General features: G+C 48.1%; 1 protein-coding gene across 4 annotated transcripts; it reads left to right on the top strand.

Moving 5' to 3' along the window:
• Positions 1-32,335: 32,335 nt before the first annotated feature.
• On the top strand, positions 32,336-54,641 carry MAL (mal, T cell differentiation protein (MAL blood group); the record flags this gene model as incomplete). Of its 4 annotated transcripts, XM_084235764.1 has the most annotated exons (4): positions 32,336-32,428; positions 48,494-48,661; positions 49,772-49,897; positions 54,567-54,641. In XM_084235764.1, 4 exons carry the CDS (start codon positions 32,336-32,338, stop codon positions 54,639-54,641), a joined length of 462 nt encoding a protein of 153 aa, XP_084091890.1. The 4 variants fall into 4 exon arrangements, with proteins under 4 accessions (XP_084091890.1, XP_084091892.1, XP_084091891.1 ...); XM_084235766.1 differs by lacking the exon at positions 48,494-48,661; XM_084235765.1 differs by lacking the exon at positions 49,772-49,897.
• Between the last annotated feature and the right edge of the window lie 15,495 nt (positions 54,642-70,136).

The raw sequence follows: 70,136 nt of genomic DNA, 5'->3' as shown, positions 1-70,136 counted from the left end.
TGGACAAGAGGGGCAGGGGTTGGGGGTGGTGAGAAGGGTGTAGCCCCTTCTCCATAAGTCAGGACTTTCAAGAAACAGCTGCAGGACATCTGAGTCAGGTCTCCAAGACCCAGCACTTTGTCCCTCAGAAAAGACCGCCTATGATGGAAGCAAGTCGGCACCTCTGGGCTCCTGTCTCACCCCATGGGACGTCTCAGGAAGTCAAGAGAGGATCCCAGGGATCATGCTTCCGAGTGCACACATGCCCCTCGTGCTCCCTTGAGTGGAGCAGCTGAGTGGGACCAGCCTCACACAGTGCACTCAAAGAAAAGGCTCAAAGAAAGGGCTGGCATCGTACACACAGAAACCTACAGTCCAGGTGCTTGATTTCAAAGTAAATGTTTTTCAAAAGAAAGCTGTGCTTTCTGGCATTCTCCACCGTGCAGGGGTTCTAGCCCCTGGTCCTTGCATCTGTGCTGGGTCTCCTACCCCAAGCAAGCGGGGTAAAAGTCTCATCACTGCCTGTGCCTGCTGTTGTTTTGAAATGAAATAAATTATTATGTGACGGGACTTGTTTCAGCTGATTCTAGAACTTATAGTTTTGCATCACCTTTTTTCTACTCCTGGGGTGCACGGAGTCATGAAAGAGAAAACTCTGGCTTCACTGTTGTTGGCTACTCCCTAATCAGCCCAATATCTTTTAACTCTCACTTTATTGCCTGGAGGCTGTCTGGGATGGTCACTCCAACTCACAGGCCAATCCCCCAGTGACAAAGGAGTGTTCCCTCCACGTAGAGGGTTTCTCTGATAGGAAGGTTATTTCTGGAGATGGCCTTAAATCTGTGTCACCTTCATTCTTCTAGGTAGTTAAAAAACAGCAACAATTTCTCTTGAAACATGCAGAGTCTTGACAGGCCTTAATTCCACAGGCCAAGCTGACCCCTCTTATAAAAAGTCTGTACTGGACATCTTGGGGGACATTTTATGGATATTTTCGGGAGGCCCAAACCATTTAAAAAGCTTCTGCTGGCCTGGAATATGCCCAAGTTTCTAGAGGCTTCCAGTGACTACCCCAGGTTCTTGGTGCCCCTATGCACTAGCCCTACCCATTGCTGAAATTCTGCAGCTGGATTTGAGAAGGGGCCACCCCAACCTGCAATAATACCCACTACCTGGAGTGGCTAGCTAGTTTTGCTTTCCAAACCTGGTGCTGGGCCCAGCACACAGTAGAGCTAACAAAGTAGGGCATTGAGTGCCCCCTGGAGCCCTGAGGGCCATGCATCTGGGAGCACTTCTGAGCAGATTGCCCTGAAAGTTGTCAGAAGCAACCTCAAGAGGCATGTGGGATTTGGGAGCCTGCAGGGGCCACTGTGGCCTTCAGGTGTAACCAAGCAGGGGTTCTGATCACTTTTCACGAAGATTACTGGCAGCTCTTGTTAAGACGCCTCTTCCCTCGCATGCCTGTGTTTTCTTACAGGGAAACCCACTCCCACCTGTAGGAAGAAGGGAATGCAGGGATTCACTCTCTTGGAGTGAACTCCATCAAGCTACCTGCCTTGGGTCCCAAATTGAGGGGTTATAGAGAGCTGGAAGGAGTGCAGAGGAGGCTCTTTCTAGTTTTATGAACTCAGGTGAGGGCTGTACTTGCTTCAAGATTCACATTTCTCATCCAAAATTGGGATGCATGGGTTTCTCTGCATAATATCAGGCGCATTTACATCAAGATAGAGATCTACCGAGGTGGGTTATGCCAGAGTGAGGTCATGTCCAAGAACAGTTAGATTAATATGTAATTATGTCAAAATGCATTTATCTCAAGATGCAGCTATACCAGGATTTAGATGTCAAGGGGTTGTTACGGCGATGTGTAGATAGGTTAAGTGTAGTTATCCTAAGATGTAGTCACATTAATGTGCATTTATGTCGTTATCTCAAGGTACAGTTGGGGGACAGTGCAGCTGTGAGGTACATGTAATTGTGATCATAATTGACTTGTATAATCAAATGTGACAAGAACCCACGAGAGCACCACTGAGCTAACAGTCCTTCAGCAACAATAGGAAACTTTACTGCAGGAGACCTGATTCAGTTCCTTGAACACTCCACTAGGTGGCGCGCAGGCTCCACTTGAATGCCTGGAGTTTTGGGTCTTCAGCGCCCAGCGTGGCTTGGGTATCCTGGCCTCAGTGAGTGACAAAGAGTGATAGCAGTTCTTTCAGCTTTGCACACTGCCTCACACAGGGGAAACTGAAGCCCAGGGACAGACTGTACCTTTGCACAACTTGCATGTTGGGTCGGGGCTGAAGGAAAGGGGGCAGGTAGAGCATGAAGGCCCCTCTGTGTATCATTTGTCCATGTGGCGTGGTGATGGCTGGGCCCAAACCATGAGAAGAGGCCTGCTCTGCTTGAAGGGGGGGGAGGAAAGACTTCTGTCTAGTCCCCTCCCTGGCCATTCATCACCACCTGTGCCCCTTTTTGCTCTGTGTTCACTAAGTGCCCATTGCCTCCTGGGCCCCAGATTGAGAAAGCCTGCACTGGCCAGGGTGTCTGGGAGGCCTGAGCTGTGGTGGTGGCTCCCAAGGCAGCTGAGGGAGGGGATGTCTAATCACAGAATTACAGGGGAAGAGCCCAGCTGTCAGCACATTGTTAAAAACAAACAACCAAAAAACAAACAAACAAACAAACAAACAAACAAAAAACAAACCCACACCATTTAATCAGCTTCTGCTGGTCTGGAATATGTTCAAGTTTCTAGAGGCTTCCAGTGACTGCCCCAGGTCCTTGGAGCCCCTGTGCACTAGCCCTACCCGTTGCTGAAATTCTGCAGCTGGATTTGAGAAGAGGCCACCCCAACATGCAATAATACCCACTATCTTGGGCACTCCCCTTCTCTCTATGCCTCAGTCTTCTCTATGGATTGAGGGACAGGCAAAGATGCCTTTGAAAGCCATCTGGGGGCCTTCCTGGTGGCACAGCATGTTGAGCGCTGTGCTGTGATGCTGTCCACAGCCTCTGCAGTGTGGGTTTGATTCCTGGCAGGCCAGGAGATCCCCACAAGGCCCAGCAGACCTCTCCTGCCCCGCCCGCCTGCTGCTCCCCTCACCAGTGTCTTTGGTCAGTCTGCCTGTTCTGTTCCCCGCTCTGTCTCTGGTGAATCCTCTCACCCTCCCATGCCTCTGACAGTACCCCAGTTCTTCTATAAATAAATAAATCTTTAAAAAAAAAAAATCTGGGCCTCCTCCTAGAGATGGTGTAGGGCAAACGACATGATTGGGTTTTTTTCCACCCTCCTGTTGCTAGCGTGGATGCCAGGGCTGAGGGCAGTGGGTGTGGGGCCCAAGAGCCTATGATTATGGACATCTGGACCCAGGGAGCATGGGGTGTGCGCATGTGTAAATGTGCACACCTGGGCCTAGAAGGGAGGAGATATAAGGGCAGCATCACCCTGAGACAGGAGAATGCCAAAGAAACGCTGAGAGGGGATCTGCTCTGTCCTCTGATTTAGCATAAAAAGCCTGTAAAAATCTGAATAACTTTGGAGCCCCAAAATTATCTTTTCATCTGCAAGAACAGACAATGAGCCTACCCAGCCTGGGGTGGTTGCAAACGGGAGGGGAAAAGGGAGGGAAAAAAGGAGGGTGGAGGGGAAAATCTAGAAGGACGACTCCAGGCTACTTTGTACAGTGGGAGGGAAGAGCAAGAGGCCAAGTCAAGCCCCAGGCCCCTCAGAGCCAGCACAGAGCCCTGTCAGGGCCCATGCCTTCTGGAAGCAGCTATAATGTCTGCTTTCAGGAAACCTACATTTGGTTCCATTGCATGCGCCTTTGCTGATGTTGGCTGTGCTGGACTCTGCTTGGGGCTCCTGGTCTCAACGACCCAGGAGCGAGTTGTGGTGATGACCAGAGGGTTCATTGTTTCGGAGCATGGGGCAGCGACAGCCGCACTGGAAGTAGAGGTGGGGAGGATTTACAAAGGGCCTCCTGGAATGTGGGGCCTCCAGAAAGTTGTCAGAATGATCAGTGGTTGACTAGATGCGCTTTCTGGGCTAGAGTCACCCCAGTTGGAGTTTCAAAGGGTGGGATACACGGGTGGAGGGGGGGAACGGCGTTAAATTACAGAAGGCAGAGGGCCTCCCCTGTGGCGCAGCAGGTTGAGCGCAGCTCTGTGAGGCTGTCCGCAGCCTCTGCAGTGTGGGCTTGATTTCTGGCTGGCCAGGGGGAATCCCACATGGCGCAGCAGACCTCTCCCGTCTCTCCCGCTGCTCCCTTCAGCAGAGTACTTCAGTCCTTCTGCCTGTTCTCCCCACTCTGTCTCTGGTGGGTTCTCTCACCCTCCCACATTTCTGGCTTTGTACCCCAGTGTTTGTATAAATAAATCTTCAAAAAAAAAAAGGCAGAGTCGGGAGCCAACAGTTGTGAGGTTGGCGGTGACTGGCAGCAGGGCCTGGGCTGGAATCTGTCAGGCTCACAGATAGCAGCTATTACTGTTTCTCCTGCAGGGGTGAGGCGGAGTTCAGCAGATCCTTGCAGGTCCACTGGCCACCCTGGCCTCTCAAGCGGGACACCTGTGGGGGAGGTGGCCAGAGGTTCTGTGGGGATTTGTATCCGCTCAAGAATTGATGTACTTTGAATTCTTTAAAGACTAAACATTGCTGTTTTAGATTCCACATCATGACAGTCATAAAGAGGATTGCACTTTTCATATTAGTGATGAACTTAATTAGTAATTTATATCAATTATTGTCAACATCTCAGCCTTGTAGGATCTAAGGCCCCGCCTGATCATTGGGATGGCTGCTCGTGAGTGTAGTGAGCACGCATGTGGCTGAAGTCAGCCAGCCTCATAGGCATCGCCTGCTGGTGCTGTTTAAATGAATCATTGTAGGGTAAAGAAAATGTCAGGCTTTTCTGCCCTTCCGCCATCAGGATAGATGATGGATCCTTGTCCTGAATGCATGCCTGATGGCGGGCACCTGAAGTAGGGTGTGGGCAAAGGTAGATGGGAGATGGGATTCAGCTAAGCTAAGACTGTCCTTTTTAAGGATGGCGTCACGGGGACGCCAGGAGAAGCTGAGAAAGAAGCCGAAGAGAAGCAAAGCAGTAGAAGCAGAGAACGCCAGAGAGCCCAGATAGAGTGAGGACTTTCTGGGGGCTGAGAGGCCTGCCAGCCTCCCAGCCCCCAGCCAGCACCCCTGCCTGCCATATGCCTGGTGAACCCCAATAAAAAACCTGCAAAACCACTGAGGACTCTGACTCCTCCTTTACCCGGTCTGCATGGGATCAGAGAACATGCACTGTGGCCAGTCCGGCCCTTACAATCATTTACCTTTCATTTTGCAAGTATAGATGAAATAATATTCCAGAAAAATCACACTAAAGAGTAATTGGTGGACACAGTTCACTCCTTTTGCAAATTATTTTTTTTAGTATATTAATGATCCTCTAACAAAAATATTTTTCAAATCATTTCAGGGGTGGGTGAGATGGGTAAAGTGGGTCAATTGTAAATAAAGTTGTTACAGAATCCCCTCCCCCTCTTAAGGTAAAGGCAGGAGTAGGGGAATGCAATTCAGTGAGTCTGGTGACTGAAAGCCAAAAATTCAGAAACCAGGTTTGGTTTAACAGACCTTGCTGACAAGCAAGGAAGAACTTGTGTTCAAAAGCAGCTTCTCCCTGAGCCTCGAGGGATTTCTTTCTATTTGGGAATATCAGTGTGTCATGAATTCAGGGTCGGGGCTCAGTAATCATGGGTGGAGGTTTCTTTTTGCACCCGGTGCTTTTTCAGACTTTCCTTTTTGCTGAAGGCACTCAGTTGCCATCTCGGGAATAACCAGTTGGGTCCCATTCTGTGGCTGCTGGTCTCATTTCACCTGTAAAAGAACAAAGCTGGAAGCAGATGTTACCCATTAGCCTAAGTACCTCAGTTACAGGATGATGGATGGAAAATAGACTTCAAGTGGTGAGAACACTAAAGTGTACACAGATGTCAAACCATAATGCTGCACACCTGAAATTTATCTTATAAACCAACATTCTCAGATGTTTACTGAGAGCCAAGGGCAAGCAGTCAGACTCCATCCTGGGCAATTGTCTCTCCTTGCCCCTCCATTGTGAGAACCGAGGAAGTTTATCAACATCCTGGCACTCAGTACAACTGTTAGGGGGAAAGGATGTCCTGAGATAATCTCATACAGACTTTGTGGACTCCACCCCCACTCCAGACTAAAGCCATCAGGACATTGGGAAAGACAAATCCCATCACCACCAAGGGAGGGCGGCTGGGACCTGAGGGTGGAGTTAAGCAGCCAGGTTGGGTATAAAAAACCAAACACGTGGGCCTTGCTCGCGCTCTCTGGCTCGCGATTGCTCGCCTCCTGGCTTCACCGCTCCTGGCTGGCGGCCAGCTCTCAGAGCGCCATTTTGGGATTCCTGATCGGCGGATCGGGTAGGACTCATTTAAAACTTTGTCTCCCACTTTTCTCCCAGAGCTGTACATTTCCTCATTTCCCCTTCCCTTTGTAAATAAACCTTTTATGAACCTTTCACGTGTGCCTGCAGTAGAGCATTGATAAGTCCTTTTAAGCGCGCGGGTGAGGACCCACAGTCAGGCACCCCGTTTTGTATCGGGGTTGCTCTACAACACAACCTCATTATATTCCACTTTGTAACCTTTCATAAACCATGGAATGTGCAGAAAATATACAATCTCTTACCCATTGGCATAAACTGGGGTTACTATATGGGGCTTTGTGAAAAAATTCATTACATTATCTTTATACATTTAATTATAAACAAATTCAAAAGTATGGGGGCTATTGAATATGGAATTGGTATGAAACATCAAAATAAGTCTTTTAAAATTTTGGTATGATATTGTGATTTATAAGAAATGTTTTTTTGATCATTCAGAAATATGTATTTTGGTCATTCAGATAACCAAAGTCATCTGAACCAAGATGTTTGACTTTCCTAGTAGGGTGTTTTCTCAGCAGCCAGCAGATGTTTGTCTCTAATGCCACGGTCAACCCCAGGGGGACACAGTTTAATAGGGATGTAACAATCAGTTTTCCAAGTTCCCAAGAATGCAGGTAGAGCCAGTTAACAATTAATCATGAGGGCGTAGGGGAGTGCAATTCAGTGAGTTAACAGTTAATCCTAAAGAGGGAATACAATTCAGTGGTTAGGGTTTAATTCTGTTTATGCCTACATTTTTAGTCTAGGGGAGTTTTTTGTTGCAAAATGGAAAGATCCAGATACACCTGGAGAGGGCTTGGAAGCGCCACACCTTTCCCCCATATCTTGCCCTACATCTCTTCTATCAGGTTGTTCCTGAGTTTTATTTGTAATAAATCAGTGATCTAGTAATAGGCTTCCTGAGTTGTGTGTGCTGTCTAGCAAATTAATCAAGCCCACTCAGGGTATTCGGGGAAGCTCTGATTTATAGCCAGTCAGAAGCACAGGTAATCTGGGTTTTGTACCCGGATGCATGAAGTCTGGGGAGGGAACTGGGACCCTCTCTACTGTAGCCAGGAGGTCAGAAGCCCAGGTGGCAGCCTGGACTAGCAGCTGGCTTCTGAAGTGAGGGAGGGCAGACTTGGGAGACTGAGTGCCTCACCTGCAGCATCTGATGCACTCTCTGGGAAGACATTGTCACTCTTAGACTCTCATGTGTAATTGTATAACTTTGAGCCATTAGGTCGAAATCTAACTTCTTCATAAATGGTTTTGGAACATTTAAGAGAATGTGAGATTCATCAACATCAATATTTTTATTCAAAGACTAATATGACTCTGGTCAGTTTATTGAAGTACTCTAAAGGGAAAACACAAATTATAAAACAGGCAATTTTAAATGTTGGGTGGTGTTTCCTTAACTAAGCTTGCAACTGAAAGCAAATGTTAAACAAAGACCCATTTAAACAAATTATTGTCTATGCACTAGCAATGAATAATCTAGAAAGAAAAGAGGGAGGAAGGAAAGAAAACAGATCCATACAATAGCATCAAAAAAAAACCCATTTAGGGAATGAATTTAAAAAGTTCAAGACTTGTACACTGAAAGCTACAAAATGTCAATGAAGGAAATTTTAAAAAACCTAATAGAAAGCCATTCCATGTTTATGGATCATAATATTAAGATTGAGACAGCCTAGGTAAGATTTTGAGCAAGTAAGATTAGAGTTTCCCCAAATGCTATTTGAACAGGTGAACAAAATCATGCACTGACTAATCCTGTCCAAATAATTAGGCCCATCCTACCCCACCCCACACACCGCCCATAAGGTGCCATACTAGACAAAAAGTGTTAGATCCTGATCACCGTTTATCTCAGTTTTCTGAAGGGACAAGGCTGAGAGCCCGCAGGCACAGTTGGGATATAGCCAATCTGCACGTTCCCCGGCATAGTCCAACCCAGAGCAAGCTATGATGCTGCCTCCTCCCCACCCCCACCTCGCTCCCTTCTCGGATGCAGGCTACATTCTCCTTTCCAGCACTGATTCTCATGCAGGAGTCTCTAATAAAGCCTTGCCTGTTTCAACTACATCTATCTCTCACCTGTGAATTCTTTCCTTAGAGGGCAAAGGGCCTGCTCTTTTGGGCTTTGGCCTGTAACAATATGGCAATATTCTAATTAATGAACAGATTCAGCATACACACTATCAATAGAATTCCAGTGGAAGTTTTTACAGGAATTCACAAACTGATCCCAAAATGCATATGGAAATATAAAGCATGCAGCATAGCCAAAATAATTTTGAAAATGTTGGAGCACTTGCATTTCCCAGCTTCAAAACTTAATACAAAATGCTGAATCTCTTCAGTACGGTACTAGTAAAAGTTTAAACATATAAATTAGAAGACTAGAATGGATAATCCAAAAATATACCCTTGCATTTACAGTCAATTGATTTTTGATCTGGTTCAGGACCACCCAAGGTGGAAGGAATCATCTTTCGACATGGAGTGACCGGGATGCCCTGATGTCCACATGCAGAGTGATGGGGTTGGACCCCTACTTCACTCCAGATACAGAAGTTAACTCAAAATGGATCAAAGGCTAAAAATGTAAGAGCTAAAACTATTAAAGTCTTAGACTTTAAAATCTTAACGTCAAAGACAAATCTTTGGACCTTGGGTTAGGCAGCAGTTTCTTTGATCTGACACCAAAAAGCACAAGCAAAACAAAAAATGAAAACAAGGGACTTGACTAAAATGAAAAACACTTATGCTTCAAAGGACATTATGAAAAGTGAATTGATAACTCATATAATGGGTTTATTGCAAATCACATATCTGATATGGAACTTGAACCTAGAATGTAAAAAGAACCCTTATAAAATAAGAAAGACAAAATCCCACTAAAAGGTGGAAAACTGGTAGGAATATAAAAAGATAGGCAGTGGCTAGTAAGAACATATACACGTGTTTACATGCATTCATTACTAAGGAAATGCAATTTAAAGCTGTTTCCCTCTCAGAATGGGCTAAAATTTAAAATAGTGACAATACCTCCAACAAATGTTGGAGAGGATGTGTTTGTGGGGGAAAGACCTTATTACTCTGTTGGCAGAAAATTAAACTCGTACAACCATTCTGAAAGTAGTCTGGATTTACCTTACAAAACTAAAGGAGAAATGTACAACCCAGCAATTCTACTCTTGGGCATGTAACTAAAGAATATGAGGCCATCAACGTAAGAATCCCTATGTTCCATAATGTTCATAGCAGCATTATTTACACTACACAACAGCCAGGACCGGGAAGCCATCTAAAAGTTCAGTGATTGAGAAATACTGCTAAAGGGCAGGTAGAGGGGTACCCTAGACCCCGTAAAATGGACATCAACACAAAACATATGAGGCTTTAATGGGAAGGAACTTTAATACAATTAGGAAACAATACAGGAAAGTCAAAGAATCTAGTTTCTAAATCAAGCACCCAAAGTTACCCGTCTTGTGGGTAAAAGTCCACCCAAGTACAATTGGCCCAGAGCAAGGCCCGAAAGCCTGCCGCAAGTCTAAAGCATCTTCCAGTGGGGACACACAGAAAAGGATCAGAAACAACCAGCCAAGTCTGGAAGGAAAAGAGCAAAATCAAGACAAAAACCGCCATTGTCACGTCCCCACGGGTCTCACCCACATCTGTGTCACCCAGTCCACGACCAAAAGGCAAGCGTGGTTACTTCACATGTCTCTAGGCTCCATGTGCCTCCTCCAGGGCTCCTCCTTGGCTCTCCATCCTGCTTCCTTCCTCAGTCTCCTCTGCAGCTTCTCCCTGCTCAGCTCCACCCTCCCTTGGGTGGGGCAGGAAACCTGGAACCTTCCCCTTTCTTGGGGATCACCCTGTTACAATACAATCAAAAGGATGTGACCTACACACACCATGGAGTATTATAGAACCATAAAACAGACTGAAATGCAGTTATTTTCAACAAAATGGAGGCATTTTGAGAGAATAGGGTGCAACAAAGTAAGTCAGATCAATAAAAACAAATACTAGATATTTCTGTAGCAGACAACTTGACAGCTTAAAATACTTTGAAAAGCCAGTGGATATTAACAAACATCCTGAGGACTCCGAGGTTAAAAGGGAGGATGGAGGAAAAGGGACAAAGGGACATGGGATTGTGGAGGGGGGAAATGATGACAATACCAACAGTTGGCTAGGATGTGGAAAAATTGAATCACACACTGTTGATGAAATATAAAATGGTACGGTATTTAAAACTAAACATGCAACTATCATACAATCTGGCAATTGTGTTCCAATTTTCTTAGACATGTGTTCCAAAAATAAAAACCTCATTCACACAAAATCTGCAGATGAATATTCATAGTAGCTTTGAATAATAGCCCCAGTCCAGAAACAACCCAGATGTCCTTCACCAGATGGTCAAGGTGGCACATCCATACCATGGAGCACCAATCAATAGCGAAAGGAACAAGCTATTGCTATACACACAACTTGGGTAAATCTTCAAAGTTAAAAAATAAACCGGTTAGGGCCTCCCGGTGGCGCAGCGGTTGAGCGCTGGGTTGCGAAGCTGCTGGCGACCTCTGCGGCGCCGGTTCGATCCCCGGCTGCTCCCCGGCCACCAGAGGAGGGTTCCACATGCCGCGCAGATCTCTCCTGCCGCCCGCTGCTCCCCTCAGCAGTGTACTTTGGTCCTTCTGCCTGCTCTGCTCCCTGCTCTGGCTCTGGTGAATTCTCTCACCCTCCCGCGCTTCTGACTGTACCCAGTGCATGTATAAACAAAGAAACAAACAAATAAATAAATAAAACATGCCTCTATAAAAAATAAATAAATAAAATTAAAAAAAAAAAATAAACTGGTTAAGGGCCTCCCCGGTGGCGCAGCGGTTGAGCGCTGGGTTGCGAAGCTGCTGGCGACCTCTGCGGCGCCGGTTCGATCCCCGGCTGCTCCCTGGCCACCGGAGGAGGGTCCCACATGGCGCGCAGACCTCTCCTGCCACCCGCTGCTCCCCTCAGCAGTGTACTTCTGTCTGCCTGCTCTGCTCCCCGCTCTGGCTCTGGTGAATTCTCTCACCCTCCTGCGCTTCTGACTGTACCCAGTGCATGTATAAACAAAACAAACAAACAAGCAAACAAATAAATATATAAAAACATGCCTCTATTAAAAAAATCTTTAAAAAAAAATAAATAAACCAGTTAAAAAATAAACCAGTGCCCCAAACACCACATACTATGTCATTCTATTAAAAAAAATCTTGAAAAGGCAACATTATAGACATGGAGAACAGATTAGTGAGGCAAGGGTTAAGGAAGGGCTGGGGAGGAAAAACATAAGTAGAAAAGGGCACGTCAGCAACCCTTGGGGTGCTGGGCTATCGGGGGCCACACAGTACACTTGTGAGGAAGTGGTGCAGAGCTAAAGACACTCAGACCCTTGTGAATAAGTACAAGTGAATCAGGGAAACGTGGATGGGACCAGCGGGCTGACAAGCCACTGTCCTGGCTGTGGTGATACATAATAGCTTTGCAAGGTATTATTATTTGTGCTCTTGTACAAACAGGACACAGGCTCTACCTATTAGTTCTTACAACTGCCTGGGATCTACAAGGATTCAAATAAAAAGTGCTTTGAATCAAGAGGGGACACCTGGGATCTTGCCTGGCTGTTCCATCTAGTGCCTTATGACTTGAGCAGGTTTCTTCTCTCTGCTTCTATTTCATGATTAGTTCTGTATCTGGAAGATACAGGTTTAAATGTCCTAAAGGTGACCTTCAGTGTGGACAGCCTGGAGTGGCGTTGCTGAGGCCTGAGGCCATAGGCGGAGACTGGACAGGCCTCCAGAGTTGCCAGGAGGCAACCCAGGCATGGATGATGGCAAGGGGCCGCTGGGCCAGCATATTAGGTACTAGAGACCAGGGGTCCTGACCTGAGGGCTCATTTGCCGCTGCAGGCCCAGCACCAAGCTGGCCTAGGCACGAATGTTGATGCTCCCCAGGCTGATGTTGGGGAAGCACTTGGTGACCTGAATCCTCTAGAATCCAGTTTGGAAGACAGAACCAGGTTAGGTATTTCACAGGGGATTTAATTGAGGGAAGTGGTTACAAGCAGTTTGAAGGGCCTGGTGGTCACTACTATCCCGAGGAAGGTGGGGCCCTCACTGCCCAGAAGGGCAACACTGCTGACTGTTGCACAGGGTGCCACTGCCTGGAGGCATCGTGGGGGGCCCTCAGCTGCCTGCAGCCCCCAGAACACCACCAGATGGAAGGAAGGAGAAAGGGCTTCTTCACCCACCTTCCAATGTCCTGAGCATATCACTGGCCAAACAGAACACTAGCCACGAGGCACCTAGGAAATGACCTAGTGAAGAAGCAGGCCAGAGAGTAGCTGTTTGAGAAGCTTTACTTTTGAAACATACAGCGTCCTGTTTACACCTGTGAGTGTGCACAGACACGCACACATACCTACTGCTTACTTCACTCTCAATGCGTATCTTCTCTGGACTACTCAGAGTCTTATCTTACTTGGTTCCTGAAAGTCATTGTTTTCTTAAAAAAAAAACCTTAAATTTAAAAAATTTAAAATATTTTAGAAAATTCCAAGATGCAAAAAGTGTAAAAAAAAAGAAAATCATTTGGAATATTCCTACCCAAAGACAGCCAAAGTTAATATTTTGGCATGGGTGTGTCCTTCCTGACTGTATTTGTGAATGTAGCGGGGTGATAATGGGGTTTTGGCATCCCCATGGTGAGAGTAGATGCCAAGAATCCTCAGGATCTGAAGTCCAGGGAGGGAAGGGTTCAACAAAGGGGTGACCTGCTGCCCTCGATAGTCCATTAACCACCTTGATCACAGTGGGGGAAGCAAGCCAAATAAAGGGGCATCAATAGAGTTGCTCAGAGAATTTGGTGGGACCCCCCTGAAGTGTGGGCAGGTGGGCATGAGGACCCAGCACCAGGTTTGTGTCTGGCTTGGCTGCCTCTCCTGCAGAAGGAGAGGACAGTGATGGAGGTGTGCTGGCCTAGGGGGTGGGGAGGGGTGCAGTGGGAGCAGCTGCAAGAGGAGGGGGGCTTCCAGAAGCATGGTGACCTCCTCCAGGTTTCCAAATCCAAGTCATGCCAGACCAGGGGCAGGTGGGAACATTCTGAATTGCATAAAAGATTGCAGCTTTGATTTCAGATTGTACTGGATTTTTTAATCCCTGCAAACAAACCCATTCCTTGAGACTGAGAATTAGGTGCAACTATTGAGCCCTGGAAAGGAGATTCGTCTGAACAGACTCGTGCAGGGATGGTGAAATCCACATGGAATTTCAAAAACTTAGAATGGAGGAAAAAAGAATGTGAAACATCTGAATTTTTATATAAATGGCATATTTAAATGTTTTACATATATTGGGTTAAAAAAATTAAAATATATTCAATCTGTTCTTTTCTGCTGTGGCTGCTAAAAGGTTTAAACTTAGGGGTACAGCCACCATGGCTGTGGATCAGCACTGCTGGGATTCCATCCTGGTGTGGGTAGGGAGAACTGTATTTGGCATTTTAAGGGGCAGGGGTAGAAGGAAGAACGTTGTCAGTCCTTACAGACTGACATTCATGGAGGATTAGTATAAAGCAGTCAAAAAGCCACTGCATTTTCATTTCTATCCCTCTAAGTTTCTCTAGGGCTAGTTCTTCTCCGGGATGCTAATGTGGGCAGGTTCTCAGATCTAGGCGGTGCAGGCTGGACTTAATGTCCTTTCCACTCCCACCCCTACCAGCTGCAGCCTGCTGCAGCCCAGGAGGCCTGGAGGGCTCTCCTCTCTTCATGTCCCTCCTTGCCAATGGGTTTTTGACTGTGTTAGCAGGCGGACTGAGAGGTGCCCTGGGTCCCCCAAACTTGTGTGCTCTAAAGAGATTCTGCATAAAGACAAAGGATACTCTTAGTGTGAAAGATCTTTAATAGAGAATGCTTATACACAGAAAAAGAAGAAAGGATATAGTTTCCCAATAAAACACCCAAAGTTTGCCTCATGGGAAAAAGCCCAGCCAGAGTCTGTCTGAAGCAGGGCCGCTGAGGCCTGAAAACTTGCCACAAGTCTAAGACATCTACTGGTGGGGAACCATTGGAAAGGGTCCTGAGGGGTCAGGCAAGTCTGGGAGGAAAGGAACAAAATTAAAGTGCAAATCAAGGTAACAACTGCCATTGTCAACCTCCCCACATGTCTCTCACCCATGTCTCTTCAGAATCTCTATATGGCTTCACCCCACATGTCTCCTCCAAGTCTCTCAAGTCCCAGGTGCAAGTCCAAAGCTGAGAAGCAAGTGCCCTTCCTCTTCAGGGTCTCCTCTCGGTTTCTCCTTTTCTCTGTCTCAAGCCTCCCTCGCTGCTCAGCTCCACCCTTCACTAGGTGGGGCAAAGAACATGCCCCCCCCTTTTTTATGGAGATGCTTCTTTTCCACTTCCAGGGTGGATCTGGAAAGAGGAAGGAATGGCAATGGCATAGAATTTACTAGATGGGTTCTGTTGGGATCAAAACAGTGTGCCCAGAATGTACCTAAGTGACAGGCTGATTATTTTAAATTGAAAGAAATTAAGAGACTGAAGATTCAAGAACCATGTTTTGCCTAATCGTTCATCTTCCTAAAAATAGGAACTAAATCTTAGATGGTCAGGGAGGTGAAAGACAGTCTTGTTACCCCAGACTAGGGTTTGCAATGCATTTCTAAATAAACCCAGTGAAATTCCTTTTTCTTTAAATTGCAAAGTTCTTTGTTCCCATTTTCCCTCCTGAAAATAGAGACTTCCTAGAGACTCTGATCTCACTGGAATGACTAGATGGCAGGTTCCATTAGGGTATGTTTGGGCTTCCATGTGCTCCTAGCTGAAATTTTTCTCTTGCTGATCTCCTTTGTATCGATTTTCTTATTTTCCGACCTATGGCTATAAAAGGGTGGCAGGACTAGGAAGCTGCCTCTTTGTCAGACAGAGACTCCATGAGATTCCTACCATCCTTCAGGTGCTTGGCTGCGTGCCTTTGGCCTGCAGACCCTGAATGAGTGTGGATGTGCCTCTGCCCACTTTGGCTGCTTGCTAGGACCCCCAGCCTCACCTCGGGTCCTCAGTGTGGTCCTCTTCCCACAAAGCCGAAAGCACTCTGGCCTCCCATACCGTCTGGTCCCTGTCTGGTGTGTGGCAAACCTTTCTGGCATCTGTACCAAGACCCGCTTGAGCTCCAACATGAGAGGGGTCACCAGTCTGTCACCTATTCTAGATATTTGAAGCTTGAATCCGAGACTAGTCCCTATATGCGTCAAAGTCAGGGCCACAGGTTAAACTCTTCAAACAGGTTTCATATAAGCCTCTCCCTTCCCTTGGGGATTGGCTCCTGACTCCCTCACCCCCACCCAACCCCAAAGTTTTCTCAATTACACCTCTCAGGTGATGTGAGTGAGCTAGTAGGAGTCTTGTAACCGATTTTCACCATGAGTTAAAATACTGCAACTGGTTTGCCCAGGACAAAGACGCGGAAGGAAGTTTATTTGGCAAGAAAGGACAGAGTTACGGTGAGGAGATCCAGGATATAGTGTGCCTGGGCTTCCAATGAGAGCCTCCCTAAGTGTGTCCTAAAATAGCACTGATGCTGGGGTGTAGGTTAAATAGGCTTTTTACAACACTAGCCTCTGTGGCTATCACATGCAGCCTTGATTGTGCTGATGCTCCAGGCACTTGGGAGTGCGGGTGTGGGGCACACGTGCCTGATTGTGGACACCTGGAGCATGTTTTGGGCCTGTGTAAGTGGGCACTCCTGATCCTTAAGGAGGGAGTGAGAAGGAGAAAGCCAGAGAGCCCAGAGAAAGATTGTAGGATTCATGGGGGGCTGGAGGCTCAGTTGCCTGCCTACCTCCCAGCAACCCCTGCCTGGCCCATGCCAGCCTCCTTGAATGCCAACCTCCCTGCCTGGTGTGCCTGTGTACCTGGCTCCCTGAGAGCATTAAAACCTGTAAAATCCTCTGAGAGCTCAAGACTCTTCTTTCGCCATCTGCCCAAATCAATAGTGAACCTGCCCTATGCTTGCTGGCACAACAGGGGTCACCTCCATGGGCCCTTGCTGGGCTGCATCAAGCAGCAAGTACATGTGGGTCCAGATATGCTCCCCCATGGCTCTGCCCTGAGCAGGTGCTCTGGTTTCTATTTTTAATCTTGGTAATCAAAAAAGACAAAGAAGTGCAAATATTTTTTCATACACATCATTCTAATGTTTTTATTCAGTGGGAATCGCTGCATCAAGCAAGAATAGTGATCCTATGATGGGGCTTGAGTTAAACCTATAAATTCATTTTGGAACATTGTTTTTAGTATATTAAAATATTTATGATTGAACACTCTCTCTCCCAGAAAGATTTTATAATTTCGTGTATCTAGATACTTCATAGTTCCTGTTAAAATTATTACTTCTGTTGCATTAGTTTTGTTGTTATTGTTGTTGTTTTTAAGCTTTAAGAAACTACCATTTGTCCAGTTTTGGTGTAATATCAAAAAACATCTGCCCTTACCTGAAAAAACTACTAAAATCTTTCCTTTTTTTTCCCCACCACTATCCCTTACACCCCATCTGGTAAATGGAAGTGATCAGGTTTTTCCACCCTCCTACCATTAGCATCAATGATTGACATCTATGGTCTCACACATGTGACTGATGGGGGCCCCCAGAACATGATGCCAGCGCGTGTAAGTGGGTACCCTGAGCCGAGACTGAGCCTGTCCTTATTAGGGTAGCAGAGGCCCGTGTGGCGGAGTGCAGTGGAGAACATCAGAGAATGGCTATGAGAGGAAAGAGCATAGAGGGATTTGCAGGGGGGCCCAAGTTGCTGTCTCCCTGCTGGCTTGTTTCCCCTAACCTGTGGGGATGACGCTAAGGGCTCCCAGGTTTTATGTTCTTCAACTAGATGCTCAAAAGTAGGATTGCTGAGTCAGAGTATTTCCATTTTTAGGTTTTTTTTTTTACACACATGGCAGAATGTATTGTCACTTGCTGATAACTATCAATAAGTTAAAATACCATTAGCCCCTTGTAACAGTTTCAAGATACAGACTTAAAGGCATATATTGTGTAAGCCTTTTCTTAGTCCCTGCTGTATATATTGATAATACAAATTACATAAAGGCTGACAAATCCTCATTTACATAAGCATTAAGCATTTGCTGTACTGAAATATAAGCAGACAAAGCCATAGGCATAATTTTGAGTACTTAGTTGGCATATATATATATATATATATAAAGTATGGTATGTGAAATTAGCATGGGCTGGAGGGGAATGGGCACTTTCTTTTTTGTCCTGAAAGAAGTTACTACTGATAACCTAATCTGAACAGTTCTGCTAAGCACTGATATGTCAAAAAGAAAAGTAAAAATCAAACTTTGTTGCTTTTTGCCTTTTGTTAACATTTTTACATACAGGCTGAGATCATCAGGATACCCTGGATTCAGTAGAAAAACCTTTTAAATGAAGTTTTATACAATACAAAGTTCTTAGCAGTCAAAATTTAAGCTAAAAAATACATGCAAAACATACTTTTCTGAAAATACTTTGAGCAAAGCACCAAACTACTCAAATGCAGAACAAGAACAGCATTTCAACTCTACCAAAAGAAGCCATCGTAAAAGGTGTAAGAGTCACCTAACTTCATTAGGCACTTTTTAAACAGGAGACGATAAAATAATTACCCACAATAATTATCCTCAAACAATATCCCAGCTCCAGGGAAGGTTTTAGAATGCCTTCAACTTCATGCTTTAATAGCAAGGCTAGGAGAATGATGGAGATCTGGGCATGACCTGCATCATCCACGACTATATTTACTATAGAGAAGGGGCCAGTCCGCTGTAAATCTGATCTGTCTTGAGCAGCTTTCCATCTGCCTTCTCCCCCACCTCCTCCTCTGAATCCTCTCCTATAATAATCCCCATCCTCATAGCCTTGAAGGTATCATCTGTCATACTAACCCCCACAGCGTGAGCGGCCATAGGTCAGTCTCCCCATGTAAGTTCCTGGTGTTGGGGTATGTGATTTTTTTTTGTTATAGAGAAGTCAACTCTCATCCTGTGTCTGCTGCCCCATTCCACTGGCACGCTCCCTTGCTTGGAAATATATATGTAATATATTGAGGGTTATATATAACGTAACAGGGTTCCTCTTAGCATTCTCTCCAACACTTGTTGGGGGTGTTTTTAATATGTGCCACTCCCACCCATGTAAGATAGCATTTCATTGTGGTTTCTGATCTCCCTTATGAAAAGTGATGATGAACAATTTTCATTTGTCTCTAGACGTTATGGATATCCTCCTTGGTGAATTTTTGTTCATATTGCTGCCCGTTATTATTAGGTTGTTGTTTTTAAATTGAATATACTCTTTGCATATCTGGGATATTAACCCCTTGTCAGTTATGTAATGTGTGAGTATTTTCTCCTGTTCAGTAGGATATCTTTTTAATCTATATTTTCCTTTGCTGTACAAAAGCCTTTTAATTTAAAGTAAACCCAATTGCTTTTTCTTTTACTTCTCTTGTAATAAGGGTCAAGTCTCCAAAGACATCTTTGTCACTGATGCCATAAAGTCTATTGCCATTGTATTCCTGTTTTTTTGTTGTGGTTGCAAGTCTTATAACTAAGTCTTTGACCTCCCGCAATACCAGAGTGGCCCAAAACTCCCCTCAGCCCTGTTGTTCTCCAAGTCCTGTCCCCTGACACGTGGGGCATCCTTCTTAGAAGGCTGTACCTGGACTCTCCAGAGCTGGGCAGCCCCCCGATGGACTTCCTTCCAGCACCCTCCAGTGCTGGAGGTGGGAGAGGGAGACAGTGGGACAGTGGGGCTCCCACGGCATATCGGAGGGAAATTGGTGACAGAGGGAACACACACAGCAGTTTCTTAATAAAAAATAGTCTTGACCAGTTTTGAGGCCCTGACTAGAGGCAGATCAGTTGTCCTTGAGCAGCTAAGTCCACACCTCAGTCCCTTCCCTTATTGGGCTCTCACATTCTGGACCCTACATACCAGCCCTAATCACCAATTATCGGGTTCTAAACTGTCCTACAAACTGTCCTCAGAGCCTGGGGAATTATTCAAATCAGTCAGTCCACAGGGAGTTCCCAAACCCTAGCCAGTGCCCCTTTACTTGCTACGCACAAGCCACCCCCTCAGCTCCAGCTGCCTGGTACCCCGTCCCCAGGTGCAAGCCCCGTGTGGCCCCGCCTGGCAGCTTGCTCTTGTTTGGAACTGTAAGTAACAGAGTCAGCCTTTCATCTATCTGAGTGTCTTTGTGTTGTGTCCACCATCAAAGGAACCTTTAAATCTTATAAAACAATTGGTGCTCTGAGCCGGATTGCGTGGCCACGACTGCTCTGGGATAGCTTTGTCGGGTGACTGCTCTTGGCTTACTAATTGGTTCCAAACTGTGCTGAGAGGGACTTGGGACAGAACTTGAGCTTGCAAGTTAGCCTTGTCGCCTGCTGCTTAGTCCACTGGTGGTTGCCACTCTCGCCATGCCCAAATGTCCTGTGATATTCCATATGAACCGTACTAATTGGCCAATTTCTGGGGACTGCCCAGGGTGGTAAGAGTGGTTTGTTACTATTTAACTATGATAACTAGGAGCATGTGGGGGCCCCTATGATCCCCAACCAACTTCTGTGTGCCAGACCTAGTTTTAACTTAGTTTCCTGTGCCAGAGCATCTATGGGATATTTTACAGCAATGGGTACTATAAATATTGGAAATTTAGCCAAGGTTATAAAATGAGGCATACCTATCTTTCTTTTTTTATTCATTTCCCTAAGATTATAAGATGTATCATGTTTGATTTTAGTGGGGTTCCAGCTATCACTATAATTTGAGTCCTAGTATTAAGTCTGTGAAACTTTATCAACAGTATATTTAAACAAATGTTAAAACTAATTTAGAAGTTATGTTATAGAGGTTTAAAAAAAAAGCCAATAAGCTCTCTTCTATTTTTGTAACATTTTTTAAAGTAAATTTTAGGTTTTCAATTGAGTCAGATTATGGACCTTGGTTTCAACTTAATTATATAGATATACCTATATATAATTATATGTGTCTATTTTAACTTCCTCCCCTGTATTCAGGTTTCTTTCTTTTTTGGGAATGAGGGGAACCATGTGGGATTTTTGACTTCCTTTGTCATAGGGGTCAAGTGTCCAACCACCCATTTCTTCTTGATTATAAACAAATACCATCAACCTTTACATGTCACCTAACTAAGCTATCAGTTCAGATCCTCCAACCTTGGTCCAAGAAATACACCAAGACATTGTCACAAAAATGTGACCCATACATTTAACACACTTTACAATTCCGCCGAGATACTACCAGAGATCCAAGAAATTTCAGCTCTGTTTTCTTGATGACTGCCTTGTAATTGGAAACTTGATGACAGGCTGAACTACAAGCATTCCTTACACTTCAACCTGCTTTCCTCCTTTAACCTCATGGCAAAATATTTTCTGCACCATTCAGGGCAATGGATTCCCTGCTCTCAAAAGTCTCTATTATTCATGCCGCCCAAACACCTCAAATAATCAAACTCAAAATTGATGTCAAGGTCCTCCCCGGTGGCGCAGTGGTTGAGCGCTGGGTTGCGAAGCTGACTGCAGCCTCTGCAGTGCTGGTTCGATCCCCGGCTGCTCCCCGGCCACCGGAGGAGGGTCCCACATGGCGCGCAGACCTCTCCTGCCGCCCGCTGCTCCCCTCAGCAGTGTACTTCGGTCCTTCTGCCTGCTCTGCTCCCCGCTCTGGCTCTGGTGAATTCTCTCACCCTCCCGCGCTTCTGACTGAACCCAGTGCTTGTACAAATAAATAAATAAAATAAATAAATAAAATAAAAAAAATAAAAAAGCAACTTTTAAAAAAAAAATTGATGTCAAGGCATTAGAGGTCAGATGCAATAGTTGTGTTTGTTTCATTTCCTGTTTTAAATGCTACCTTAACCCAGTCTTGAGGCCCTGGCTGGAGGCTTAGTTTACCTCTTGAGCAGCTGGTTAAGTCCACAGTCAACCGCTTCTCTTATCAGGTTCTCCACTTTGGACCACTCTGCACCACTATACACTCTGCCCCCAGGGTCAAATACCAAAAGACCAGGGACAGGATCTGCACCCGGGGGCTCACAACATCAAATTATTTAAATTAAGCAATCTACAGGAAGCCTAAAAATCCCAATTAACTTTACCCCACTCGCCACACTTGCCTGACAACTCCAGCTTGCTGTTATTCTGCCCATGGGTGCAACACCTGTGTGACTCTGCCTGGAGGCTCTCTCCCAGTTAGAGCTATAAATAACAAAAAATTCTGTTTTTCATCTTTCCAAGTTCAGTGTGTAATGTCCATCATCAAAAGAATATTTAAATCTTTTTATTTTTATTTATACAATAGATGGGGTACAGGCCAGATGTGCGGGAAGGTGAGAGGATGCACCAGAGACAGAGTGGGGAACAGAACAGCCAGACTGACTGAAATACACTGCTAAGGGGAGCAGCGGGTGGGCCAGGAGAAGTCTGCTGCGCCATGTGGGTAGCTCCCTGGCCGGCCAGGAATCGAACCCATGCTGCAGAGGCTGTGGACAGCTTCACAGCACTGTGCTCAACCCGCTACACCAAAAGGGAGGCCCAAGAATATGTGAATCTTATGAAACACCAGTACACCAAACACTGACACAGGAAAGGTTTGGAAGCACTGAACCTAGGAAGATGCTGGGGATCTTACAGGAGCCTAGGACCTGAGCAACTTCTAGGTCTTGAGCAAGGAAGCAGGCAAGGTGAGGATGGATGTGGGTAAGTGTAAATGGATTCATCTCTCTGATCCAGACTTACAGAATAGATGGTAACATGATCCAAATACATGCAGACTGCAGGAGACTCACTTGGGATACAAAGAACAAGTTGAAAGGATAGAAAAAGACAGTCCATGCAAACAATAACTAAAAAGGACTGGGGTTGCTCTAATAGTAACAAAGTCAACTTTAAATTATAAAAAAGTTACATGAGACAAGGGACATCATGTAACAATAAGTTTCAATACAGCAAGAAAACAATTATAAACATTTATGTATTTAATGGCATATATCAAAGTATATGAAGCAAAAACCTTAAAGGGAGAACTAAAGAGAAGTCAGGAACTAGAAAACTTAAATGACACAATAAACCAAGTAGATCTAACAGACATGTAGAGTGTTCTGTGAGAGGCTTAAGTAAAATGTACCTACAAATATAAAATTCAGCCGTTAAAAAGAAGGAAATTCTGCTGCATACTACAACAGGAAGGAATCTTGAGGATATTATATAAGCTAAGTGAAATGTCACTCACAAAAATCTTGTGATTTCTGACTTAGAGGAGTCAGAATCACAGAGACAGAAAACATAATGGTGGTTTTCAGGGGTGGGGAGTTATTGTTTAATGGATATAGTTTCGGTTTTACAAGGTAAAAAGCTGGTGGAGATGCTTGCACAATATATATGTACTTAATACCACCAGCTATACAACTATACATTTTAAAATGGAATTTGATGTCAAGTGTATTTTACCAAAATAAAAAAGATTGCTTTAAAGTAGAGCCCTCTGAGCTGGTGGTGCTGGAGCAGAGGTAAGGGGGTCTCACAGAGGCAAGCAGAGGTCTTTGGGTTGGAAACCAGCTACTCAGGACTATGAACCAGGCTTGACCTAAGGCAGAGCCCAAGGGACTGCCAGTGGCAATTCTGCTTCTATCCCTTTCTGAGGGGTGGGTCCCCATCTACAGTCCCAAGAGGCCATTCAGGGGTGAACCATTCCTGCGGGCTGCCGGGGTGACTAAAGCCAGGGTGCCATCCTGGGTGTCGCTTAGTGTCATGATTGAATCACAGAGGCAACAGTGGCAGTGAATCACAGAGAAGGCAGCAAGTCCAAGGCTGGGTTTCCACTGGGGCTGAGATCTTACTTGCTCATGAAAATTCTGGGAGTTTTTTGAGTTTGATTTCCTTCCCTAGAGGCAAAGCCATGAGGACCCCTTTAAGGACTCAGGACATCATCAGTGTCATTTGCTCATGTCATTGCTGGTTTAGCTCTCACCTGCCACCTCCACCTATAGGGCTGCCTGGCCTGGCCTCCCACTTTCTGAGTCACAGGCATTCATGGTTGGTGGCTCCTATAGCCACCAGAACAGAAACTTCCACTCGCCCAAAAAGGAAGGGACAGAAATAGCCTCAGGCCCAGGAGGTGACCGCCAGGAAATGAGGCGGGACGCTTGTGTGAGAGCTGGAATGTTCTCTAATGGAATCTGTGTCCTAGTAGGAGAGAAAACTTTTCTTCTGAGAGTGAAGGCACATGAAAGAGCACATGCACATGTGTGTGTACACACAGCACACACACACGGTACTGAATCCTAGGGGCATTTTTTTTAAAGATTTATTTATTTTTTTATACAAGAACCGGGGTACAGGCCAGATGTGCGGGAGGATGAGAGGACTCACCAGAGACAGAGTGGGGAACAGAACAGGCAGATTGATGAAATACACTGCTGAGGGGAGCAGCGGGCGAGACAGGAGAGGTCTGCTTCGCCATGTGGGATCCTCCCCAGCCGGCTGGCCTGTCAGAATCAAACCCGCACTGCAGAGGCTGTGAATAGCTTCACAGTGCGGTGCTCAACCACCTGTGCCACCAGGGAGGCCCTGGGGGCATTTTTTGAGTACCTCTTGATAGCAGCCTCCACGCCTTGACATTTACTTCACGAAAGGTGCTTGACATGCATTATCTCATTTCACTCACAAACAGCCCTGTGAGAGTGTGATTACTCTGTCCTCCTATAGACATGGAGGTCAAGTGATTTGTCTGAATTTGTACAATGAGTAAACAGTAGATTTTGACCCATGTCCCCAGTTCACTACCATCTGAGTGCTCTCTGAAGTCTGTTGTACACTCAACAAGACGAGAGAGAGAGGGCAACCACTGTGATAAAGTGACGCAGCTGGGACCTCGTACAAAGACCTAGTATGAGTTGATGTGCAGAAGTGAAAAACAGGAGCGGAAGAACTTCCAGAAACCTATATGCTCCGTTTCATCCTATGGGAGAGACCCCCAAGCAAGGGGCTGGGACAACCAGGTAAACTGAGGCAGCCCCAGCAAACAAAGAGCCAGGTGTTCATCAGCCCAGGCCTCAGGCTAAGAGGCTCGCAACCTGCTCTGCCCAGCCACACCTCTGGACTGCATCTTGGAGGTTGGGGTCATTTGGAGGTAGGGAGAAGAAAAATGCTTGCAAAGTGGGGAGCTCTGAGATCCGTGGTCTTTTGCCCACAGCTGGCTGTTTCTGCAGCATGGTGGGAGGAAGAGACTCCACAGGTGAGCAGACTGGTGCCCAGATGTGCTCTCTTTTGACATATTTTCTACTTACATGTTTTTTGTTCTGTGTCCACTATTTAAAGGAAAAACATTTGTCTCCTACCCTTAATCCCACATACCCTCACCTACCACCCCGCCTCAAAGGAACCCTTGTGTATTCACTATTCGTGTGCTTTCTGTCCTTCCAGGTTCTTATTTTCTGTGCATTTACAAATTTGCATTTTCTTAGAAGAAAAAAATGGATTGTGCTTTACATATTGATTTATAACTTTCTCTTTTCACCTCTAAAAGATGCTGTTCTTGCCACCCTCCCCTGAACATCCACTGGCCCGTTCCCAGCACTGGCACGGCCTCCCATGGTTCTGTGGACACAGACCTCGCAGATCTGGGTGACTGGCCCTATGCTGAGTGGATGTGGTCACAATCACTTCTTGAGAAGAGGCCTCCTTGCCCCGAGGCAGTAGGGAAGATCAGATCAGAGGGGAAGGGAGGCAGGGAGAGATGTCGTCTCAGAGAGCCTGGTAATGCCAGGATTCTGGTCTCTCTGACATTTAAGGGGTTTAGAGGAGGTGAAGGATTTGAGAGGTGATGAGGACTGAATCATTTCCCATGGTGCACTGGGCAGGACTGTTCCCCAAACCAGATGGACTGGTCAGATGAGGGTCCAGCCCTTGCCCCCACAGGCTGTGGTGATGTTCCGGCCTCTGGGCTGTTTCCTGCACACCTCTGGGGTGCGCCTGCTTGGAGCCTGCCATCCAGGTGAAGCAGCGGGGTCCACTACCCACCTTCCAAGGCCTTGGCTGCTCTGAGTCATAGACCATAGTACTTTTCCTTCCCTCCTCTTCCTTCAGGCCCCACTTCATAAGCAAGGCTGGGAAACCAACAAAACAGGGCCCCAGTGGAGGGTGAGTGTTCCCTGACTTTCCAGAAGATGATATGCTTAATCTCCCCTCCCATCCTTACCTCCCTTCTCCCACCCCATCTCCCTGTCCTTCAACAAACACTCACTGCCCCTCTCATGTACCCAGCACGGTGCTAAGCACAGGCACCAAGAGATGAACTAGCAAGTAATTTCCACCCTCCATAAAAATGTTTCATTGTTCTTCTCATCAAGTTTTCTGTTCTGCTTCGTTACGGTTTTATTGTATATTATTTTATTTCATGCTGTTCTGGATCTCCAGGGTCCCTGGGCCTATTCAGGGACTATTGTTTGGACTCTGTTCCAGGCGCTTGGCACTGGCCAAGCATTCCTGGGACTGAACACACCAGAACTTGCTGGGAAGCCCTCCTTTCCCCAGAAGGAAAACCTACGTGGGCCTTGGCAAGGGCCTTGCTAGCCCCCCACCCTGGAATACTGGCAGGTGCAACGCTTCACCGAGGTTGCCACACATGCCTCCCTTTCCAGGCTGGTTACCTATGCTCAGCTTGGGCATGGCACTTGGAGGGCGCGTTTGAGGGTGAAAGAATGGACAAGTCAATATATGGAAACAGAAGCTTGGGAAAGTAACAAGTTTGCTTAAAAAGAGGAGCCCTAAAAGATAGTACACAGAGATGAAAACAGTTGCCTAATTGAGAAGAATCAGGGGCCATGAGTATTATTTTCTCTTTTTTTCTAAGTGTGAGTGTATTTTTTTCAAGAGAAACTAGAAATGCTGAGAATAGCCAGCAGCAGAGGACCCACTTGCATGTAAAAGGGAGGTTAAAGGTTTTCCTTACTTTCTCCATGTCTGTAGGGCTAGTGGATTTTCTAGAAGGTGGGTTCCTGACCATCCATCCTGTCTGGGTGGGTGGGCACAGGCCTCACAGAGCCTTTGGAGGAAGACCCAGGTAGAAGTACATTTCAGAGTAAAAGGCCTGAAGGTTAAGGTTGCTCCAGGATGCTAAATTCTGATAGCTACTCAACAACTGCTTCCAGTGGAAGAAGCAGCTGTGTGGCCAAGTCAATCTGATGGGTGTTGTCAGTGAAACCTGGAAGGAAGGTGCTTCCACAGGAGTGAGCCTGCTAAGACCACATTCCGAAGGCCCGCTGGCCCCACCCGGCTCTGCACATCTGCAATTTGGGGCCAAATTCCCAGGGCAACTCGCTAGGCAAGTTGTGAGTTTTAGGGTAGAGGTGCAGGGTTTGGCCCTTTTCTCTAGGGCAGAGGGACTGAGCCCAATTAATCTCCGGGATGAACAGGAAAAATGACGAAGCTTGACATAATCCTTACACCCTTTGAATCTTACCTCTTTTCCTCCAGGCACAGCCTGCTTGGCCTTTCCAGCTCTGCCCCAGGAGCCACCCTGCTCCTCGCAGAAATTGGAGACTGCTGCCCACACCCCCAGGCTGAGGCCAGAACTCACTCCCAAGGTCTATTTCCTTCTGCTCTGGACACGTGTGGTATTCACATTCTCCTCCCTGCCCCCCACCTGAGTGCCTCTGACCCTCATTACAGAAGTCCCCAGTTATGCTTGCAGCCCTCTCGGCTTGCAGAGCAGTGCTAGGCCAGGCCCCGTAGTGCTGCCGCTCCACAGGCCAGCCTCTCTCCCTACTTAGCCACTGCTCACTCACTCAGTGGTCACCTGCTCCCACTAGCATCTTTGATTAGCAGGCCAAGCCATGCTGCACTGGCACTTGCTTCTGGTCTGCATGAACCCTACAATAGACTTCACAAAGAAAAGGACCATTTGTGCCCTGCTATCCCCCCTTGCCTAGCATTTACTGAACTGGAGCTTGATGGGGTTGGAGGGCAGGGATCACTATTCAGTTTACTATTATATCATCAGGGCACCCCAAAAGTGTTCAGAAAGGGGAACTTGTTCCCACCCTAAACTTGCTATAGAACATCTCAAGTGACATCCCTCAGGGTTTAGCCTACAGAGACAGGGAAAGCACCCATTACAGGCCCAGCTCAGGTGTCCTTGGGCTCTGAATGTGATGTCCCATTTGGATCAAATTCCCCTAAGGAGCAGGGACTGTGTCTTCCTTACTCAAAGACCCTCCACTCTCTGTCCCCACAGCACTCAGCAATGTCAGTCCCTGATGCATCCTCAGAACCGCAGAGCTTGGCAATGACTCTCTCAGGTGATGGGAGAATGTCAAGTCCCCCTGGTACCAGGAAACACAAACCTAGGAGAGGGTGGGAATAAGCAATAAAGATCAAACGGGACTGTCTTTGTCATTAGCGAAGGCAGGGCACAGTTCCCATGAGACCATCAAAGGACAGATCTCTGGTGAGCAGGCACCACTCAGTGTGAATTCTGTGTGACAGGCACAGAGGCAGTGGACAGTCTGTCTTCTAGAGACAAGAGGCCAGTTTCATGCCTAGCTGGACAGTGCCCCTGCCCCCAAGCCTTCATGGTGGGGTGATACTTACTCAAAAGGCTCTGCGTGATTCAATGAGGTCATGTGGGCAAAGTGCCTTTGGCAGTGTTGGCCACTTAGTAGGTCCTCGGCCATGCTGGCTCTATCTGTTCTTCCAGAGCCGAAACAGTCGAAACTGCCATTAAGTCATCCGCCCAGCAGGTGCCCTCACTGTCATGCCATGATGGAAATTTTAACATGCCCTGGGTGTTGCAGACAAACAAATAAAGTGCTGGCCTAGGGTAACCCTCCATACTTGGGCCTTCATCCAGCTCCCCCATCCATAAACAGGGGTGCTGACCTCCAACCCTGTGTTCTCAGTCAGGGGAGGAAAGGTCCAGAGCTCTATCAGCCAGGCAAAGATGACTCAGGGAACAAGTGTCCAGTGTTACACTAGAGATGACCACTAAGACTGGATTCAGGTGGCTGCCTGTAGTCTGCCCGAGGCATGGAATTTGATTGGCAGTTGCCCATCTTAAGTGTGTTCACAATCAGATGCTTGCAGCTCTGGCAGCAAGCGTCACTCACATAAGGGATGTGAGGACACACAGCTGTGTGTCCTGGGGAAGCTCCTTTACCTTTGAGTCTCCGTGCAATAAAATAGGAGTCATTTTATAGACTTCAAAGCAAATCACACCTATTACCATTTATTGGCAATTTCTGTCCCATGAATCTTTCCCTGGATGAGGCCCTCTGTCCCAATCCCTTCTTGGTCCTCCATTTCTCTCCTCTCTCCTCCACCCTATCTTCTGCCACAAATTGGAGGTGACATCTTCTGTCTTCTGCTGGCAGGGCAATTGTTACCTTCTAGTTTCTACATCATAGAAATCAGCCGTAGGTCATGTTATTTTTTTACAGAAGCCCAGATCCACCCCACACTGACCCTCACAGGCACACCCACTAGGCTGCCAGGAAAGCCAAGGACATAGCAATGAGCTATTATTGGCTGAAGTTGCTTTCTCATGTCCTGCTGGGAACCACAGTATGGCCCTGGGCATCTTATAAATATGAACCACCTAAATCATCAGCTAGTGGCCCAAAGTAGCCTAGAGAAGTCCTGCTGTGACATGAAGACAGACCCATCTCTACTTCCTGTCACTCTCTTCACACTCAGATGAGTCATTCCACTTCCTCCTTGAGTGACTAAGCACAAGATCAGGTCTATCCTAGTACTGGACAAACATTTATTGAGTACCTACTATGGGCTAGGTTCTCGTTCAAGCACTGAGGATGTGCATTGGCAGGAAATGAGATAGGTGGAGGTGGGCTCAGGGATCCCCTGCAGCGGTAGTACATGCTCAGGAAGATGAACATGATAGGTGAGATGAGGATATCACAGAAAAGGAACATTGCCCTTGGCCAAGGCTACCTTCCTAATCCTTTGCAACCTCTTAGGCTTTATCAAAGAAGACTTGGAGGCTATCAGCTTCACTGAGATATTCCAGCTGTGCCTTCTCCCCAGTGTCACAGGCCCAAACCTGAAGGACTTAGCAATAAAGGTTTGAAATAGCTAGCAAAAAAAAAAAAAAAAAAAAAAAACCAAAAAAAAAAAAAAAAAAAAACACCACCTGAACTAACGAAACAACAAAACTTATCTGTCAGTCACAGATTAAAAAATATAATTGTTAGCTTTGGCTAGATTTGCCTGAGGCTGCTCTCATTTCCTGTCACTGGGTTTCTATGGCCTCTGTGCTTGAGGCTTGTCCCACTTGTCTCTTCAAGTTCTCCCAGGATCAAAAAGTCCAGCTGATAGGGTACAAGATGCTCTGGGAGAGTGAGGGCCTGGGGCCAGGGTCCCTGACAATCCAGAGCCCACAGTGCCCTTGTAGTCTCATCCAAGCCATCAGGTCCTGCCCTGGGACCTGGTGGGAACCAAGGGCCCCTGACACAATGGCATCCTGGATCTCAAGTAGCCAAGGCCAGCAGCCCCAGGAGGCTCGCAAGACAGCAATGGGGTTTTCTTATTTCAAATACCTCATTCTTTTCCATAAGTGATCGGAATGGACCACTCGTGGGCATTGATTTTTCTTTAGAAAGTGTGTCCAGGAATTTACTTCTCCCCATAGGCCGTGGGAAATAAAGTGAGCTGTGTGGAGGAGAAAGGGTAGGGGCTCACTAGACAGCAGGGATCCCCAGTGCCCTGTTCCCCAGCTCTGTGGGTGAATGAAGCCTGCAATATGGAATTATGAGCTAGGGGCATGCCCTAAACTGGGGGCACATTTCAGGCTTAGAATTTGTAGAAGAAAAAAAAAATCAGTAAAAATTTAAAATAAATAGGCAGCTACTGGAATTGGTTCTAGTTTAGAAATAGAATCAGAAAAATAATAAAACTGGTCTAGAAAAAAAATAGAACAGGCGGGCCTCCCCGGTGGCGCAGCGGTTGAGCGCTGGGTTGCGAAGCTGCCCGCAGCCTCTGCAGCGCCGGTTCAATCCCCGGCTGCTCCCCGGCCACCAGAGGAGGGTCCCACATGGTGCGCAGACCTCTCCTGCCGCCCGCTGCTCCCCTCAGCAGTGTACGTCGGTCCTTCTGCCTGCTCTGCTCCCCGCTCTGGCTCTGGTGAATCCTCTCACCCTCCCGCGCTTCTGACTATACCCAGTGCTTGTATAAATAAATAAAAATAAATCTTAAAAAAAAAAATAGAACAGGCAAAGGACAAGGGGAGGAGGAGTCATCCCACCCGCAGAGGTGCTGACTTAACCTCCCCCTACCCCCAAGAGAAGGGAATAAATCTGCCCCGAGTGCCCCTTCCTGTCCCTTGGTTTCAGTGTGAATCTAGCCAGCACACCGCCTGCAGCACCACCAGCAGCAGCTCTCCTGGGCTGGCGCAGCTAGGAGCAACCTCCTACCCTCAGACAGACGGACACGCGACTCCAGAATCCAGCAGAATGGACCGCGGGTTCTGGGAAGAAGGGGTGCGTGGCCAGAGCTGATCTCACAGCCGCCTCTGCAGACTCCAACCTCCAGCCAGAGCCAGAACCCAGAACTCATTTCAACGTGTCTGCACCGGGAGGTTGCAACATATGCATGCTCCCAGCGGAAAGATGGGGACCCAACCTAACACCAGTTTAAGCAATGGTGACCTGAGCCACAGTGAAGAGTTTCGGGGGCCTCTTTATACACTATTTTTTTAAATTAATATTCTCTTTATCTCCACTCTACTTATTTTCGTTTAAGTTTTATTTATTTAAAAGATTTATTTATGCATACAAGAGCTGGGGTACAGGCCAGAGATGCGGGGGGTGAGAGGATTCACCAGAGACAGAGTGGGGGACAGAACAGGCAGATTGACTGAAGTACACTGCTGAGGGGAGCAGCGGGCGAGACAGGAGAGGTCTGCTGCACCATGTGGATAGCTCCCTGGCCGGGGATCGAACTCGTGCTACAGAGGCTGCGGATTGCTTCGTAGTGCGGTGCTTAACCCCTTGAGCCGCCAGGGAGGCTCTACACGGTTATTCTCTTCTTTATTTTTTTTTTAAGAGGCATGTATTTTATTCATTTATTTGTTTGTTTGTTAAACAAGCACTGGGTACAGTCAGAAGCGCGGGAGGGTGAGAGAATTCACCAGAGCCAGAGTGGGGAGCAGAACGGGCAGAAGGACCCAAGTACACTGCTGAGGGGAGCAGCGGGCGGCAGGAGAGGTCTGCGCGCCATGCGGGACCCTCCTCCAGTGGCCGGGGAGCAGCCGGGGATCGAACCCGCGCCGCAGAGCCCGCGGGCAGCTTCGCAACCCAGCGCTCAACCACTGCGCCACTGGGGAGGCCCTACACGGGTATTCTTAAGGGATGGTGATTACCCGCCAAGAGAGCAAAGTGTCCGGAGCGCCTCACCAAAGACGTTGATCGGTGTCCCCAAGCCCCACCCCACCGTGGAAGGCGGCACTCGGTGCTGGGGCGCAGGATTCGGGCCCCTGCCCTCGCCCCGCACGCCCGCGGCGCCTGGTGTGATTCAGGGCGGTGCCCGCGGCGCTCCGGCTGGGTACCTCGGGGCGCTCATCTCGGGCTCTGGCAGACGCGGGGCGGGCTCTGGCCTGGCTCCTCCCTACTCGGCCCCTCGCTCCCCAGCTCTTAACCCGCGCGCGGGGGCGCGACGGTCACTGGGCTCCGCCGGGAACCAGCTGACTCTCCGAGTCCCAGCCGAGCGCGCCCCGTCCCACGGTCGACGCCAGCACGCCGGCATGGCCCCCGCAGCGGCGTCGGGGGGCAGCTCCCTGCCCAGCGGCTTCGCGGTCTTCACCAGCTTCCCGGATCTCCTCTTTATCTTCGAGTTTGTGAGTGCCTCACGCGCCCGGAGAGGGTGCTGGGGAAAGAAAGGGTGGGATGAGCTGTGCTGAGCGCTTGCCCGAGCGTAGCACCGCAGTCCCGCACAGTGGCATCTGTAGGGGTCCCCAGGGCATCGGGGTAACCCGACCGCGGTAAGGAAAGTCTTTCCCTCATCCCAGCCCATTCCACCTCAGGAGTTTGGTCCCTTCTAGACAAGGGTAGTGGGGGGAGGGAGGGCAGGGGTACAGGATTTAGCTTGAAAAACCAAATTCACGACTTGTGTTGGATGCGGGCTGAGATTCCTCAGGTGCGTGCCTGCTGATTCCCAAGCTGCGCTCCCAGCCTGCTTCTCTTGGGCGGCACAGAGAAGTCCTGTTAGAGAGCAACGTCCTTGCAGAGTTGTCCAGCTTTTTGCAGGGTTAGGATTTCTTTAAAAAAAAAAAAAATCAGCAAAAGAAACCAGAGTTTCACCAACCGAGGTTTGGCGATTAGGTGGATCCCTAGGAGGAGCTGAATTGGGATTATCTGTTCTGGTCATTGAAAGTTTCTGGTGAGAGGACATATTTGCAGCTCCTTTGATCTGAAAATAATAAAGCAGGCCATCGTTTGTTCCTCCACAATCACTCTGTCCTGTGTGGGGTGGGGCAGGGAGGGAGGGGGGCTGCTGAGATCCTGAGCCTTGGCTGACCTTGAGTGCTGGGAAAACCTCTTCACCTGTGCTTGGACCCTCCTCACCCTGGAGCAGTTCAGCCTTCACCTGCGAGTTAGGGAAGTCTGTTCTGGGTTCCCAGTAAGTGCTCACAGGGGGTCGAGAGCCTTACCTGGAGGGGATCTGCTGTGCGGTGCAGCTTCCCAGACTCCTTTCCCTACACTCCAAGCTCAGAAGTGATAGTCTGGAGAGTTAGTTGGAAGAGAAATTGTCCAAACCTGGTGGTTTAACAAAGGACCCCTGCTTCTTATGGACAGCTTGAAGGCAGAAGGGTATGAATACCAAAGGGAGCAAGCAGGTTCATCCGCGGAGGGCTTGGGGGGGGCGGGTCACAGTTGCCTAGTGGTGTTTTGTCACAGAACTTGTGAGAATTGAGTTGAAGCCAAAACTGTGTACCCAGACTTCAGATCCTGGGGCTAGCTAGAATCAAGAAAGTGATTTTCTGAAAGAAAATCTAGACTTCACTAAGCCCAGCCCCCCCCCATTTATAGATAGGAACCCCCAGGCACAGAGTGGGGAGGGGCAATCTGTTGGGGTCTGAATGTGCCCTCTGGAACATTCTTTTCCAAATGGCTCATCTCTGCATCTATTAAGCACTTAGCCTGTGCTTGCCTTAGGCTAGGTTTCTGCACATATAGTGCCCATAACTTGGGAACAAGGAATGGGCTGTTCCTTCAGGGATTGCTGTCTTTGCAAAGGCAGTTTCATCATCATTGTTATGGGACAGAGGATTTTTAAGTAACAAAAGTTCTTCCTGGAGTGTCATCCATCACACTAATAAGTGACTTCTCTGCTTCTGTAGCTGCTTGTACAGCCAGGCAGTGTGATTTGCAGGGGAGGGGACAAGAGGGTTCCCCTGATCCACCAGTCAATCAAAGTGAGAGAGCGCCCAGCATGGGAAATCTCAGAGTCATGGATTTCGTGGAAAAGTTCTCTTTCAGGATGGTTTTGTGACCTGAGGTAGTTGGGACTTCTAGAAGACACAGTTCTCTGCCTGACCACTTCCCTCACAACTGTCTGAGAAATGGTTCTCCTTTACCTCACCGCCTGCTCCCTCATCCCCACTTCCAGAGAAGTCCTGGACACCTCAGTGGTCAACTCCCATCTCCCTCCCTGAGTGGAGATGGGCACATGGGGTGCCTTGGGAGAACGGGAGAAAGCAAGCCAGTCCTTTCTGTTTTCCTCTGCACAGATTGGATCAGAAATACAAAGCTGTATGTGTCTTGATGTGTGGACTGACTTGAAATTAGAGGGTCCGAGGAGGCGCTGGCTTACCCTAAAAGGGTTGTTTTTTATAATTATGGGTATTACAACTCAACAACAAAAAACGCACAATTCAGTTAAAAAATAGTAAATGAACTTGAGTAGGCATTTCTCTAAAGAAGATAGACAAATGGCCAATAAGTGCATGAAAAGATGCTTGCCATTCATTAGTCATTAGGGAAATGAAATCAAAACTACAGTCTCTTCACATGTAATTAGGTTGGCGATTGTCAAAAAAACTGGAAAATAACATGTGCTGACCAGAGTGTGGAGAAACTGGAATCCTCAAACATTGCTGGTGGGAGTGGACAGTGGTGCAGCTGCTGTGGAAAATGTTTGGTGGCTCCTCAAAAAACAATTACTACATGACCCAGCAATCCCACACCTCGATTTAGAACCAAAAGAATTATAAGCAGGGACCTGACCAGGTACATGTACCTGCACGTTCATAGCATTACCCACAATAACCAAGAAGTGCAAACAACCCTAATGTCCATCAACAGATGAACGGATAAACAGTGTGATGTGTTCATATGATGGAATATCATTGGGTCACTGCAAGGAATGAAGTACTGATATAGATAAGTTGAAAACCTTGAGATCGCTATGAAAATAAGTCAGATACACACAAAAAAAGTCACATAAAGAGATGAAATGCAAACTGGTATTTGCCAGGGGGTGAAAGGAGAGAGAAATGGGAAGTAAGTGCTTAATGGTTACAGAGTTTTCTTTTGGGCTGATGAAAATGCTTGAAATTAGAGCTGGTTGACTGCTCAATATTGTGAATGTATTAAATGCCATTCAGTTTATCAATTTAAAATGGTTAGTTTTATGATATGAAAACTTCAATTTCAAAAAATGAATCTTTCAAATATTGCAGAAAAGTATATAAATACTTTAATAGGCACCATGTACTTATCACTCAACTTTGTCAAATATCTATATTTTGCCATATAATCCCTTCAGTATTAAGGAAATAGTCTTTCAGGCTGCTTCTAAGTCCCCTGGATATCCTATTATTATCTTCTCTCTCTCCTGCTACGAGGGCCCCAGAGATGAATGTGGTGTTCATTACTCCCAAGCAAGACCTTGACTGTACACCCAACTGTCTACAAACTCTACCTGCTTTATACTTTTTCACACTTGGTGAAAACAGTGTCAGCCTGCAGGTATCCTTCTGCAACATGCTTTTCATGCAAACTTGTTTTGAGGCTTATATATTTTTATGCTGTTTATCCATTTTCTGTTGATGGACATTTGGGCTCTTCCCTAGTTGTTGCTTGGTACTGTTGCAGACAGCTTGGCTAGGACATCCATGGGTTTGCTGCTTCAGTTCCACGCTGGGAATCTCTTCAGGAACCCATAAAGGATTTGACTTGCAGGGAATACACCTCTTCGTTTTTCTAGCTAGTATCACATTCCTGTCCAAAATGTTGCTCCATTTTTATACATTCCAGGAGCAGAGTTCCTGGGAAACTTATGAAACTTAATTAAGCTCAGGTCTTCCATTTGCTTAGGCCCCTTCCAAGATCCAACCTCATTTTATATTCTTTTATGATAAAGGTCCCTAATTTGTACAAGCTTAGGGTTAAACCTGGGCCTTGCCCGCTCTTACTAGCAGCATATGAAAGTCCTCATTGTTGTTCCTCATTCCATTGTTCCCTCCACACTGGGTAGCGTCAGATTGTAATTTTCTGCTAGCCCAAATGGGTGTAAAGTGCTGGGTTGTTTTTTGTTTGTTTGTTTATTTTTAATCTGTAGCTCAGAAAGCTGCTGTTTACTCACAGTTCATATTCCTATAACTGACCTCCCCATAGCCTGGTAGGTGCCAGATGTCAAACTTTCAGCCTCAGGGACAACAGGGTGGAGCTCCACTTCCTTCCCAAGGCAGGGAAGCCATCTGGGGTACAGGGACCATGGTGGCTCAAGGTAAAACCTGGCAGCCAGCACTCCTACCCCAGAACCTCTGACTTCTGAAAACTGCAGGAAGTAGAAGACACCAGGTAGTATGACCCTGCCTGTCTGAGCCCCCCAAGGCCACATAGCACATGCTGCTTTTGCAGGCTAGGAGGTCACAGGTGTACCCCCATACAAGGCAGAGTGGAATCTCCAATGTCTCCTTTCTCCCAGCAACTCAATCTAGGACTTTGCTTCTGGCCTGTTCCCCTGTCCCCACCCAGTGAAGGACTTTTCCTTTGGTGTTATGGTCTCTGTGACATTCCTGACTGTTCTTGAACACCGTCCACAGAACAGGATGTTAACATAGGATGCTTTTTGTCTCAGCTCTGGCCAGCACTCCAGGAGGAAACTTCTCTTATAGAGTGCCAGAGAGCCCCCTTTCAGCACTCATGAAGGAGATGCCTGAAAGCAGGTTATGAAATTATTAACCCAACTCCCTCCTCCCCATCTAGGAAAGAAGTGGAGCCCCTCAAAGAACAGGTGGAAATTAAGAGAGAAAATGTCTTTGACAGTTGTGTGCTAGGAGTGCCACTCACTTTCCCTCTTGGGGTGCCCCTCCTTCTCTGTGCACCTCAGGAACTCTGGGCACTGGTGAGAGGCATAGGGGCACTTTGGAGGGTGGGGTGAGCGAGGGAGCCGCCTGGAATCAGTCCGCACTATCGATTCTTACAGTAAACTGGACAAAGTGATTACTAACATGAGAATGTTTCTGTGATCCAACATGGGTGACTGGGCATTTTTTTTAATCCTTTGAGAGTAATCAGACAAGTCTGGGGACCTGCCCTGGATTTTCATCTCTGTGGGGAACTGCAGCCCCACACAGGACTGGGGCAGGAAGGGGCAGGATGATAAAGCAGTTGGCCGGTGGTTGGGCCACATTCTGACCACATTGAGAAAGCGTTGAGGACTCCTAGGAGACCAGGGATGTAGAACTCTAAAGGGAGGGGAAGAATTCTAGGTAGAGGTCTCTCAGGGGTTTGTCCTTGGAATTGAGAAGTGACTTTTCTGGTTTTTCAAGAAGCTGAGGCTGGCTTTGATCAGGAGTCAGTGACTTGGAGCCGTTCTCTGGAAACTAAGTGCGATGATGGGATGCAGCTCTGGGATGATCATGCATGGGTTCTCATAACCAAAGGATGTTGAAAAAGATTGCTTTTAAGCTTCCCCAAAGTTACTCCCAGGCTTGACGGGGATGTGGGGTCATGTTGGGAGTGATCCCAAAAGATTTCAGGAGACAGTGGGAGGAACTCAGAGGCCATGCAAGGAAAAGCTCCAGCTCAGGTCAGGCCAGGGACAAAGGCTGACTATTTGCACCCACACTGGCCAGGCCTGCCGCCTGAGAGTGGGGGGACACACTGTGTGTGGGACTGGCACTGCTTAGGAATGGTGCCCTGCTTTGCACTAGACTCTGGACACATCCCCTGAGGAATAGGCTGGGGTCAGGGACCTGGTCACCTGGGGCTGCATCTTGGAATGGGAGCTAGGGGCCAACTCCCAATGGGTTAACACTGAATCATGGCTTCCACCCCTAGCACAGCCTGTCTGGCACTCCCTCTTGATTCAAGTACCAGTCCCTGGACATGGTGCTTCAGACCAAAGGCCACTAGGGGCCGGGGCACCCCAGTGGATGTTCTCTCTGGGTGTTGATAGATGTGAGGACAGCAGATGAGCAGCACGCCTTGTCCCTGAAGCACAAATGCCAGGGGGGAGTGTGGGCCAACTCCTCCTAAGTTTCAGACTCTTCCGGGAGCGCGGAACAGCAGGTCCCTAGTGGCCTCGGAGCCATGGCGAGTCCACCTTGTCTTCTGTATCGTGGTGAGAAGACTGGGCTCCTGGTTAGCCCCCGGTGGGCACCAGCAGCATGAGTATTTCCCAAGTAATGTACTGGCAACCACACTCAGCCACAGTTAGTTTCAGTCTCTACTATTCCCCCTTGTTAATAGCTAATGTTCTGCCCCCACACTGGGGCAAACAATCCGTGCGCTGAATCACTTTAATGTACCCAGGGCCTGAGAAAAAATGTGTAGGAACTGAAAGAAAAGCTTGTCACCAGACACCCCACATTGTTATGCAAGGCAGTGGGAAGAGGTGGGCCCAGGGCCACACAGACCGTGCCCCCTGGGTCCCACACCAAAGCCTGGGTCCACTTAGAATGAAGTTAGCTTGGGAGGGGAGAGTACTCCCCAAATTCCTGGATCCAGCTTTGAAAGAGGCTCTTGGAGAAGCCAGAGGTGCTGGTATGGAGGGGAGAAAGGAAAAAAATAGTGAGAAGGACAGAAGTGAAGGCCAACACCCCTTGACCTGCTGGAGTTGGGGGCACGCTGGCCACCACAGAGGGATGAGAACGCAGGCTTGAGCCCACAGAGAGGGAGTGATGCCCTTCAGTGCACTGACCTTTTGCTTGCTCTTTGGCCTTAAAACCTTGGTATTCTTTTCCCCTGAAAGAATAGAGCCTATTGAGCAAAGGAAGCAGTGGGGAGGGAAGGCCGCCTCCTTTGCAGTTTTCGTCTCCTGAGACAAAGGTGGCTGGGAGCAGGGTGAAGGTAATGGCTGTTCTCCTCGCACCAATGTGGCTATCCTCACAGCCGTTACCAAACTGGCCCCATGGTAAATGGCTGGTGGGATGCCTTGGGGTCACTGCCTCCCACACAGATGCCCTTGCCTGGACCATCTCCTGTCCTCTGGAACTCAGCCTTGTGGCATCGTGGTAGGCAACACTGCATCAGTAAAGTGGGGCTAGAATAGCCCTTACTAATAATAGCAACTCCTGTGCCAAGACCAGCTGGCCCATCTGTGTTAAAATGGGATAACTAAAGAGGGGCCAGAAGACTAAGGCTGCCCTGTTTTTTGCCTTCGATGCTCTTCTATACCATTCTCAGGCAGGGAGCGAGTGAGATTTGGGAGATGGGTGGGCCATTGAGATTACACTTGACTTGTCCCTGGGGTCACCAAGTGCTGCACAGACACTGCCCTCTGGAGGGGCTTCCCAGTGACTCCTAAGCTTGGAGCTGCCCTGGCCAGCGTGGTGGGGTGACCGTGGGGCTGTGCAACTGGTCCTGCCTCTGCCTCGGAGTGGGGGACTGCCTGAGCCTCTCTCCTGCACTGCCCTGCCAGCCTGGGCCAGCAGGGGTGGGGAAAGTTGTGTGAATTCTCAGTGCCACGCAAACTGCTATATCAGCCTGAGGGTGTGGGGACCAATTACTAGTGGGCCTGAAATTAAACCTTTCAAAAATGTTTGGTCATTAGCATCAGCGCATCAAGCACCTTGTTTTTAGTAGCGGGTAGCCTCAGCCCCCACCTTCCGTCCTGCTTGCTGGGTGATAAGCTGAATTCAGTGGATTTAGGGGCCTGGCAGGAAGGGAACCACCCAGTGTTTGTGCTTTAGGACTCTTTCCAGAAGCAGCCCCACAAACCTCACTGGTCTCCATCCTAGATGCTCCTCTGGTGGCGCGGTTAAGTCACTAAGTCATTTATCCTTCAGACCTGGTTTCCCCAACACCACCCGCAAGCCCACTTGGCACTTGCACTGCAGGCCCTGGCTTGTGGTCTGTATCCTGCCTGGGCCCTCTGTCTGCCCGCATCCCTGCCAAAGACCGGCATCCTGAAATGCGTATTCTTCGCCTGCACTGGTAGGAAGGGGCTGGCTTGAGTTTATGAATCACAGATGAGACCCCAAGGCACACAGAGGGGAATCGGACCATCACCACCAATTCCCATGACAGCAGCCCCTCAATTCCCTGAGAGACCCCCGGGGCAGCAGATGGTTTTGTCTCACTTCCCAGGTCCACACCTGCTTTGTCTGCTCACCAGGTTACTGACCTACTTGGTGACTCCCGTGAATACATTTTGTTTTTCTTGCAGGGATGCCACTAACATCTCCATGGATTTTTGTCTTTTACAGTTGGCTTCCCTGTATTTCTCATGGAGCCTCCTTGTCTTTGTTTATCCTGCTCGGTAAAGTCAGTGGGTATAGGCGTGGTGTGCAAGAGTTTCATCCAAACAAGAACAGGCCTGTCTAAAAGTCCCTAGTTTTGTGGATCTGAGAGAGGTTTTAATTCATTCAGGACCTGGGGACTGTCTCGAGGTGAGGGAGGTAGATTTTAATCGGGGGTCGCTTCATCACACTCCCCATGCTAGGGAGCAGAGGTGCAGTGTGTGCACTGGAAGAGCTTTCCTGGGACTTGAGGGAAGTGGAACCGGGGACCTGAACGGGGGCCTCTTCCCATCCCACACTCACCATGGACCTGAACTCACACACCATCTCTGTGAATCCAGATCTCTGTGCCCCTCTTCACACACAGAGTCAAGATCCCCCGAAGCCTGCTCTTGCCTTCAGATTAGATGCAGGGACAATGGAAAGCCTGCCTCGAGGTGGGTAATAGCAGGAAGGGCTCCTCTGCAAAGAAGCACCTGCAGATGAAGGGGCCAGGAGGGCAGAACAATTGAATGGACAAACTGAGTCTGGTGACCTCAAAACCACCCTTAGTGTGCAATCTGGAGATAGCCTCAGAGGTCCTCCAACTCTCCCCCCTACCCCTCCTCATGGGGTCTGAGTAAGGGATCCAGTGCACATGACTGGGCTTTGTCCCTGTCCTGGCAGAGGTGTTTAGCTGCCCACTCTTGCTGGGTCCTGATACTTTCACTGGGACCAGCCCCTGCCCTTGGTGAACCCAGAGCTACTCCAGTGTGGTCTGGCATCAAGACCCAAAGAGAGACACCAGGGTGGGAGAGATGGACCCTACCCATGTGTGTCCCGGAATAAAGTCTCTCTCCCTGGAGGTCCTGCCCTCAGTGTTGACCACAGTCATGATAACTGTCAGTGTCTGTTAAGTGTATGCATGGACGAATGAATGAGTGAGAGAGGGAGCAGGTGAAGAAAGTCTCACCTTTGACTCGCTGGGCACTGAATTTCTCCATATGAGGGAGGTAGAGCTCATACAAGAACTTGAAAACTGAGCTGAGGACCTTGGGGGAACTTTAGTGTTAGGGGTCTTGGTCTTTCCCTCTGATCTCCCTCTCTGTGCAGCGTCCACCACCAGGTGCTTGTGGCCTATTGGTGGGTTTCGCCGTGGTGCTATTTCCCTATTCTGCAGTTGCTTACCCTTGCTAGTCTCTCTCTCTTTCTCTCTCTCTTCTCCTCTCGCTCCCTCCCTCTACACACACACACACACACACACACACACACACACACACACACACACAAATGCCCTCTACTCCAACTCCCACAATGATTAATTTTTTCATCACTCCACCCTTCGAGCTGGGACTGCTGGACTTCTCCTAGAGTGCAGTCACTAAGCTGACCAGATCCTTATACAGCACCCCCTCCTGGCATTGCAAGTGCATAAATATCTCCTGGTGGCCTGGTGAGTGCACAGGAGGGCCCAGGGTGCCCTGCAGCTGGGACGAGTGGCCATCTTTTCTTGTCCTCCTGAGCAGATGATTTTTGCCTCAACCCTGACCGATGTGGCAGGACAGAACAGTTGGGTGCATGGCCACTCTCTGGCTAGTTTCCTTTACTTCTCGAGTTCAAGACACAAACTCCTGCTCACATGTGCCTTCAGGTGTGCGTCCTGCCTGGGAGCAGCTTGGGATCATAACCCTGGGCTCTGAGGGTCATACTACCAGTTTTGTGTGTGTACAGTCCTGTGTGAGTCACTCTTGGCATGCTATAGAAAGAATGTCTGTTTGCAGAGACCCTACAGAGTAAAATGGAGCCTTAGAGAAATATCTGGAGAATGTGAGCAATTCCTCTGTCCTGACCTTGGTAGTCCAAGTCTTGCAGCAGAGACACTGGATCCAAGCAGTTTCTACCACGCACAAGCAGAAACACCACTTATCTCAAGAATGTGCTAGAAGATTCCTTTCCCCCTTTCAAACCCAGGCACATTATTTGAAAAATGGTCTCATATTTTTATGTCCTTTGTGTTTCCTTCTATGGGGAAGACATTTTTCTCAACTTTCGTTATCTGGGAGATCATAGGTTTTCTACTTTTCTATGCTTTTGAAATTTTATTATCAACAAAGTTTGAAGTAGATAAATGTGCATAGTGAGATCCTAGACTTACTAGGATTTTTACATGGTTACAGGTGGGGCTTTGTCTCAACATGTGAGCTGCCCAATTTCCGTCTGAAGGTGAGAAATATTTCTCATCTAGCCCTTTACTCTTGAGAAATATTTGGCCAGTGGGGTTTGAGACCAGGAAGGACTGGGATGCCCCATCTCCCTGGATGTGGGTGCTCTCTGTTTATTCTCTGCACAGGTGGGCACTGACTCTGTCTGCAAGTTATGCTGAATCCTTGTTTTTCTGCTGAGGGAGGCCTTACACCAGTCCAGCCACAAGCCCATCCCAGAGCCCTGCCTCCTTCAAGTCCCTGCCCTCTATCTCTTGCTGTTCCTTACTCCCATCTTCATGCCAGCCTCAACAGCCATCTTGAGCCCCCTCTGGTGCCTTAGTATCCCCTGAGCTAATCAGCTACTCTTTCCTCCCCAAGACAGCCACTTCTTGACCCTCTAGTCCAGTTCACCAGTTAAGTCCATCTCTAACTTAAGTCTCAATTAGGGCTCTGCCCCCATCCACTCAGGGCTGTAACTGGTTGACGCTGCATCTGTCTCCACTGGGATGTCAGCCTCCTGGGTGAGCAATGCCTTACCCCAGATTGTTGGGGGGTCCTGGTCATGGTGCCAGAAGCTTCACCCCACATCCATAGTATCAGCCAGTTTGCACCAGCCTGCAATATGGGGTGACAGCTGCAAGTTGTCATTTGCAGCTGAGGAAGCCGAGGCCCAAGAAGCCAAATCACTTGCTATTACCTCCTCCAGAGGGTTTTGGGGAGAGTCTTTCTCAGGGCTTAGGCAGCCCCCAGGGCCCATGCAGATGCTCCATGGTGCAGGCCCTGCCTTGAGCTAGCCTGTGCCCTGGGGAGCAGAACCCTCAGGCCAGCGCATCTGCTGTAGCGGTTACAGCTGTGATTGTGCTCTGGAATTCTCACAGCAGCCCATGGCTGTTCTACAGAGAGGGCCAGAGCGAAAGAACAAGCTCCAGAGGGAAGGGGCATGATGGGCAGCACAGCCTGCGTGGGAAGCCGTGTTACAGACATCTAGCCAAGAACAGCTCTCCTCATCTCGGCCTCATCTGTTGTTCCTCTCCCCTCGTATCTTCTCAAGATTGTTCTGTACCCACCTAGTACCCCTCCCAGGTGGTCCCCTGGGACTCCTTCCTGCAGCCTGCCCCCTTACATTTCTCTGGGCACACAGCGCCCATCTTTTGAGTAAACACCCAGGTTTAGTCATTTCATCTGTGCTAGGACTTTTCTGTTGCAAGCTGGGTAACTTAAGATATGTTTCTGGGGCAAGTGTCTGTAAAACAGATCCCCTAAGAACCAGTGGTTTCTCAGCTTTTTCCAGCCTAGAGCTCTCATTGGGATGAAACACATTCAATCAGTGTCCCCCACATGGTGGGTTCAGATGGGTGTGTGGTGTATGTTGTGATGTAAATTCTCCTTGAGCAAGATTTTGTAAAAGCCTCCTTGAGAGAATTTCTCACTTTGAAAGACATTAAGCTGAAAGAAAGAAGCTAGTCATAAAATTCTACATATTATGTAATTCAATTCATATGAAAGTTTAAAATAGGGAAATCTGTAGAGACAGAAAGTTGATTAGAGTTCACTGAGGAATGGTAGGGCAGGGAGGACAGATAACCAAAGGGTACAGGGTTGCATTTGAGGAGATGAAAATGTCCCAAAATTGGTTCTGGGGATGATGGCCATAGTCACAGATCCAAGAATATCCTAAAAGGTGTAAGTTATACACATTAAGTGGGGCAGTTGTATAATATGTGAATTGCATCTCATAAAGGATGTTTTTTAAAAAGAATTTCTCCACTCTGCAGAGATCCCTGCCTTCTTCAGTATCCTCCCTAGATATTCACTGCCCTCTGACTTCTGGCTCTGCTCTTTCAGGGCACAGACAGAAACAAAAGGCATAAAACAAAAGGCAGACTTTTGGAATGATTTTAGGCAAATATGAGAGTACTGATATAAGAAACCCCCTTCTGATATAAAAGTGGGGGTACATCTGAATTCACCTCAGTATAAATCTGACTATGGGGATAAGATATTTAATCTCCTGTGCCCCAATGTCTCCATTTGTAAAATGGAGCAAATACCTACCTTGCAGGGCAGCTGTGAGGATTAAATGACATGAGATTATACATGTGAAATACCTGGCACGATGACTAACACATTGTGGATACCTGATGAAAGGTAATAGCTAGAATCTGAGCATTCTGGGCTTAAAAAGAAAGAGAACAGAATTCCTCCCCATCTTCTTCCTGTGAAACTCATTGCTATAGATAAACCATGCAAAGGGGGAAAAGGCAGCATGATTTTTTTAGAGGACCTTGGCCAGGTAGTACAGCCAGAGTCCGGAGAGGGTCCTGAGTCTGGGGTGGGGGCGAGGAGGCAGGGGCCTGGGCTGAGCTTTGGGTGTGCTTTGCTCCTGTCAACGGTTGTGAGCAGGGATTCCTGCCATCTACTATTTGAATCTGCATGAGTGTGAGTAAGAGAACACATTTTGGGAGGAGCTGCACATCAGTCTCCATCAGCTTGGTGAAAGTACACACCCAAAACAGGTCAAGAGTCAGGATTGTGTGTGTGACATCTCTTTACAACACTATGTGGTTTAGAGTTGTGGGATCGCATCCTTCAGGTATTGTTACCACACCACACCCACCAGCTCCGGACTGCAAGTCCTACCAGAGTCGGGATTAACCTTGAAGCTTCCCTTTGCCCTGCCTGCCGGAAGCTTGGCGCCAACGCTCTGACTGCAGCTAGAAGTGCATGCTCAGCAGCGACTTCCCCTCCTTTTTTCTGACTTTGATCCTGACTAAGCCACATTGGGAGGACTCAAGCTGAAGTGAAGTAAAATGAACTCAGCTTAGGATCTCAGAGCCTCCATCTCAGGCTTTGCCTCTGCCACTTACTGCTTTTTTCCCCAAAACAACTGTATTATGGACTATAAGAACAACAGCAATCCCATTATCCATTTTACCTCTGCCTTCCGGTTCTTGGAAGCCATGCTCTGGGGGATCTCAAGACCTTCAACTGCTGCACTCGGAGCCTTCTCTTACCTTTCAGAAAAACCAGAGAATGGAAGAGAATCGTTCTCCCCGTGTGGCATTCACGTTCCACAAGGCCACACCATTGGCTGTGCACAAGCAGCTCCAGCCCACGGGGCGTGCACAGGATTTCACAGTGTGCTGTCCCTTCCATCTGCTCCCAAGCTATTCCTTTGGATTGGTTCACAAATTTCCCCTTTAGCCACACCCATCTAACAGGAGACCCTGAAGGCCACTTTACTCCCTCGGACACATGGCTGGACACTCAGGACTTAGCTGTCAGCAAGGGAATGCTTACCCCCTCCATCGCCTGGCCAGGGGAAGTTCCATTTTGTAACTAACAAGTCCCTGCTCAGTGTTCAGCACTGAGAACAGAAGTGTAGAGCTGCCCAAGGGCCTATGAGCTGGGAACCTAACTTAGATTGGTCTTCCTGGGATGACTGAGGGTGAACAGGCTAAGGATGCTCACTTCAAGGTGAAGTGCCCCAGGCCCTGGCTCTGCCCCAGCTGGTCCTGCATGCTGGATTATTGTGCCTACAAACCCAAGTCTGGCTCAGCCGTCAGCACACTCACACTCCTCTGTCCATGAATGTTATGGAAAAGGCCAAGTAATCTGTTTGATCTTAAAGGCATCTATGGATGGAATCTACACACATATCTTATTCTATGGCTAAGAATTTTTATTTGATTTCTGTTCCCACCCATATAAGGTTGCTCCACTGGCACTGTCACAAACACTGCCATCAACAGAGGGAGTTTTCTGGTCCGAGATGCTCTTAGCTAATTCATTAGGCCCAAATGGGATTCAATAGTTCAGACTCTTCACTGCACTACTTTCTTCACCCAAATGGATCGCCTCCTGATACTTCTCAGCTAAGAGGCACAGAGACCCCTGTGGGGACAGTGGCGGGCAGCAGGTCCAGGGAGGTGGGGTCAAAGTACCACTTGAGGTCACATCACAGGCGACAGAGAACTGGGAGGGCATCTCATCTTCAGTACCAGGTACTCGGAAGTACCTTGGAAACTTTGACTGCAAAGGCCTCTCCACTTGTGTTCCTGGCTGCTCCAAGTCTTCTGGGTAGGGGACAGGGGTTAAGAGTAAACTAATCTCACTGGGACCCAAAGGGGCAAGAAGAGAGAAAATCCCAGCTTGTCCACTAGAGGGCAGGGCTGCAGCACTGAGGGTCTCACTGACCCCTATGTCCATCATCATCCACCACAGGGAGTCCTGCAGTCCTCTTTAAATATATGGGGGGGCCTCCCGGGTGGTGCAGCGGGTTGAGCACAGCGCTGTGAAGCTGTCTGCAGCCTCTGCCGTGCCGGTTCGATCCTGGCCGACCAGGGAGATTCCCACATGACGGGGCAGACCTCTCCTGTCTCGCCCGCTGCTCCCTTCAGCAGTGTCTTCGGTCCACCTGCCTATTCTGCTCCCTGCTCTGTCTCTGGTGAATTCTCTCACCCTCCCGCACATCTGGACTGTACCCCAGTGCTTGTATAAATAAATAAAATCTTTAAAAAAATAAATACATGGGGTTCACTGACCCTGTGGATATCAGCTGGGGTGAATTATGGATAACAGCAAGGGAGTGCTTTCTTCATGCCCATCCAAAGTCACCCAAAGAAACCTGACAGGTGCCTTCTCCATCCCAGCCCCTGCTCAATTGTCAGAGTGCTTCCTAGACTTAGGGCTTTAAGGGGTTAAAAGAATTTTTTAAAATAAATTTTATTTTTATATTCCCCATACAATTGCAACCCCCTTATTTTGACCCCAATCCCTCCCCTCCCTGCACCCCACCACCCATAGAGTGTCTCTGGTTCATAGTTTTTTGTTGATTTTGATTTTCACTTTCTTAAAGTTATTCATTTTCCTGGTCCCTTATTTAAGTTTTCTAGATTCCTGTTATGAGTGAGACCATCCGGTATTTTTCTTTTTCTTTTTGGCTTATTTCGCTGAGCATGATCCCTTCCAGCGCCATCCATGTTGCTGCAAATTGCATGTGTTTATCTTTTTTGAATGCTGAGTAATATTCCATGGTGTATATGTACCACATCTTCTTGATCCAGTCATCTATTTTTGGGCATTTGGGCTGTTTCCAAAGCTTAGCTATTGTAAACAGTGCTGCTATAAACATAGGGGTGCAGGTGCTCTTTGGAATGGATGTTTCTGTGTCCTTTGGGTAAATACCTAGGAGTGGAATTGCTGGATCCTATGGAAGCTCTATGTTTAGTAGGTCCAGAAATCTCCACACAGCTCTGCATAGTGGTTGGACCAGTTTGCACTCCCAACAACAGTGCAGGAGAGTTCCTTTTTCTCCACACCCTCGCCAACATATGTTGTTGCTAGTTTTTTTAATATGTGCCATTCTCACTGGTGTGAGATGGTATCTCATGGTAGTTTTAATTTGCATTTCCCTGATTACAAGTTATGTTGAACATTTAAAAAAAATTTTTTTTTGATGTGACTGACATAGTGTGGGTAATTTATCTTGCCAAGACCAAAAGAATCTGCTGGTCACTACCATTTTATCAAAGAAAGGATATTTTTACATCAAAAATACTAAGAAGGCTTTAAGCTCAGAATAAAGTACAGCCCTTCTAATATTACTGAATGGCATAAGTCCTATCTTGGAAGGGCTAATTATGTAACTTCCATGTGCCTCAATTTCCCCTTATGACAAATGGATCAGTACCTTGTTCACAGGGTTCTTGTGAGAAGCAACTGAGTTAATATTTGTAAAGTGCTTAGGACAATGCTGGGAATGGAAGACTGATGTGTTTGTTCAATGAAAAATTTAAACTGTATTTTAAAAATCAATAAAGGCAAGGAAGCAGGCGTTAGAAAGATTGAGGTTGGAGATTCAGGATAGGCCTTGAGGGAGGTGAGTCATTTTTGCCTGCCTCCTTTGCCTCTCTGCCTCCTTCCTGGTTTTCTGCCTCTAGTGCCCAGTGCAGCCTCAGGGTCTGGCCCTTCCTGGGCTTTGGCTCTCTTGATCGGATGCTTACCCCTGCCCTCCTATCCTCTGCAGGTCTTTGGGGGCCTGGTATGGATCCTGATCGCCTCGTCCATGGTGCCCATACCCCTGATCCAGGGCTGGGTGATGTTCGTGTCTGTGTTCTGCTTCCTGGCCACCACAACCCTGCTGGTCCTGTACATAATTGGTGCCCATGGTGGGGAGACGTCCTGGGTCACCGCGGTGAGTCCCAGCCCTGGGTGTTTGAAGGGGCAGTGGTTTTGACCTTCTCCCTGGAAGTCTGGTTTTTCCATCTCCTTCCTATGCTTCCTATGTTCCAAGACTGAACTGGCCTGGCTGCAGCTCCTGGCTATACGTATGCTCCCAGCTGCGTGCTCCATGCAGCTCGGGGCAGCAAGGGGGTTGGAAGGTGAAGGTAGCTGCTGAGTCTCCTGGGCCTGCTCTGCTTTCTCCTGCATGACGGCCTTTTCCATGGATAACCAGGAGACCCCCTCTCCATACTGCCTACACCTACCAGAAGCCTCCTCCCATTGGCTGGGAAGACTGGTTTCCATCTGGGGGTAGCAGAGTCCTGGGGGCTGGCCTCAGCTGCCCAGAGTGAGGCTTCATTCACTGCCTAGTCACAGCCTTCTAAAGCCGGGTTACCAGAGTGCAAATTGGAGGGGGAAGCAGAATGCCCTGCAGTCTCTAGTGTGTGTAGATTCTACCTTTGAGAGCCATGAAGGGGTGCCTGCCTTTTCAGGGACACTTACCCCATTACCAGTGGTGGAGGGGACAGGGCCCATTTGTCCAAGACTCAGCTCTGAAAAGGCCTCCTACTTAGACTTCTGAAATCCCCTCCAGCTTAAGACTGTACAAAACCCTGCTTTAGTACTTTTTAAATTTTAATATATATCCCCTACCCACCCCCACCCATTCTACCCCCTCCCTGTCCCAATGAACAATGAAACAGCCACAGAAATGGAAATGGCTGCAGCCTCTCTCACTTGTACTGGTTACTGAGGCCACATCTGCACCAGGACTGTGACCACATATGACACTTCTCAGGTCCAGAACCAGTGCTACCTATTAAACCCCAGGTGTCCCCCTCTTACTTGATCCACCCTCAAGGGAAAACAGCATCCCTTCCCCCATCAAAGTCCTTACTCTGGCTCCCAAACCAGTGAGAAAACGAGATGTGGGGAGGGGAGTGAAAGGTAGTAGCAGAAGACAATGGGGAGACGTGAGCCAACCCATGGAAGGACAGGTGGTGTGGGCGGCCTTGCTGGGACCACAGCTGCCCCGTCGCTGCATCTGGGACCCCACCTCTGATGGCCCTTTCTGACTCTGCAGGATGCAGCCTACCACTGCATTGCCTCCCTGTTTTACCTCAGCGCCTCTGTCCTGGAAGCCTTGGCCACTATCTACATGTATGACGGCTACACCTTCACCAAGTACCATGAAAACATCTCCGCCGTGGTGAGCCAGCCCCCAGCCACCTGCCCCACAGCTGCTGACAGAGGGTCTGAGGGGACGGTGCCCCCATCATCACTTAGCTGGTTTTTGTTTTTGTTTTTTTTATAGTTCATTGAGTTTTGAATGGAGTAAACCTTCCCCTCATTTGTGAAAAAGCAAAGTCCAAGAGAAGGGGCCCAAGGGCCCCTCAGCTGCGTGGTTGAGTGCCACGTTGCCCAGGACTGGGCTGGCACAGGGTCTGCATCCAGTGGGCTTTTCCCAGGGCAGATGTATAAGAGACATAACTGCCGAATGACCGGCACTTGGGGGCCTCCATGCTCTCTCTCCCTTAATCCTCACAACAGCCCCACGATGTGGGCACTGTTCTTATGCCCACATCACAGATGGAGACAGAGCAACCAAGAGCAGAGGTGACTTGCCCGAAGGTCACAGGGATTGGTGGGGCTGGTGTTCCAGCCAGGTGCCCTGTCATCTGATTCTTACCACACATCTGGAGTGTGACTCTGGCCAAGTGGATCTCCAGGCTGTCCCTGAGCAGTCCTCCATGGAAGCATACTGCTGGGGCAGAGGAGCATTGTGGCTGGGAGTGGGGAATCAAATGGTCTGTGTCTCACCAGGCCCTGACTCTGCGGAGTCCTTCAGGAACCAGTGTGTCCAGACCCCCAGCTTGCAGGGGTTTGCTGCTGTGATTTAGGCCTCCTGACAAAGTCTGCAGCCTGACAGCTCTGAGAACCTATGGGAGGAGGAGAACCCGGCTTCCCTCTCCACCAATTCCTGTGCACACCCCTTGCTCTCTGAGCCTTGGCCCACTCATATGAAGTGAGATTGTAATTCTTGTCTGTCACCCTCTAGTGATATAGTGACATTCAGCAATGTCCTCCCAAGGCCTCAAAGACAGCGGTGAGTGAAATAGGACCTTGTGCCACATTCACCCCAGCAGCAGAACAAATTGGGGTGCTGACTTGTATGAATGGGGGGCACATTCCAGGCAAGTCTCTGAGCTTTAAAAAAAAATGTTTGCCAACAGCAGGACCAGATGGGCTGTGAGGTCATTACCCTGACTTCTCTTTTTAAAGGAATGGGTCAGAATCATGGGGAATAAATGTTTTGTTGCATAAAATTTTTCTCAGAGTTGTACAAGTGTGGGTTGGCACCACTATACTAACTCACCATAGTAAATGTATTTCTAATCCTGGATATTATTTCAAAAATAGGGAAAAGTTTCGGAAATACCACGTCTGATTCCTAGAAATCAAGCTGTCAATTATCCAGTCCCAAATTAAATGTGATGTTAGATCACCAGATGCCAGCTCCAGGGTGCCAAAGCTGTGCTATCCCGCCTTTTTGGAAAGGGTAGAGAAAAGGCTGAGAGAACACCCACAAGGATCTGTATTACTGGAGTCTGGGGAGGGCGTTGTTCATCCTGCTCCCAGAGGGAGGTCTGGGGGAAAATTCCTCACAACCTTATCTGCTGGTGACTAGAGTCCATCCCCCAGCTGGAGGAAGCCACACACTCCCCTTAAACATCCTGATTGCTCCCCAGGACCATAAACATGGTGGATCCCTGGTGCCCCCTCCAATGTCCCTCAGTGTGGGCAGCATCTCCCATATTGGCTTGTCTCCCACAAGGCTGCTTCCTAAATGGTAACACAGCCAGACAGCACGTGGGTGCTCTTCCTTCCCCGGGGAGGCTTGCAATTTACCTCCACCTTCCTTCAAATAACTGTTTCATCTCCCCTGCCCTAGAGATCCCCATACCTCTCCTTATCCCAGTCCTAGAAGTCTTCTGTCCTTACCGACATCAGCAAAGCATTTGACAGCAATTCATGTAAAATCATTACAGGCACAGTAATGAAATGCAGATGAAAAGTGGCTAGTGGGGCCTCCCCAGTGGCGCAGCGGTTGAGCGCTGGGTTGCGAAGCTGCCCGCAGCCTCTGCAGCACCTGTTCCATCCGATCCCCAGCTGCTCCCCGGCCACCAGAGGAGGGTCCCACTTGGCGCGCAGACCTCTCCTGCCGCCCGCTGCTCCCCTCAGCAGTGTACTTCGGTCTTTCTGCCTGCTCTGCTCCCCGCTCTGGCTCTGGTGAATTCTCTCACCCTCCCACGCTTCTGACTGTACCCAGTGCATGTATAAACAAAACAAACAAACAAACAAATAAATAAATAAAACATTCCTCTATTAAAAAAAAAAGTGGCTATTGGGTTAGCACTTAAGGAAATGATCCAGATGGGATGAATTAATGCCCCTACCCACTGGACAGGTCTCTGGTTAAGGACCACTGTGCTTCTACTCTATCCTGATTTTCACTTTTTATGGCGATGCAACATATATCCAGAGAAGTGGCATAATGCAAGTTCACAGCTTGATGTAACTTCATAAAGGGAACTTCTCTGTATAACTAGTATTGAAATTAAGAATAAGACAAGCTCCTAGAAATCCCTCCCTCATCCTGGCACTCTCACTCACTTTCACTGTGCTCCCACACCAAGGATGCCCATTGCATTGGTTTCGACTGCCTAGGCAGCTTTGAACTTCATACACAGTGTGTATCTGGCTCCTTTCTCTCAGCCTTATGTCTGTGAGGCTCGCCCACATTGTTAGGTGGAGGTGTAGTGTTTATTCTCATCACCGTGTAGTAGTTCACGGATGCCTGTATCAATATCCATTCCACAACTGATGTGGCCCCACATGTTTACTAGTTGAGTTAGAGAAACATGAGCGTGTCCAGGCAAAGTTAGGAGTGTCAGAATCAGAATCAGAATGTTCTCAGCAGGCCAATGCACTGGGCTGAAACCAGGAAGGTGAAATATAAACCTGCTTCCTGCTTCAAGGTAAAGTCACACCTCTCGATTCAAAATGTCAACTGTATCGGCACTTAGGGGAGGATTTATACTTACTCAGGACTTAACCCCAATCCCTGTGCAACCACAGCATTCAAAGGGTCTCAGGGGTGGCCTGTTGGGGTGTAGTGAGGCTTCTGAGACCTGCTCCCACATACCTCTGGCATTTGGAAGCACTGGACTCCCTTCCCTCTCCCTCTGGCTGCTTTTGGGACTTGCCTCAGAAGCTGGGCTTCTCTGTCCTCCTTTGCGCAGCAGAATCTCTGTGCTCAAGGTATCCCGGGGGTTAGTGGCGATTTCTGCAGCAATCTGAAAGCTTGGGGGCCTTAATTATGGTGGGAAGTAATGGCAGCAGTGCAGAAATGGGAGTTTTTGAAGGCCAAGTGCTTCCACTCACACCCCTGCCTCTCAATGTCCCCCACATGCCATTTTTTACCGGTTCTTTTTTTTTTTTAAAGATTTATTTATGCATACAAGAACTGGGGTACAGGCCAGAGGTGTTGGGGGTGAGAAGATTCACCAGAGACAGAGTGAAGAACAGAACAGGCAGATTGAAATACACTGCTGAGGGGAGCAGCGGAGTTGAGTCAGGAGAGGTCTGCTGCGCCATGTGGGTATATCCCTGGCCGGGGATTGAACTCGTGCTGCAGTAGCTGAGGATAGCTTCATAGGTTGCGTCTTAACCCGATGCACCACCAGGGAGGCCCTTTACCTGTTCTTGTTGGGCATTTCTCAGATGCTCCTGCCAAGGGTTCTCAATGGATCTGACATTCCCCAGACAGTAAATTGCCTCCACCTAAGAGGGAGGGGTGTGTTTTGGGGCGGCTACTCACTCATGTGTGATGGCTACTTTTCAGACAAGGTACTTAAGACTCCCCTGATGAGTTGTCTTTAATTTGTTATTAAATAACTCAATTTACTCTTCGCCTCTGGCCAATGAGAGTGAAGGGCCCGCCCCATGTGGCAGGAGGGAGCGAGCAGGCACTGTGACCGCTGGTGTTTATGGACATTTTCAAGAATCACAGAAGCATAGCAGCCCTAATGTTGTGTCTGGGTTGGAAACACTTGACCCTATGCCCAAGTTCACAAAACCAGGTGCAGATATTTGACTTGTGGGCAGGCAAGCCTCCAGGGAAGCCAGCCACCCAGAGAAGGGTGATCAGAATAGATGGCGCCCAAATGGACACAGAAAGTCAGGGCATGGCAGGCCACAAAGTGACAGCCATGTTCTCAGGGCCAAAATGACTGGATCTTCCCAGTAGCTTTCAGTAAGTCCCCTCCTCTTTGCAAAGGTTCAAAATCCCTCCTCCCTGACCCTGTTCCTGACCCTTCTTATGAGCCTGGCTCTTTTGCCCGGGCCCGTGAAATGAAGAATCCTAGAATAAAATTATGATGGGGGTGGGGGGGTCTGAGGTTGTCCAGGCATCATTGAGACCCTTAGCCAGAGCCAGCAAATTCATGTGCTCATATGTTCTTAGCCAAGGCTTCTAGGCCCACAGCTGGACACTGCCCTTATTGGTCTGGTGGAAGGAAGTGTTCCATGGACAGCAGTTTATATTTGTGAGCATCTTTTGAGTTCCAGCTGGGTGGCACCAATGTGACGCTGGGGGCGCAGATAGTTGACTTTGCATGCCAAATCCAACAGATCACTGGGTCACCTGCACTCCATGCAGAAGCATCCTGGGACCTCCTCTGGGCTCAGTGGGAAAGGAGGCTGTGAGAGTGATGGAAGCAGGGGTGGTCCACACACTTCCAGGCTATCATCCTCAGGTGCCTGCCAGCCTTGGCCTCCCCCTGCACACCCACTAACTGTCTTCATCTTTGTTTCAGGTGTTTTCGTACGTAGTCACTGTGCTATACGTGGTCCATGCGGTGTTTTCTTTAATCAGATGGAAGTCTTCATAAGGCAACAGAAGAGCTTTAGCTGAAAACCCAGATGGTGTTAACTGATCGGCCTGACTTCAGCATAACTTTTTAAAACACAGACATGCTGTTGATGGTGGAAAAAAGAAAACAAACAAACAAACAAAACCAACACTGTGTCTTGTGGGTGTGTGGGTGTTATGTTCCTTTTCCCATTTACTTCATGCTGGGGTTGGGGGTTTGCTATGGTTTCACCTCCAACTACTGAGTGACTATTGTCTTTCTAGGGTCATTTCGTATTTGTGAAGGGGGGACGAAAGGGTGGGAAGTGGAGATTGTAGTCTGAGAGACCCGGAAACAAAGACCACCCCTGCTGACTCCGGGACCAGATCTGGAGAATTGCCTGCTGGAATTTTCCACAGGTTCTTTTGAGCACCCCCACCTAGAAGCACATCTCTGAGTCTTCATGGACATTCTGCAAGTCGTGGGGAATAAAACCCACCCAACAAATATTTGCCAACGTGCACGGTGGAAGACGATAAGCCTTTGAAATACTTTATAAACACCTTTATGTTCATTACTTGTGTGGGGTGTGTTTGGTTCTTTTCAATTCTCTAGTATCAGCCATCATTTCAGCTTGCTTTTTGAGGAATGCTAGGACTAAGCAGAATCTCTAGAGGCAGCTGCAAGCGACAGTTCAGATGACTGCTGTGTGCGTGGCCCTCATACCCAGAGGCAGTGCCCCAGCATGGCTACAGCCTGACTGGAAACTCTCCAGGTATTGGCCTGGGGGCTCCTTCTTTTTCCTAAAGAGAATGGCTTCTGTGCTCAATTAGAAAGTCCCTTAAATCAAAAGAAACCAGGGTGCAGACACGTCTTACTCTTTGTGCATTTGATCAGAAATGAGCTGGGCAGTGAGCACTGAGTGCCGTTTCCACTGGGGATGTGGATAATCGGCAGCTTGGGGTTTCCCTGGGCCACTCCCTAGGGGAGAAGGGGCACAGCCCACAGCGTGAAAGGTGCAGTGAGGGCATAAGAGCTGTCTGGGTTGAAAGGAGAGGGGATGGCTGAGAAAGAGGATACTGAGTTAGGAATCCTGAAGGCTAGCTCCCCGGCAGGAAGTGCTTCCTTATCCCTTTGCTCAGAGAAGTTAACGATGTTCCAGACACCAGAACAGGCACCTCACAGAGCGATCAGCATCCAGCTGTGGAGGTGCGCTGGCCAAGGCTGGACCACTTCTAGCGGCCACGGAGAGCCAAGACTCATGTCTCCAGGAAGGTTGAACTAACTGACATTTAATCCCATTCCAGCCTGCAGAACCTGTTGAGTCCTGCAGACTAAGTTGAGTCTCAGTAGACTCTTAGGAAGTCCATGACTAGCCCAGAATAATTGTGCCAGAAAGGGGCCACTTTTGGTGAGTCCACTGAAGACAAAATTTAAGTCAAAAAAACCTTCATGGGCCTCCCCGGTGGCGCAGCGGTTGAGCGCTGGGTTGCGAAACTGCGCACGGCCTCTGCGGCGCCGGTTCGATCCCCGGCTGCTCCCCGGCCACCGGAGGAGGGTCCCACATGGCGCGCAGACCTCTCCTGCCGCCCGCTGCTCCCCTCGGCAGTGTACTTCGGTCCTTCTGCCTGCTCTGCTCCCCGCTCTGGCTCTGGTGAATTCTCTCACCCTCCCGCGCTTCTGACTGTACCCAGTGCATGTATAAACAAAACAAACAAAACCAGCAAACAAATAAATAAAGCATGCCTCTATTAAAAAAAAAAAAATGAAAAATATCAGTTTAAAAAAAAAAAAAAAACCTTCATAATCAATTAGTTTAATTGGGACTTTCTCTTGAAAAATTAAAGTACAAGTTAAGAAAGAATAGGACGTTTGTCATGAGTTTAATGAAATGTTCTCTCAATGGTTCATTTTTTTTTTTCCCAACAAAATGGCGTGATCGCATCCCAGAGCACCACAGCATGAAGCGAACAGTCACTATTTTGACACATCAAAGAAAACAACCCAAAAGCTAAGCTGGATTTCCCAAAGTTTTCTCAAGATTTCAAAATTTTAATCACTCTCTTCAAAGAAACTTTGAGGGCCTTTCTCTATTTGCCCTTTTTCAATTGCAAATTGCTCTAACCATATTACTCATATTAGTCCAGGGCTTTACAGACAATTCTCTCTGATGACTTTCTCATTCCTTCACATTTTGAGAATGTGCAGTTTCATTTGACATTTGACCTCAGCAAATGCCCTCCCTTGAGCCTCCCTGGTGACGCAGTGGGTGGAGCACAGCGCTGTGAAGCTGTCCGCAGCCTCTGCAGCGCAGGTCAGCGCGGGTTCAATCCCCAGCCAGCCAGAGAGCAGCCCACATGGCGCAGCAGACCTCTCCTGTCTCGCCCGCTGCTCCCCTCAGCAGTGCTTATGATCCATCTGCCTGTCCTGCTCCTTGCCCTGTCTCTGGTGAACCTCTCACCCTTCCGTGCCTCTGGCCTGTACCCCAGCTCTTATATAAATAAACAAAATCTTAAAAAATTTTTTTTTAAAAATGCCCTTCCCTGGTCTTGCTTTTCTTTTCACAAGACCACGCTCCCTCTCCCCCTACCCCAACCTACCCAGTTTCCTGGCTCACAATCCATTGCTTAGCTGTCTGCATCCAGCTCTTACAAGTGTTTACAGGTACAAATGCTGGCAGATGCACAAGCCTAGGGGCACTGCTCCTCTGGAAACTCATGATGCCCAGGGTAGGGACACTTAAGAAGCCTGCTGGGGAGAGTTAATAGGTACTCAGACCATGAGAATAGGCCTTGACTGAGCACCTACTGTGTCCTGGGACCATTGGTCTCCCGAGATAGGAGATGGTGTCTGCCCCCAAACTTCTTGTGACTGACTTGCCCCTCCTCTCTGCCTCTGAGGTCCTGGGCAGGGACATCTCCCCTGGGGCATCTTTTGATGCCACCCCAAGGGCAGATGGAACATTCCTCAGCTGTTGCTTGCTTGGTGGTCCTGATGCAGTCAGATAGCACCTGCACTCAAACACGGCTGCCAAGAAGACCACCTTTACATTCATGTGACCATCTTGCTGTCATGTTTGGAGCTCTTGTTGGGCCAAGCACTGCCTGAGCCCCTTGTACATATAGAGCCTCTGCCTCCAGCAGCCACAGGAGGCAGCCACTACCACTGTTATATGGATGAGGAAACACTCATCCAACTCAAATGCACTGGAGCTGGATTTAAGGTGGCTCCTTCTGGTCCTGGAGCCCTGTGCTGGTTTACCACCCTTGGGTGCCAGGCCTGTCCTCATGTGGGTCTGTCTTCCACCTGTCAGGAACTGACAGTGAGACTAGACCTTGGCCCTGGTGCCAGAGGGCAGAACCTGCAGAAGGGGGTAAAAGCAGGGGATGAAGCCGTCCCAGACCACCAGCGGGGTCTGCACCAGATGCTGGACTTAGCCATCTCGTGGATAGGGCTGGTTGCTCAGCCACAAAGTTAAGACAACGCCTAGCTTTCAGGAAGCCAAAGCCCCACCCAGTTGAGCTGATGCTTAGTAAAAAAGGTGAGTAACTGGGTGTTTTTAAGCTCATGGAACAAAAAGTTAACTATAGGTCTGAGGAGGATTAAAAAGAAGACAATGTCTAGGACATGACTGAAAACCTGAACTTGCAGAATAGACCAAACCATAGAGATCCACCCAAGTATCATTCCCTCCAGGACACGGGCCCAAGGGAAAAGAACTGCATCCCTCCTCCTTCACACCAGGGTTGTCAGACCACTCAGTGCAGGACTGTCCCTCAGCCTCTCAGGAGATGACAGTGACCAGGTCTTTCAAGTACAGTCCCAGAAGGCAGGGGTCGAAGAGGTGGGGGTAGCGGTGTTGAGACAGTGGTTGGGGGTGTTTTGGCACCACTTTGACAGTCAGTGACTTGGTGAGTCTGTGCATACCCTCCTGCCTTCCTCAGCCCTTGGGGGCCGCTCCACGGAGCGTACGATTACTTGTGGACAAGTGAGGGTGAGATGCATGTCTCAGAGGCCAGAGAGCCAAGGCAGCTGTGGGTCAAGTTCAACCAGCACATCCTGGAAACCCTTGTCTGTGACTACAGTAGCTGCACCTCCCTGCCTCATGGGGACTCCTGGTAGTCCTGTGGGGCTTTATCAAATATATTTCTTCCTCTGGGAGGCAGTGCCCTGCCCCACCGGAACTGCCCTTCTCCTGGAGAAGGCACAGTTAGTTTTCAGGAGCTAAAAAATACTTATCAGAATCCCAGAAGCGGCGCAAATAGGGAATTTAAAGCCTCTAGATGCTGACTGGTGAGAGCCAAGGTTCGCACCCCCAGCCTTGGGAGCTAGCAGGCCAGCAGGGCACCCACAAGGGCCTTTTGTTCTGGGAATCACTCTGGTCAGTGGGGGTCACAATGGGGCCTTTCAGGGGACAAAGCACCTCTGGTCCTGTTGAGTGTCCCTGCGCAGTGGGCATCTGCCCGGAGCATTTAAAGGAACACAATGTGGAAAGGCAGATTTAAAATCATTTTTCCCACTTTGCACGATTCAGTGGCCTTTGTTCTGTCTCATCCTACTTAGTCACAGTGACCTCTAAGAGCTGGAAACTGGAGGCAGATACCCACTCCTAGCTGTGACTCTATTTTCCTTCATGATTAACATGGGTCAAGGCTCAAGAGATGCAGCCCAAAGGGTTTGAGACACGCAGTCCTCAGCTTTCAGGGCTTCCTTCAGCCAACACTCACCAAGGAGAGTCTGCTCCAAGGCAGACACCCCAGATGGGAAAGGGAAGACACTTGCTAACAACAGTGGGTGCTGGGTGATGCTTGAAATACTTTTCTTCTTCTCTTAATCCTCATGACAACCACAGGTGATGGATACCATTTAGATGAGGAATCTGAGGCACAGAGAGGTTGAGAGGTTTACCAAGATCACACAGCAAATGGGTGTGATTCCAGCTCCAGAGCCCTGCGGCATGTGCCATATCACACTGTCACAGAGTCCCTGTCCCTCAGGGAGCGGGGACACAGACATGCCAGGCAACACTGGCAGGCCATATTGAAGGTTCCATGTGAGGGAGGCTGGGGAAAGCCATGAGGAGCCCACTCTCTGGGGAGGTGTATCTGAGATGAGGGGGACTTTGCCAGGCAGTAAAGCTGGGGAGGGTTTTCTTGGGTAGTGATCCAGCCCCAGCAAGGGAGAGAGGGGAGGCCTTAGAGGTTACTAGGGCCCCTCCCGCAACTCATCCTTATCACCCAGGCCAGGAAGGGAAGGACCAGCAGGACAAGTGCCCATGAGCAGACAGGCTATTTCCATGGATCTCTCACTTTTGAGAGGTCCTCCTGCCTCAGCCCGCGCCCTACCTTGGGCAAACAATGACAGGAATGCACACTGAGACAGCATGCCCAGTGAGTCAGCCTTGTTGGCCAGATGTTCAGATAGGGCTGCACTGCCCTTCACCCTGCTAGCTGGGCCGGCCAGTTTTCTGACCCCTGGTGCTAATAGGCAAAGGATGCTGAACGCTTTGGGGGTGCCCTGGCACAGTTCCCCAACCCTTCTGGCCTCACTACGCAGGAAGGAGGGGAAGAGAGAGAGGCGGGATAGAGAAAGTGTCCGTGTGGTCAGCGTTGGGCCCGTTTCTGCCCTGCTTTGCTGCCCTCTGCGTTATACACGAGGATCCCCAGCGGTCAGCATGCTTTCTCAGTGACTGAAGTTGAGCGCGCCCCACACATTCTCTTTGGTCACCACGTGACAATCCTACTAAGCGGCGCCATTACCATTTGCACACTGACGGCTGAGAAAGAGGCTGTCGACACTGAATAGTCCCAGCTGAGGCCACCTCTAGTGGCTGAGCCAGGCCTGGAGCAGTGCAGCCCACTGGCTCCCCTGACCTCTTATCTCCCGCCTCCCCGCAGTGCCTAGGTCCGGCTGGACACTGTCCTTACCAATGGAGCTTAAAGGGGCTACTGCTTCGGAAGATGCTTGCATTTCAGGGGGAGCTTCTTGGAATCCGCAAGGAAGGCTGTGTTTCAGGCTCTAAGACCCTGCTCTTTCCTTCTCTGAAACTTCTCTCCCAATGAAAATGTTCTACCTATGGGGCTGGGAGAACAAGCCCACAGGCGCTTAGTCCTTATTAAACAGGTCCTCCGAACGTGCTTACTGCAGAGTCCTCCTTCAGCCTCTCCTCTAGAGCTCGGTGGTGTCAGCCATTTGGAGCCCTTCGAGGATTCTGTTCGAGGCTAGTTTAGTTCTAGTCTATCCCAACTGCTTCCTCAGGATTCAGGAAATTTTTTAATCTGAAAACCAGTTACCTTCTGATTTCCAGATTCCAAAAGTGTGTTGCTTTTTCTACTGTTATTCCTATCCTTACAGGTTTATGCCTTTTAAAAACTCTTCACTATCATTTCAGTGCAACTTCAAGAAGGCACTAAAGTGTTTAATCTGCCATATTTATCACCCCCCAAAACCCCTTTGTATTCTCAATTCACTACCATCTGGCTTCTGATTTCACAATTCTACAGAAAACTGCTCCTCCCATCAACTCCTCTTTGCCAAATGCAGTGAAGCTCAGTCAACCCTTGTCTTCCCCAAGCACTTCCCACACTTGATACCACTGAGCATCTCCTTGAACTACTTCCTTACCGGGCTAAGAGACCCCACACTCTCCTGGTCTCTCACTTCTCTGGATTGTGACCTTTTGCTCCCTCTGAGACAGCTTTCTCTCTCCCACTGTGTCCACATCTTTCCCTGGAAAAATCGCTCAGACCCAAACCAATGATTCCCAAGTTCATTTATCACGGCCTCTCTCCCATGCTCCAGATCTATGTATACAACTGCCTGCTGAGTTTTCCCACCCATGAACGCCATGCCGCCATTTAATCAAGATGTTTCCACCCCTCAATAAGAGGTTATTGTTGTCCTCTTAAAGATCTTGAACATTTTGTTAGTATTTTCCTGTTGCTCCTTATAATTTGTGTTTCTGTCCTGGCTAGAATCACTTTTTATCTTTTTCTCACCGGTCATTCAGGGGGACTGGCCACCTGATGATTATCTATGGCATCACTTATATCTGGCCACCTTGATCCTTCCTTGTATTCCCTCTGAGTCTGTTCATTGATCCTCTTAGACTATTGAGGTGGAAATCAGGCCCCCTGTAAGTGAAGATGGCTTTGTTCCTGACCGTCTCCTCTGGTCTTTCTATGCGGGGTCAACCACCAGGACAGAATTGAAAGGTGAAAGAGGAGGCATGCATGTCCTCTTCTATCTCTGAATAGAAAGAATGTTTCTAAGGTTTGATCATTGAAATGACTCTGGTCAGTACTATATATCACATGAAGGAAGTTCCCTTTTCTGGGTTTGCCAAGATTTTATCAAGAATGGGTGTGACTTGTGTCAGTTTTTCCTGGTCTCTCTTGGAGAGATCCAAACATTTTAAGCCATTACCCTGGTAAATCACCTGGACAGACTATTGTGGAGCCCATCCGGAAGCTGTTATTCTGGACAACAAACCTCATTTGTAACAATTTCTCCTTAAAGGAGCAGACAGAATAAGCCAGGGTTCATGTCCTCAGGTAAGCTTCATCAGTATCTGTGAGCACCTTTACTAGAAAATAACCTCAGGTGGCAATGTCAAGTAGGCCTCCAGACTTTCCTTATCAGTCTTTGGAGATTGGCTTGCATATTAATTAGCAGAGATTAATTGGGCTTGCACATAGCAGGTCCTGAAGGAGGAAGGAGCCAAGTCATGCTATGATCCAGACCTGTGATCCCTGCTTTAAGGGACTCCAACAAGTGCTCAGAAGACTCCCATACCCACCTGGTGATGTCCGACATCCCAGCTATAGGTTACAGTCAAACCCTCTAAGTCCATGTCTGGGATCAAGAGAGTCACCAATTCTAGGACATTCAGTCAGGTACAGGAGAAACTGCACTCTTGATAGACAGCTGGAACTGAACAGCCCATTAGCTGGTCTCCATCGCTTGGAAGACCAAAGAAACTGACCTCCCAAAGATGAAAGGAACCAAAGTAAATCTTTACTCAGAAAGTAGACGAATTCCTCATTTCAGCAGCATCCAACGTAGTAACACTGTAATGTTCTTTATGTGCATCATAATTTATTTGGGACTTTGGCTTTTGGGATGCTGATGTGTGGTTGATACAGTGTACTTTTCATGTACTGCTTCGCCTGAGTAAGTTTTAAAAAAATACAGCTCTGAGCCCGAGCCCTGGAAATCTGGATTCGGTTGCCCTGGGGTGGATACAGGAATCTGCATTTTTAAGAAGCTATTTAGAGTGTTCTTGTGAACATTCAGGTTTGGGAAACTCTGACTCAGGAGATACTGGAAAGTCTGGCCTCAGTCTTATAATCATTGAGATCTGGGCAGGGGGGAGGATCATGGAGGCTCTGGGAGATCCCACAGACCGTATGCCTGACTCTCTCATGCCACGGCGAAGGAGGAGGCGGTGTGTCTCTGTGCACAGTGTCGAGGCCAGCTCTCCCTGGAATCTGGAGAACCTTGATTTCATAAACGTGTGGTCCCAAGGGCTCTGGGACTGGATCTGAGTGTTCTCCCATGATCCAAGCACCTCTATGTTCTTTATTGTTATTTTTCAAATATCTGTATAGATGTGTTTGTGATACCTGCCATACAGCATCTTTAAAAGCACTGTTGAGGGGCCTCTCTGGTGGCACAAGGGGTTAAGTACAGGACTATGAAGCTATTTGCAGCCACTGCAGCATGAGTTCGATCCCCGGCCGGCCAGGGAGCACATGGGGCAGCAGACCTCTCCTGTCTCACCTGTTGCTCCCCTGAGCAGTGTATTTCAGTCAGTCTGTCTGCTCTGCTCCCCACTCTGACTCTGGTGAATCCTCTCACCCCCAGCACCTCTGGCCTGTACCCCAGTTCTTATATGCATATATAAATAAATCTTAAAAAATATATTTTTTTAAAATGCACTATTGAACTCAGCAGCTTTCTATATTGGTTTTATTTTTCTCTATCAACAGTTACTAAAAAATCACCTATTATTATGTATTTCGTGGGTAGGGTGCCAATCTGCGATATTTACTTTTCAGATTTTGAACAGGGATCTTGATCCAGGAAAGACCTGGAAGTGCTAGGGAGAGGTCTCTGAGTTAATGAGCAGCTGGGTGGCTGCTGCCCTGGCCATGGGTCAGCAGCATCCGGCACCCCCACCCCCTCAGCGACCAGCTGGCTGGGGTGCTCTCCAGGACTTGAGTCATCCCAGTCGGTGACAGTGAGGGCTGCATGACAGAGGAGACTGGGGATGGAGTGAGCTGTTAGAGCATGGGACAGCTGGGGTGCTGGTGGGAGGAAGGTGCCACAGCTGCCATCCAAATGGATTCTTGCCCCTTCACTCAGACAGAAATTTAGATTTTTAGGGGACTTCTCAGTCAACCCAGCAATGAGTGGGTCTATGTGTTAATGTCCTCAAAGACTTCTATACAGGGCCTCCCCGGTGGCGCAGCGGTTGAGCGCTGGGTTGCGAAGCTGCCCGCGGCTTCTGCAGCGTCGGTTCGATCCCCAGCTGCTCCCCGGCCACCAGAGGAGGGTCCCACATGGCGCGCAGACCTCTCCTGCCGCCCGCTGCTCCCCTCAGCAGTGTACTTCAGTCCTTCTGCCTGCTCTGCTCCCCACTCTGGCTCTGGTGAATTCTCTCACCCTCCCGCGCTTCTGACTGTACCCAGTGCATGTATAAACAAAACAAACAAACAAACAAACAAATAAATAAATAAAACATGCCTCTATATAAAAAAAAAAAAGATACATTAAAAAAAAAGACTTCTATACAGCCCATGAAGACACAGTGAAAAAGTCCTTAATCCCAACCTCATGGCCCTTCCCTAGGGGCAAGCAAACTACAGATTGGGGCAACCTGGTGAGTGTCCTTTGTGGCTACCTACTCAGAGGAGATCAGACTTTGTTCCTGTGAACCCGAAGGGCACTAACAGGCCTGACAATGCCATCATCTAGGCCCTCAGAGGCATGCACGTGAGGTAAAACACTATTTTCCTGAGCTCTTCTGAAGCCCCTTTCCTCACAGCCTGTTCCCAGGCCCCATTCACTGGGAAATTCTATCTGGTACTGAGTAAATGCAGAGATTCTGAGAAATAATCACTCTCACCGTCGCAAAGAAACTTCAGGGGCCATTTTGTTCTTGCCTATGCCTACCAACATCCTGTTTTGCTCAAACTTGCATAACTGAACTCAGAACTGTGCTCTCCTGCCCATTGTCAGAAGTTTTGCCATTTGTGCTCTGAGTACCTCCACCCCCAAATGTTGTAAAAGCCTGTCTGTGTCAGCACCTTAATGCAGCAGCTTGAAAGCTGTCTTCCCCCTGCACGGTGTCTTTGTATGCTGACTCCCCATGGTCTAGGGACAGAACTACCTCTGCAGCCTCAGCTACCTTTGTAAGACGAAAATCTGACACTGATCTGTCTGTTGTATCTGCAACATTCTTAAAGAGAAAAATCGTCTTTTATGTTTACTACACATGAATTGAACTGATCTCCAGGGATGAGACAAAATAATACAAAATAATACAAAAATAATACAACCCTGCTGTGTGGCTGACTAGTGACCCCCAAGAGGCAAGGGCGGCTTTCTCTCTAAGGAATTACCATCCACAGATGAACCTTAAACTAAGGGCTTACAGCTGCTGGCTCGGGCAGACACAAGAGGGTGTCCAATAAATGTGTCATTCTCCGGGGCAAGGAAACCCCAAACAGTGCACAGTGAATACCAAGATCTGTGTCCTGTGAGCCTGAGGCAGTGATCTCAGCCCCAGCTAGTGACCCCTTGGTCCACTCCCATGGAAGTGGTAAACTGAGACGCCAGGAAGCCAGAGTAAGCCAGGTCACACAGCTGTCGTTTTACTATTTGTTCATTGAATACATGGCAGAGATTGAATCCAGCTTCTCATAATTTGAACAATCTAAAAGATTTTTTTTTCTTTCTGCTCCATAATCTGTGAGTTCTCTCTATGGCCATGCATCAAAGAAAGAACCTTCTAGAGCCTTCCAATGCTAGTCAATCCCAGCACCCCACTTTGTGCTTCATTGAAGTTCATGGGCTTTTTCTATTTAAGATGCTGTTTAACAACCACAGTCATCAGAATTCTGTGCCTCTTTCCACCAAGTTATCCCCTTGATGCCAATCAACTATTCTGTGCCACTCACCCTGGCAGGGTGGGTGCCCCCAACACTTGGGCAACTCTGCTTTCCATTTGCCTGACCTCTTGGGGCAAAAGCTGGTGTTAGCAGAGGAAATAGGGAGCAGGACTTCCTGACCCAGTCCCCACTTCAAAGAACACCACACAAGGCACCAGAGGGAGGGCGTAGTTAACTTCTTAAATTGCCAGCAGCTCCGACTTTCCAGAGGGTGGGAACTGCCTGGCAAAAAAGAGCAGTCCTTCCTGCACACTGAGTCCCACTGCGCAGCCAAGAGGAGGTGACCTCCGGCTGACCGTGTGCCAGGAGGGGGAGTGCCTGAGGCTGGAGCTGGTGCCAAGGGTAACCCAAACACAAGTGCTGGCCCTGCTCCCACCCCCATGCCTTCCTGGAACTCAGAGGTCACCACAGAAATGTTTTCCCACAGCTTAGGGAGCCAAGGAAGGACATTCTGGGGACTCCGCCCACCTGCAGCAGCCTGGGCACCTAGACCTTAGGCTCCGCAGGGCTCCTGGACTGTAGCAGCCCATTCTGCTGGGCCCCAGGGAGTGGGCATGCTGGGGCTGAGGGGAGTCCCACCCCACCTACATATACCAAACTGCTAGGAGCTGCTAGTTGCAATGTGACCCAAAATGGTTGGGGCCCTGCTTCACCCCCACAGAGCTTCCTGTTAGGGTTCTGAGCTAGCCAAGTTCCTGAAGTTGCCTGTGAGAGTGCCCAGGAGTCCCTTTGCCCAGGGGCCACCTTGCATCCACACACACACTCCTACTCATCCCTTAAAGCCTTACGCAAAAACCCCTTCACTTCTCAGGGCTTCCAGGAGCTTTCTTTCCAAAGGTCTGCAAAAGCCATTGACCTCCCCTCAACTCTCTGAATTGGGCCTCTCTCTTTCACTGCCAAAAGGATTCCCTGATGAACTTCTCCGGCTCTACTGGGGCCAGCGGGGCTGTAGTCCAGCCTGCCTCTGTGCCCAGATTCTGTACCTCCTATTAGCTGCATCACCTTGAAGCAAGTTAGATTATAATTCTGTCTCGCACCAGCTGAGTACTCCATAAGTGTCCACCACTACCTTGCTCATTATTAAAAAAAAAAGTTAAAGTCACGGGACATAAATTTAAGCAAAAAAAAAAAAATGTTCCTGGTGAAAATAAGGAGCTCAAGATCAAGAAAATGAGCAAGTCTCAGGGTCTAGAATCACTGATTTTGCACCAAGAAAAAGGCAGGGGTGCATCTGCGTGGCACAGCATGAGAAGGGTTCATTGCTGCCAGGCAAGCCCAGTGAGGCGCCTTCTGCTCTGGCTCCACTTCCCATGTGCTGGCAAGCATGGTCTTTTCTCTGAGATGAGCCTCTTAGTAGCATGACACTGAACTGGGGAGAGAAGCAGTTGAGCTGACTCAGAAGGTGCCACTGCCTTGAGTTGCCATTTGTCCCCCGCAGCCCAGGAAGGGTTCCTCTGCGTAAGCCCCTCTCTCTGAGATGGGCGCTGTGCAGCAATGGTGGGCAGTGTGGAGTTTATATGCAACACTCATGTCCTGAAGAGCTCGCTCCTCATGTTAGAAAGCTGGTGGCATGGGGTGGGGCAGTAGCAGTGGATAGAGTTGTTAAGCAACTTGACTGATAGCCTAGCAAGATGATGGACTTTCGACCTAGTTATCAGATCCACGTATTTCCTGAAGCTGTCCCATAGCCCTGACTTACACCTTGGGCTTGGTTTGAATGCAGTGATCTGTGGCTGGAAGTTTGAAAAACCCTCATGAGAGGATAAGAAGCAAATGTGATTCCAGGCAGTCTTTGTAGTACAAATCATGTTGCCCATGGGGATGCTACACCTAGCATACAAAGTGGAATGATTTACCTATGTAGCAGTTAAGCATTTCTAACTGCAAAATATTTCGTTAAGAAGAGAGGGTGTCCACTAGGATCATCGGTTTCTACACTGTAGCAGGCAATACTTCATTCAATAGACAGAACAGGGACTATTTGGGGAATGGTATCTGCCCCTGGTGGTTGTAACTATAACATTTTAAGTTTTAATAATTAACAGCACATGTTTAACGTGTTCACTTTGCTACCTTTTGACATATGTATACTCTGAAATCATCACAACCAAAATAATGAACAGATCTGTCCGCCCCCAAAGGTCCTTTATGTCCGTTTGTTCTTCCTGCCAACCCTACCACCCTGTCCTGTTGCAAGTAACCACTGATCGGCTTTCTATTACAGTAGATTAGTTTGCATTTTTTGTAGAGTTTGTACAATGGATCATACAGTATGTGCTCATTTTTTGTCTGGCTTCTTTCACACAACATAATTATTTTGAGATTCATCTTTGTCTGCATCATAGTCCATTCCTTTTCACTGCTGAGCAGCAGTCTTCATACGCACACACCACTTTTGGTACATATGTTCACCTGTTGATATGCCTTTGCATTATTTCCAGTTTTTGCCTATTACAAATTAAACTGCTATGGACATTTATATGTAAGTGTTGGTAAGGGCAGATCCTTTTGCTTCTCTTGAATACATACATAGGAAGGGAATGGCCTTCCTAAGGCAAGTTATCTTTTTTTACATTGTAAGGAACTTCCAAATTCTTTTCCAAAGGGGGTGGATCATTCACATTGCCACTAGAAAAGTATCAGAGTTTCACTTGTCTCATATTTTCACCCACAAATGCTGATTTAAAAATTTGAACATTCTAGGGCCTCCCCTGGTGGCACAGGAAGTTGAGCGCTGTGCTGTGAAGCTGTCCACAGCCTCTGCAGCACCGGTTCAATCCCGGCCAGCCAGCGAGGGTTCCACATGGCACAGCAGACCTCTCGTCTCGCCCGCTGCTCCCCTCAGCAGTGTATTTCGTCAGTCTGCCTGTTCTTGTTCTGTTCCCCACTCTGTCTCTGGTGAATCCGCTCACTCTCCCACGCATCTGGCCTGTACCCTGGTTCTTGTATAAATAAATAAATCCTTAAAAAAAAATTTGAACACTCTAATGGGAGTGTAATTTGCATTTCTCTAATGGTTGGTAAGTATCTTTTTATGCTTGTTTATCACTGCTGTGTCTGTGGGTTTTGGCTCTTCAAAACTTAAGCAGAATTGCTATATGACCTAGCAATTTCACTCCTACATATATCTCTGACAGAAAACATGTCGGCACAGTGGCTTGTACACAACTGCTCAGAGCAGCATTATTCGTAAGTTAAAAAGCAGAACTAATTCAGATGTCTATCAATTGATGAATGGATAAATAAAAATATAGTCTGGCCATACAATGAAGTACTAGAGAATAACACGAAGCGCTGATGTATGCTACATAGGTGAACCTTGAGAAAACTATGCTAAGTGAAAGAAGTCTCACAAGGCCATATATTATATCATCCCACCTATATGAAATAGGTAAATCTATGGAGAGTAGATCAGTGGTTAGCATGGGCTGGCATTAGTGGGTAGTGAACACTAATGGGCATAATTTTGTACTGAGGTGATGAAGTCTTAATTGTAGTAATGGTTGCACAACTTGGCAAATGTATCAACAACCACTGAATTGCCAAGATGAAATAACAGGAGAAAATTTCCCTAGTTTAGCAAAAAACAGTTAAATCCAGACTCAAGAAGCTAAGCAAAACCAAATAAATAGAAATTCATACCAAGACATGCCATAAACAAAGAAAGCTCTAGAAAAACAGTATCTGTCTGCAAGGAGAAAACAATTCAAGAAGCCAGAAGGAAGTGGCACATTTTTCAAGGGCTGAAAGAACTGTCAACCTTGAATTCTTTATCTGGGGAAATTATTCTCCAGGAATTAAAGGAAAATAAATCATCAGATAAAGGAGAATGATGCAAATTTGTTACCAATAGACATACCCTAAAAAAATCACATTCTTTAAGTGCAAAGGAAATACGTAAGATAGAAAACATATATATTGCTATCTGTCCTTGGTTGCTGGCACAGAACTCCTAAAACTCTTCTAATGTCCTAAGGAATGAGAACTATAAGCATATTTTGTTCTAATATTTGGCCTTCGACTTGTTCCTAAATTTCCTCGGTGATAACATTATCTTTTTTTCTACCGAGGTGACTCTTAGTGGGCTGCCCAATGGGGGCTGTTACCAGAAAGACCGAGTCATAATTAGAAGCTTGGGCTTTTCGGCCTTGCACTGGCATCTACAGTGCAGGGGGGCAGTCTTGTAGAACTGAGCCTTAATCTGTGTGATGTGGTGTCATCTTCATGTAGAAAGCATCAGAATTGAGCTAAATTATAGGACATCCAGCTAACGTTGCAGATAATTGTTTGGTGAGAGAAAACTCCCACATATCTGGTATCAGAAGTGTTTGGATTGTGGTAGTAGGTTGAGAATAAAGAA

The sequence above is a fragment of the Talpa europaea genome, assembly GCF_964194135.1.
Source record: "Talpa europaea genome assembly, chromosome: 6".
In the NCBI taxonomy this organism is placed as follows: Eukaryota; Metazoa; Chordata; class Mammalia; order Eulipotyphla; family Talpidae; genus Talpa; species Talpa europaea.
Note: the sequence above shows the minus strand (reverse complement) of the source record. Positions and strands in the feature narration are given on the sequence as shown.